This window comes from Nerophis ophidion, linkage group LG06 (genome assembly GCF_033978795.1).
Source record: "Nerophis ophidion isolate RoL-2023_Sa linkage group LG06, RoL_Noph_v1.0, whole genome shotgun sequence".
NCBI classification, from domain to species: domain Eukaryota; kingdom Metazoa; phylum Chordata; class Actinopteri; order Syngnathiformes; family Syngnathidae; genus Nerophis; species Nerophis ophidion.
The window spans coordinates 51,208,770-51,269,717 of NC_084616.1; the positions used below are offsets into that span (position 1 = coordinate 51,208,770).

Here is a 60,948-nt window from a genome sequence, read left to right on the forward strand (position 1 = left end):
ATTTTGGGTGGCATATCAAATGTTCTCAGCCTTCTTAGGAAGTATAGTCACTGCTGTGCTTTCTTTATTGCTTGTTGGGTGTTGTGATCCCAGGTGAGATCCTCGCTGATGTGGGTCCCGAGGAATTTAAAGGTTTTCACCCTGTCCACCTTTGTCCCCCCCTATGTACAAAGGTGTGTACTGTGCACTCTTTCTCTGTGGGTCAATAATCATCCTCTTGGTCTTGTCTGTGTTCAAGGAGAGATTATTATCCTGACACCAGGCCACCAGTTCCGCTACCTCCCTTCTGTACGCTGCCTCAGCTCCCCTGGTGATCAGTCCGACGACCTTAGTTTCATCTGCAAACTTGATGATACTGGTGTTGTTGTGTGTGAAGATGGTGTACAGTAGGCGGCTCAGCACGCAGCCTTGGGGGGTCCCTATGCCTAGAACCTTTGTGCCCGATGTCTGGTTGCCGCTTCTGACTGACTGGGGCCGGCTTGTGAGAAAGTTCAGGAACCAGTCAGAGAGAGTTGGTGTCAGACCAACAGTGAGGAGTTTAGCATTGAGTTTTTGTGGGATGACCGTGTTAAAAGCAGAGCTGTAGTCGATGAATAATAGCCTGGCATAGGTGTCCTTGCCCTCTAAGTGGGTGAGGGTGGTGTGGATGACGGTGTTGACTGAATCCTCAGTGGACCGGTTCTGCCGGTAGGCAAACTGTAGAGGGTCCAGTGTTTCTGGGATGGTCTTCTTGATGTGTGACATGACTATCCTCTCGAAGCACTTCATCACTATTGGGGTGAGTCCAACAGGGCGATAGTCATTCAGACAGGTCACAGTGGTTTTCTTTGGCAGGGGCACGATGGTGGTGGTCTTGAAGCAGGTGGGCACCACAGCTTGTGCTAGTGACAAGTTGTATAAGTCAGCAAGTACGTCAGCCAGCTCTGATGAACACACCCTGAGGCTCTGGCCAAGGATGTTGGGTGGCCGGCTGCCTTCCGTGGGTTTGTTCTCCTCAGAACTGTACGTACCTCTGCTGTTGTCACAGTGAGTGGTGGGTCCTGCGTGCGCTTCGTGGTCAGAACCCCTCTCTGTTGGTTGGTGTTGAGGACCTCGAAGCGGGCGTAGAACTCATTCAGCTCATCTGGCAGTGATCGTTGGCTGTTTGTGACACCCCTGCTCCCCTGCTTGTAGTCTGTGATGTGTTGCAGGCCTTGCCACATGCTCCGGGAATCTGTGGGGGAGTAGAATCCCTCCAGCTTTTGTCTGTATTGTCCCTTGGCCTCCCTGATGGATTTACTCAGGTCATATCTGGCCTTCTTGTAGTCCTCAGCATTGCCTGAGACAAATGCAGTGGAGCGGGCATGTAGCTTGGACCGGACATCACAGTTAATCCAGGGTTTAAGGTTTGGGTATATCTTGTATTGTTTTGTGGGAACAATGTTTTCCACACATGTGCTGATGTAGCCAGTTACACTGGAGGCATATTCCTCTATGTCCACAGTACCGTCCTCCCTCTGAGCAGCAGTTTTGAACATGTCCCAGTCTGTACTCCCAAAGCAGTACTGAAGCACTAGTTCAGTGTCTTCATTCCACACTTGTACAGTTATTCCTACTGGGGGGGCTTGCTTGAGGCGTTGTCTGTATGCTGGATATAGAAAAGCTGAGATGGGATCAGATAGTCCAAAGTGTGGTCTGGGGACAGCCTTGTTGGCTCCCCTCACGTTGCAGTACACTTGGTCTAGAGAGTTTTTTTCCCTCGTAGGAAAGTTCACATATTGATGGTATTTCGGGAGGACACTCTTTAGGTTGCGGTGGTTAAAATCCCGAGCTACAGTGAACGCAGCAACGGGGTGCGCGGTCTCTTGTTTACTGATGACGTCATGCAGCAGCTTCAGCGCTGTAGTGTAGTCCGCCCGTGGCGGGATGCACACAGACAGTATAAACACTGCACTGAACTCCCTTGGCAGGCAAAAAGGTCTGCATTTCACCATCAAAAACTTAATGTTGTCCGAGCAGTGTCTTTTAACCACTTGTACATCCGTGCACCATCGGTTACTCACATAAACACAGACACCGCCGCCTCTCACCTTTCTTGAAGCCTTTGTCCGGTCTCCACGGTAGACTGAGTGCGTTGCTAGCTGGATATCAGAGTCTGGGATGCTGTCCGAAAGCCAGGTCTCCGTGAAAATAAGAGCACAACATTCTCTCACATTACATGGTTACCCTGCCGAGCTCAACACTGCACAGACACTAGACAACGGCACATTATTTGCAGATTCTAATTATTGATTTGTAAATAATATTTTTTGGACCAATTAAGTGAAATTGCATCATTTCCCATGTCACACCAGACAATATATCACGCCACACTAGGGGCACAGTGGTTGAAAAACACTGCTATAGCCAACAAACTACAATCCCGGGCTGTCAACTTGTGGTCTAGCGCGATTCTTAGGACACCAGCTGGCACCCTTTACATAGCATTGAAAATACATGCTTCATATTAAGTTATACTAGTATTGCTGCAGATGATGCTTGATGGCCCCAATGTGGGACAAACAGACAAAAGTAAACAATGAAATGTAATCCATCCATCCATCCCGCTTGTCCCTTTTGGGCATGGGTGTCAAACTCTGGCCCGCGGGCCAAATTTGGCCCGCCGTGTAATTTCACTTGGCCCTTGAGGCAATATCAAATTAACATTAGAGCTGGACTGCCGCTGTAACACCGCATTCACCACTAACACTCTTACTTGCCAACCCTCTCGATTTTCCCGGGAGACTCCCGAAGTTCAGTGCCCCTCCCGAATTTCATCCCGGATTACAATATTTGGGGTGGGCTTTAAAGGCACTGCCTTTGGCGTTTTCTACAACCTGTCTCCACGTCCGCTTTTCCTCCATACAAACAGCGTGCCGGCCCAGTCACATAATATATGCGGCTTATACACACACACAAGTGAATGCAAGGCATACTTGGTCAACAGCCATACAGGTCACAGTGAGGGTGGCCGTATAAATAACTTTAACACTGTTACAAATATGCGCCACACTGTGAACCCACACCAAACAAGAATGATACATTTCGGGAGAACAGCCGCACCGTAACAGAACATAAACACAACAGAACAAATACCCAGAACGCCTTGCAGCATTAACTCTTCCGGGACACTACAATGTACACCCCCCGCTATCACCAAACCCCGTCCACCTCAACCACATTTTTATTTTTATTTTATTTGATATGCCATTGATATTTTTTAATTATTATTATTATTTGAAACTCGATTTAGCATGTCACTATAAAGTTATATAAGCCTTGCTTGTTCAATATTCAATGCAAAACTTGTTTGGGTCCCCATTAAAAGGTTAATTTGTTCAACCTCGGCCCGCGGCTTTGTTCGGTTTTAAATTTTGGCCCACTCTGTATTTGAGTTTGACACCCCTGCTTTTGGGGTCGCGGGGGGTGCTGGTGCCTATCTCAGCTACAATCGGCAGAAGGCGGCGTACACCCTGGACGAGTCGCTACCTCATCGCAGGGCCTGAAATATAATCAAATACATTACATTTGTTTGACAATGAAAAAGTAACGCAAACATTCAAGCACAGAAAGTAAGTAAACTATAAGTAAATAATGAGATATGGAGATCGTACTCTTTCGGACATGTGAAACTGTGCAATTGCTAAGTGAAGTGAAGTGAATTATATTTATATAGCGCTTTTTCTCTAGTGACTCAAAGCGCTTTACATAGTGAAACCCAATATCTAAGTTACATTCAAACCAGTGTGGGTGGCACTGGAAGCAGGTGGGTAAAGTGTCTTGCCCAAGGACACAACGGCAGTGACTAGGATGGCGGAAGCGGGAATCGAACCTGCAACCCTCAAGTTGCTGGCACGGCCACTCTACCAACCAAGCTAAACCGCCCCACAAGTGTGATTTTACTTACTGTGACTTGCTTAGCATATATAGCAAATAAAACTATTACCTTTATCATAAACCATAATGGCTTTGGAATACATTACAAGGATGAAAAATGATGAGCGCAGATGAAATTATCACTCATCTTGGATGTGGCAGTGAAACAAACAGATTGACCGCATTCTTCTTTCCAAAATCCTCCCCCGTTCAGGCAACATGTTTCTCACGTCCATCTTGGCTCTTTTTTGTTTTTCCCGATATTCGGTGTCGGAGTGTGTCTGTGTTGTGTGTGCACGGCTCGTTGTGTGTGCGGCTTGTGAGGACGGAGGCTGCACCAGGCTGTCCAGCCTACACACAAACCGTCCCGTCATTAAACCACCTTACTGTTCCGTCAGCTGCCCTGAGCATGTTTCGCATTTGATGACTGTTTTGCTCGATTTGAAGGCACCCGGGGATTGAAAACACAAATGCAGGTAGTGTTATTTATACTTTATGAGGGAATATGCAATGACGGAAAGTAGCTTCCGTCTTCTTTCTTCACGGTAACAAAACTTTGCTATGTTGGTCACTCTAGTCAGGCTTGGCTCACAAACTCACTTGTCATTTTAACTTTCTTCCCTATACTCATTTTGCAACTTATTAATTTTTATGTTTCTGACCTCCCAAATGAACATGAGTACACAGATATATTACAGTAATTATCAAATTTAACAGTGCCATTAAATGTCACAGTAAACCAGAGTTATGGTATTAATACAATAAAAAGGGTTCAAGCCACGAGGATGATAAATTCAAATTGAACCAGTCTATGTTTGCCTGCAATTTTTAACTAAATTAATAGTGTTTATCTCATAAAGTAATAGGCAATAAATGTATACATACTGTATACACAAAAAGCCTAATGTGTCACACGTTTTTTTTTTCTTGCTAGCGATGTAGACCACAACTATGTTTTTCAAAACAATTTACTCCATATTATATTTAGATTCTCATCATATTTTGGCCGTTAGCGCTGTTAAACCGAGGCTCTGACTGAGGCACTTTTGGGAGCAGTTCAAATTCAAAGCGCCGCCAATTCCCCCTTTTTTAAAATTGTTTTTCCACCCTTTCCATCTCATTTTATTTATTTCCCTCACATTTACCAACATTTTGATGTGCCTCGTTCCCAATAGATGGAGATGTGAAATATTTGAACACACTTTGTAGTTTGAGACAAGGCACCTCAGCAGATGGGCCGTCACTGCACACGCTCCAATGTATGCAAATCTCCATACAAAGCAGCCCAGGATGTTTTCAATATAACACAAGTGCCTCAGGCCCTGTTTTAATCCCTCTTTACCCGCAGCCAATGCACTGTTTCATCCAGTCAACCGCCTTAAGCGCTGTGTCAACTTGGACATCTGGCCACATGACTGAACCCAAAAAAGTGTGCATGTGTGTTTTGGACAGGAACACGTTTATGTAGAAGAGATGACTGAGGTGATTGGGTGCATGTTGCTGGTCTGCGGTGCTCAGAGATGCAGCCAGTTGACAATAGAGAGTTGGGAGTACACCCTCCACACCTGCATCATTACAAATCTCATTACAAATTAAAAAGGCGGAGAGCTACTTCATTTTTCAACATTTGTTTTAATGACGAATTTCAACCCTAACAAAGTATAAGAGCTTGGAGTGGAAATTCAATAAACTCAGAGTCTAAACCTGAACTCTGAGTATATTTGCTCCAAGATGTGATCGACTATGATCCAAATACCACGCGCTAAACAGCGTGTGCAAACTATACAATACAATAATTTGCCATTTATGCTCTTGTTTGCATTTTTTTTCATATATTAGTTACACTCAAGGGCGTAGAATTGGGTAGGGACGCTATCAATACAAGCGCTGCCCGTAATGTTTAGTCAATGATTATGGCACAAAAAGGGTTAAATGTCGGTCTCTGCTAGAAGTCCCGCCTCTAACCTAAATATCGCTCCCTGATTGGTTGCCGCTTTCATGCTAACTTACGTGTGATTGGCTGTCCCCGCTGTCACTCCTTCTGCTTGTAAAGCTAGCCTACATGCTAGTTGCTAGCGACTGGACGAGAGGCAGTGCAACTGTCAGTGTAAGTTGTCAACATGTTCGGCATTTGTTGTTCCTGGCACACGGTAGCTAAATGGATTTTAATATCAGTGGTGTGATTTACATTGTGTTTGTGTCTGTTTGCGTGCGTGTGTGCTGTGGGTTTTGAAGGATGTCAATGAAAAGAAAACTGGATATAAAAGACTTCTTTAGGAGTCAAACTGTAAGTTACTTCAAGGGTGTATAGAGGCTCAACAATATTGAATACTTCAACAATATATCACTCCAGTCACACCCCTTAGAGTGTTATAATGAGCATGTACCATGGACTGGAGTGATATATTGCTTTTATAAAACTGTTACCAATAAAGGCAATATGAAATATGAATACTCAATCCATTTAATGTAGTTTTATTCAACCAGAAATACATATTATCCAATAAAATAGCCTCACTGTGGAAAAAAATTGTCCCACCTATCCAGACGTTAGCTCCAAATTAGCACTGTATCTCGTCTTTTCCTCCGCTTTTTTTCAGGTGAAAGTCAATGCTCAGTCCCCTTTACCATTGTTAACCCTCCCCGGAGGTGAAAGTTAATCTTAAACATGTGAATTCAACTACTTTAGTCTCCGTTTTTTAACATCGTAAAAACATCAGCTGTCTTTTACTACGGACTGCAACATTCTGTTGTCATGGATACATTACAACAACTTCCATTCATACCAGTCATACGTGCCTGAGGCGGAAGGATAGCCTACGCTGCGATAAGGCTTTAGAATAGTAGCCGTGCTCAATATTTAAACCACGGTTAACAGCCAATCAGATCGCCGGTTGTAACCTTTCCGTTTTATTTTTTAAATTACTTTTTTAGTTTCATGTATTTGTGTAGAAGTGAGCAACAGTTTGAAAATACCAATTAACAAAACTTTATGGTGGAAATACAATAAAACCTCACTAGATGATCATGTGATTTTACAATTATAAAATATAATTAATTAATATTAAGTAATATTCATATTTAGTAAAAGCCTTTTTGCTCAGGCAGTAACTGTACCATCAAGCTCTATGGTCATTGTCCCTAATGTATCTGTTATGCATCAACATATTGTTTTGTAAGGTGACAGACAGCAGAGAGGCTGGAGGAGATGGAGGAGGAGAGGCCAGAGAAGTTAGAGGAAGAGAGGCAGGAGGAAGTAGAGAAGGAGAGGCTGGAGATTATTACAGTTCATTTATGTTTATTTACAATGTTGTATTGCATGAATGTATTTCTGATGTTGTTGATGGACAGTAGGCTATGTTATTTGACAGTATGATGCACAGTTGCACTACAGCCTTACACTAAAGAGTAAAGATGAGAACTCTTCCAAGTTGTCTCCTTTGCTTTCATTTTAGTTGCTTTACCCTATAACATCTGCAAGACGTAAAATTCTGATTGCTAATGTAAAAAAAAAAAAAGAAGTAAACTTTCAGAGTGCTGCCTTGGAGCACTTTTGTGTCCCCACCAATCTCAAAATCAAAGCTGCTCATTTGCTTTGTGGTTGGAGTGTCCGCCCTGAGATCGGTAGATTGTGAGTTCAAACCCCGATCGAGTCATACCAAAGATTATACAAATGGGACCCATTACCTCCCTGCGTGGCGCTCAGCATTAAGGGTTGGAATTGGGGGATAAATCACCAAAGTGATTACCGGGCGCGGCCACCGCTGCTGCTCACTGCTCCCCTCACCTCCCAGGGCCGAACAAGGGAAGGGGTTGAATGCACAGGACACATTTCACCACACTTAGTGTGTGTGTGTGACAATTGTTGGTACTTTAATCTTTTTAATCATTAATAATTAAATGCCTAAAAATTTACTTAAAAACGTATGTATGAATATATGATGACCAAAACAGATACAATATCTCAAAATCAAGGTAAAAAAATAAAAATAATTATATATATATATATATATATATATATATATATATATATATAAATATAGAAAAAAAGAAGAAAAAAACAAATATATATATATATATATATAAATATATATATATATATATATATATATATATATATATATATATATATATATATATATATATATATTCATATTTGTTTTTCTTCTTCTTTTGTCCCAGCAAGATATATTTCCTTGTTACCAGTTCACCTATTGGTTTAATCCAAGTAATATCCTCCTGCAAAAACCGGCATGCTCTGCATTAGTCTCAAGGGTGAAAATAAAAACAAAAGTATGTTTGTCTTTATTAAATTATTCGTATTTAATCCACACAAATCCAATTAAAGGGGTTGCTTGAGAGTTACATTTCTCAGGCCAAAAAATACGACCAAAAAAAATCACTGGCTAGGTTATGTTAGTATTAGGGATTTAACAGAACATTTTTTAAGTGTCCTTATTTTTCAGAAGTACTAATTATATTGAATAAAAACTGCTCGTCAGCCGAAATAATTTGTTTGTCATTCAGGCTTGTCACTCGCCGCTATCACTTCCACACGTACACAAGCACATGTAAAAGCCTGTAAGTACTGTACTTATTACATATCAGCTGTTCAATTCTTACGCCCGTCATAGGCGTACATTTCATTGTCGTATTTGGAAGTGTTAAAAAAGTCACCCAATAAAATCTGCATCTTTCTATTACTTTTTAATGTAGGAATGTTAAACGTTCAATGATTACAGTTATATTAACATACTTTTTTTCCCTGTTTGTCCACTTTTACAAAGTACAAAAAAGGAATTTTGATTCATTCCTTAAAAATGTTGCAGCCAAAACAGATAACTCCAAACGAATCTTTGCAAAAACAGACTGTATGGTGCTTTGCTGTATGGAAATTTGGAAAAACTGATTTTTTCAGAGGAATGCTGAGTCGTTTTATCAAACACCTTTTCATGGTGAGTATCACACGTTTCAGGTTGTCATTCGTGGCTACACACGTAACCTACACATAATGTACGATGTGGCGCAGTTGGGAGGGGGGCCGCACCAGCAACCTGAGGGTTCCTGGTTCGATCCCCACCTTCTACCAACCTTCTCACGTCCGTTGTGTCCTTGAGCAAGACACTTCATCCTTGCTCCTGATGGGTCGTGGTTAGCGCCTTGCATGGAAGCTCCCGCCATCAGTGTGTGAATGTGTGTGTGAATGGGTGAATGTGGAACTGGTGTCAAAGCACTTTGAGTACCTTGAAGGTAGAAAAGCGTTATACAAGTATAACCCATTTACCATTTACACAGGCAATAGACTGTATTCTTCCCACTGCACTGTGTCACCCTTTCTTGCTCACGGACCGCTCAGATGTACCGGGACAGGGTCCTTCTGTAGCCCAGTAGGCGAGGGCACTACACAAAGTTACTCATAAATGATGATTTAAAGGGGAACTGCACTTTGTTTGGTATTTTGCCCATCATCCACAATCCTTAAAGGGGAACATTATCACAATTTCAGATGGCAATGGCTTATTTTATTTTTTGATTTTTTTTTCAAAATTTTACAGCTCACGCAATATCCCGAAAAACTGCTTCAAAGTGCTTGATTTTCACCATGGCTATATCCACCCGTCCATTTTCCTGTGACGTCACTGCGTGATGCCAATACAAACAAACATGGCGGATAGAACAGAAAGATACAGCGACATTAGCTCGGATTCAGTGGCTTAAGCGATTCAACAGATTACGCATGTATTGAAACGGATGGTTGGAGTGTGGAGGCAGATAGCGAAAATGAAATTGAAGAAGAAACTGAAGCTATTGAGCCATATCACGACAGACAGCGGCAACGAGGACGAATTCGGCGTTCGCCTTCTAACCAACGATTGCATCTTTTGACCAATGATGCGATTTGAATCCGTCGATTAGTATGTGTTTGTTTGGCATTAAATGTGGGTGGAGGGAAAGGCAAGATTCAAATATAGCTACAAATGAGGCATAATGATGCAATATGTACATACAGCTAGCTTAAATAGCATGTTACCATTGATTAGCTTGCAGTCATGCCGTGACCAAATATGTCTGATTAGCACATAAGTCAATAACATCAACAAAACTCACCTTTGTGATTTTGTTTACTTTATCGCTGGCAATGCATCTGCTTTGAGTGTCGCAGGATATCCACACATCTCCGTGCCATCTCTGTCGTAGCATTGCTATCGTCGGTAAAGTGTGCAGAACAATCGAGGGACTTTTGCATTTTTGACCACTGGTGCAACTTGAATCCGTCGATTGGTATGTGTTTGTTTGGCATTAAATGTGGGTGGAGGGAAAGGCTGGATGCAAATATAGCTACAACTGAGGCATAATGATGAAATATGTACATACAGCTAGCCTAAATACCATGGTAGCATCGATTAGCATGCCGTGACCATTGATATGTCTGATTAGCACACTCCACGTAAGTCAACTTGAATCCGTCCCTGATCGTGTTGTTACACCCTCCGACAACACACCGACGAGGCATGATGTCTCCAAGGTACGGAAAACAGTCGAAAAAACTGAAAATAACAGAGCTGATTTGACTTAATGTGTGTAATGTGTTTGAGAAAATGGCGGTTTGCTTCCTGTTGTGACGTCACAGGTCAATGCTCCGACAGCGAACAATTGAAAGGCGTTTCAATCGCCAAATTCACCCTTTTAGAGTTGGGAAATCGGTTAAAAAAACATATGGTCTTTTTTCTGCAACATCAAAGTATATATTGACGCTTACATAGGTCTGGTGATAATGTTCCCCTTTAAGAGACGAGAACACGTTTGCTGTTATTTTTTTATTCACTTTAACTCATACATACACGTTGGCAAAAGTCATCCAATAATGGCAGTAAAGGGAATTATTAAAAAAATATATATGATAGGCAAAATTCCAAAACAGCGCAGTTCCTCTTTTTTTTCCACAATTACTAAGTTTATGTAATACAACATTTGAAAAATGATTGGTGTTCACGGCAGTCATTGAAACACTAAGCATTAGGCAGCACTTTTGCTAAGCGCTAAACAAGAAATACACACTACGAACATAATAAAACAATCACCTATTGTACAATGTCTGCACCGGGATGCCAACTGATGGGATTTTTATATATTTCCTGTTTGGATAAAGAATTAATCAATAATTAATCATAATCCTCCCAGAGGTAAAAAAAAAAACAAAACTATGTTTTTTCGTGTGTGTCTCGCCATCTTCAGTTCAAAGGTTACTAACTTCTCAGTTTATGGCAAACTTCTACTATACACGTGAGAGGCATGAATTAACCTCTAGAATTAACTCTCACCAACCCAGATGCGATGCAGCAGCGGCAGCAGCTCACCGGCTCAGTATGTCAATATTGTAGTTGCGTAAGCTAACTGTCTCTCTGTGATCACGTCGCCACTAAAAGTAGTTTGTCTGCTTAAGTGTTTATAATGAAAATATTGCTAATACTTGGTTAATATTCAGGCCACGAGATGTAAATGTAAAATTGTTGGTGGTTTTTAGATGTTTTCTGAGAGGGATTTATGAGCATAGTAGTGTAGTCACATTAGCCTCATTGTAAGTCACCTCAAAGTATTGTATGTTACAAATTAGAATGCATGAAATAAAGGAAAATGTATGTGTTCTTATCTTACATAGGGATTGTGAATGACAGCAAAATTACAAAAACAAGTGCAGTTCCACTTCAATTTAGTTACAATCATGGCAAAACTATAACAAAACAAGCAAACGTAGGCGTTGATGTTCGATGACGTCAATACATTTCTAAGCACTGGTTGGTCGTGATGGATTCGTCCATTTGTGCTGCAAAGACAGCAGGGCGCCTGTTGCCTTCTGAAGTAGGAAGATCAAACAGTGAAATGCGAAAGATAAGTCGCTTTTGCGGAAAATTAGATCCTAGTAAAGAATGTTGTACATTATTTAGTGGTGCTCACAGCTCAAAATCGGCATACAGGCATTTATTGGTTTTTAGCCCTGAACTAGCAATACTAATAGGTTAGCACGTACCTCATAGACGTGATAGCCACATATAGCTTGGACAAAACGATCTATGAATTTCCCAATTTGCTTTTTTTTTTTTTTTTTACAGAAAAATATCATTGTGGTGAAAAGTCACATTCGCCGAGGAAGAGTGACAGCGGCCAAGGCAAGATAAACAAATCCCAGAAAAGTCGAACTGCAAGGGGGCTGACAGCTGAGTGATCAGACATGCTGGCAGCGGCAAACTGTTGTCAAAGCTGTTGTCAATGGAACCTATTGATATTTCACAGAATATATTTTATTCTCACAGTAAAATCAACCAGGGGAAACGTGCATCCCTTTGACAGCTCAATACAGATCGCATACTTTTGTCTCTAAATACAAAATAATAGCGTTTTTTAAGGTACTGTTGGAAAAGCTATGGTAGCCGTGCTTTGTTTGTATCTGTTAACTTACCATTCAATTAATGTAAATGTATTTACGTTGTTTTTCATATAAATAAGCGACTTGCCTCATCAAATTTAACATATACACACATATATGTATATATATATATATATGCATATATATATTTTTATATATATATATATATGTACACATACATATATATTTATGTATACATATATACGTATATGTATATATGTATAACGCATACGCTGGAGGCGTGTCTTAATGAAATTAAACAATGGATGATCGCTAACTTTTTGCAACTCAACGCCAAGAAAACGGAAGTGCTGAATTTCGGTTTGGCTAAACACCGACACCTATTTATTAATACCACCTTAACTTTTGACAACCAAACAATTAAACAAGGCAACTCGGTAAAGAATCTGGGTATTATCTTCGACCCAACTCTCTCGTTTGAGTCTCACATTAAGAGTGTTACTAAAACAGCCTTTTTTAATCTCCGTAATATCGCTAAAATTCGTTCCATTTCGTCCACTAGCGACGCTGAGATCACTATTCATGCATTCGTTACGTCTCGTCTCGATTATTGTAACATAATATTTTCGGGTGTCCCTATGTCTAGCATTAAAAGATTACAGTTGTTACAAAATGCGGCTGCTAAACTTTTGACAAGAACAAGAAAGTTTGATCATATTATGCCTATACTGGCTGACCTGCACTGGCTTCCTGTGCACTTAAGATGTGACTTTAAAGTTTTACTACTTACGTATAAAATACTACACGGTCTATATCCATCCTATCTTGCCGATTGTATTGTACCATATGTCTCGGCCAGAAATCTGCGTTCAAAGAACTTCGGCTTATTAGTGATTCCCAGAGCCCCCCAAAAAATCTGCGGGCTATAGAGCGTTTTCTATTTGGGCTCCAGTATCTGGAATGCCCTCCTGGTAACAGTTAGAGATTATACCTCAGTAGAATCATTTAAGTCCCATCTTAAAACTCATTTGTATACTCGAGCCTTTAAATAAACCCCCTTTTTTGACCAGTTTGACCAGCATCTGCGGTCCTCTCCAAGGTTTCTCATTGTCATCCCACTGGGTTGAGGTTTTCCTTGCCCTGATGTGGGATCTGAACCGAGGATGTCGTTGTGGCTTGTGCAGCTCTTTGAGACATTTGTGTTTTAGGGCTATATGAATAAACATTGTTTGATTGATTGATATATACTTATATATGTTTATATATATGTACATGTGTATATATATACATATATATATATATATATATATATATATACACATATATATATATATATACGTATGCATGTATACATGTACATATATATCTATATATCTATCTATATACATATATATACACACATATATATACATATATATATGCACACATATATACATTTACACATATATATACACACATATATATATACACACACATATATATACATATACACACACATATATATATATATACATATACATATATATATATATATATATATATATATATATATATATATATATATATATATATATATATATATATAGTGTTGGCCCTGCGATGAGGTGGCGACTTGTCCAGGGTGTACCCCGCCTTCCGCCCGATTGTAGCTGAGATAGGCGCCAGCGCCCCCCGCGACCCCAGAAGGGAATAAGCGGTAGAAAATGGATGGATATATATATATATATATATATATATATATATATAAATAGGTGCTGTTCATATTATTAGAATGTCATGAAAAAGTTTATTTATTTCAGTAATTATATTCAGAACGTGAAACTTACATATTATATCAATTCATTACACACATAGTGATATGTTTGAAATGTTTATTTCTTTAAATTTTGATGATTAGTACTGACAATTACTGAAAATCCCAAATTCAGTATCTCAGAAAATTAGAATATTAGTTACGACTAGTACCAAAAAATATTTCTTAGAAATGTGGGCCAACTGAAAAGTATGAACATGGAAAGTTTCAGCATGTACGGCAATCAATACTTAGTTGCAGCTCCTTTTGCCTGAATTTCTGCAGCAATACGGCGTAGCATGGAGTCGACCAGTCTGTTGCACTCCTCAGGTGTTATGAGAGCCCAGGTTGCTTTAATAGTGGCCTTCAGCTCTTCAGCATTGTTGGGTCTGGCATCTGGCATCTTCCGCTTCACAATACCCCATAGGTTTTCTATGGGGTTAAGGTCTGGTGAGTTTGCAGGCCAATCAAGAACAGGGATACCATGGTCCTTAAACCAGGTAATGGTAGATTTGGCACTGTGTACAGGTGCCAAGTCATGTTGGAAAACGAAATCTTCACCTCCATAAAATTGCTCCGCGGCAGGCAGCATAAAGTGTTCTAAAACTTCCTGGTAGACTGCTGCATTGACCCTAGACCTCAGGAAACACAGTGGACCAACACCAGCAGATGACATGGCACCCCAGACCATTACCGATTGTGGAAATTTGACACTGGATTACAGGCAACGTGGATTCTCCTGTCTTCCTCCAGACTCTGGGACCTTGATTTCCAAAGGAGATACAAAATTTACTTTCATCTGAAAACATAACTTTGGACCACTCAGCAGCAGTACAGTCATTTTTGTTTTGAGCCCAGGCGAGACGCTTTTGACGTTGTCTCTTATTTAAGAGTGGCTTTACACAAGGAATGCGACAGCTGAAGCCTATATCTTGCATACGTCGGTGCGTGGTGGTTCTTGAAGCACTGACTTCAGCTGCAGTCCACTCTTTGTGGATCTCCCTCACATTTTTGAATCGGTTTTGTTTGACAATCCTCTCCAGGGCGCGGTTATCCCTCTTGCTTGTACACTTTTTTCTACCACATCTTTGTCTTCCCTTCGCCTCTCTATTAATGTGCTTGGACACCGAGCTCTGGGAACATCCAACCTCTTTGGCAATGACCTTTTGTGTCATGCCCTCCTTCTTTAAAATATCAATGGTCATCTTTTGGACAGTTGTCAAGTCAGCAGTCTTCCGCATGATTCTGTGTAATACAGAATCAAAACGAGAGACAATTTAAAGGCTTTTCCAGGTGTTTTGAGTTAGTTAGCTAATTAGAGTGTGGCACCAGGTGTTTTCAATATCTGACCTTTTCACCATATTCTAATTTTCTGAGATGTTGAATTTAGGGTTTTCATTGGTTGTCAGCTATAATCATCTCCTTTTTGGCAAAAAACACTTGAAATGTATCAGTCTGTTTGGAATGAATGTATACATTCTACAAGTTTGACTTTCTAAATGGAATTAATGAAATAAATCAACTTTTTCATGATATTCTAATAATATGACCTGCACCTGAATATATATATATATATATATATATATATATATATATGTATATATATATGTATATATATATATATATATATATATATATATATATATATATATATATATATATATTAGGGGTGTGGGGAAACAATCGATTCGAATACAAATCGCGATTCTCACGTTGTGCGATTCAGAATCGATTCTCTTTTTTTTTTTTTTTTAAATCGATTTTTTTCATTTTTTTTTTTTAATCCAACAAAACAATACACAGCAATACAATAACAATGCAATCCAATTCCAAAACCAAACCTGACCCAGCAACACTCTAGCATGTCAGCAGACTGGGGTAGATCCTGCTGAAATCCTATGTATTGAATGAATACAGAATCGTTTTGAATTGGAAAAATATAATTGTTGAATCGAGAATCGCGTTGAATCGAAAAAATTGATATATAATCGAATCGCGACCCCAAGAATCGATATCGAATCGAATCGCAGCCCTAATATATATATATATATATATATATATATATATATATATATATATATAATTTTTTTTACTCTCACATGCTACTTGGACAGTGGCAGCAAGCAACGGGGTGGAGATCCTTTCTCCACACCATTCAGGGAACAGGTGCCAATGTCGCTTTCTTCACTTTCTCTTAACTTGCTTTGCTGTTTTCTCCTTTGTTTTTTTCTCACCCGCACCCTCTAGGAATAGGCAATCACACTGAACACACACACACACACACACACACACACACACACACACACACACACACACACACACACACACACACACACACACACACACACTCACACACACTCACACACACAATCGGACATGCACAGATGTACTAACACTCACATTCATTTACACAAATGTGGTGCTTGCACACCTTCTGGTCATAGCAGTGATTTCTGTCGTTGTGACATGTGAAGGGCGCCACAGCGCCGCCAGACACCTGGATTCTCATGGCAACCTTCGCCACTGTGAGTCAAAGTCCAACATATGTGTGTGTGTATAAGGTGTGCTACGTGTTTGGGGGGTTGGGGGAGCGCCACTGAAGGCAAAATCTCCTCGGGGTTGCTTTTCCTCGATGAGACACAAGTTCAAATTATTTTAGCAATGCTCGTCTTTGCTGCATGACCTATATGATACACACACACACACACACACACACACACACACACACACACACACACACACACACACACACATACACACATTTACCACGACCTATATCGGGGGTGTCCAAAGTGTAACCCAAGGGCCATTTGCAGCCCGCAGCTATTTCTTTAACAGCCCGCAGCACATAATACTATTACAAAAAATAATAATGAATCAAAATCAATGTTGTTATGAATTATTGACCTATTTGAAGCTCCACATATTTCTCTATATAAGGCTGAAATATTTTACTTTCAGTGTGTGAATGTGTGTGTGAATAGTTTCAAAGCGCTATGAGTACCTTGAAGGTAGAAAAGCGCTATACAAGTATAACCCATTTACTTTGAACATTTTTCCGGGAAAATATTTCATGTTGTGTTTTTGCCATTAACAGAAATGTCATAAAACATTGCCAAAAAAATGTCATCTTCATATCGACAGATAGATCTGAAGTTGATCCAAACCAGTGGTCTGTGACTTTTTTGAGCCCCAGCAACTATTTGTAATATTCATATATGTATGTGTGTGCATATATATATATATATATATTAGTGCTGTGAATCTTTGGGTGTCCCACGATTCGATTCAATATCGATTCTTGGGGTCAAGATTCAATTTGATTCTCCATTTAAAAACGATATTTTCCGATTCAAAGCCATTCTGTATTCGTTCAATACATAGGATTTCAGCAGGATTTACCCCAGTCTGCTGACATGCTAGCAGAGTAGTAGATTTTTGTAAAAAGCTTTTATAATTGTAAAGGACAATGTTTTATCCACTGATTGCAATAATGTAAATTTGTTTGAACTATTAAACAAACCAAAAATATGACTTATTTTATCTTTGTGAAAACATTGGACACGGTGTGTTGTCAAGCTTATGAGATGCGATGCAAGTGTAAGCCACTGTGACACTATTGTTCCTATTTTTTTATTTTTATAAATGTCTAATGATAATGTCTGTGAGGGATTTTTAATCACTGGTATGCTGAAATTATAATTAATATTGATACTGTTGTTGATAATTATTTTTGTTTCACTACTTTTGGTTTGTTCTGTGTCGTGTTGCTGGGTCAGGTTTGGTTTTGGAATTGGATTGCATTTTTATGGTATTGCTGTGTAGTAATTTGTTGGATTTATTAAAAAAAAAAATATATATATATATATAATTTTTTTTTTTAATTGATTTTTTAAAAAAGAGATTTGATTCTGAATCGCACAATGGAAACGATTCTAATCGTATTCGAATAGATTTTTTTCCACACCCCTAATATATATATATATATACACATATATATATATATATATACATATACATATATATATACACACACACACATATAGTATATATATACACACATATATATATATATATATATATATATACACACATATATACATATATATATATACACACATACATACATACATACATATATATATATATATACACACACACACATTCAATTTTTTTGTGAAAAATATACACAAAGTTTTTTTTGTTTTTTTAAAAACAAAGATCTGTGTCGTTATTACTGGATGATTTCAACGTTCTCTCATTGTGTTTCTTGCCGTTTTCCCAATTGTTGCTGTTATTTTCTGTGTACATGGGCCAATGAAAAAACAAGTTACATGCCACAGATGGCCCCTGTGCCGCACTATGGGCACTCTTGATGTAGGAGATAATTGTTTATAGCCACTATAGTCTTAATACTGTAGTCCTAGGGTTCTTAACCGTTTTGACTTCAGGCCCCACATTTTCCAGTGTAGTGTGGCCCACTCAAATAAAAACCCTAAATTGGTTGTCTTATTCTTGCTTTTAATTGTGTTGAATAATTACAGTGCTAAAATAAATCAAAATAAAATAAGTAAAATAAAAAAGTTAAATTTAAATACATTTGATAATAGTTTATAACATATATTTCTTAAATAAACTGTCAAAGAAATGAAAGTGGAAATAAAAATAAAGCTTCACCTCTTTAATCAGAATTTTTGAGCTTAAGAAACTTCTCTATGACTTTAGCGCCAGGCTTTTTTGGTTTATTTGATATTATCATTATTGCCACAAGAAGAGGGAAAGTGTATTACAACTGAGCACCATATGTACCACAGCTGTGAAACATATATTTTGACAGGCGCTCCTGGCCCAACAAGGGGGCCAAAGGTTAGGTTGGGTTAAAAAAAAAAAAAACCCTGCTGTAGTATATTTTTTCATCGTATGGTTACATCATAATAATCCCCTCAATTAACTCGCTGGACTATAAAGAAAATATAACATACATCCGTAAACGTGGATGTACAGTATATGCAAAAGTGCAATATATTTATCTGTACAGTAAATCTATTTATATCTGCACCTTATTGCTCTTTTATCCTGCATTACAACGAGCTAATGCAACGAAATATCGTTCTTATCTGTACTGTAAAGTTCAAACTTGAATGACAAAAAAGTCTAAGTCTATACAAGAGGCAAGTCATATGGTTGTCTTACGTCAGCGCCGAAAGTAGTAAAATCAACTGTTCACCGGGAAAGACATGGCAAGAAAGACATCGCTGTCTTCTCCTGGAACCCTTATATACGGAATTCACGGTGAGAACAGGTGGTTGTCAGACTTGACTGATGCTTACCTATCTTGGAACATTTGACCATGTATGTGTGGCAGAATATACAAACCTCGTTTCCATGAGTTGGGAAATTGTGTTGGATGTAAATATAAACGGAATACAATGATTTGCAAATCATTTTCAACCCATATTCAATTGAATATGCTACAAAGACAACATATTTGATGTTCAAACTGATAAACTTTTTTTTTTGCAAATAATCATTATCTTTAGAATTTGATGCCAGCAACACGTGACAAAGAAGTTGTGAAAGGTGGCAATAAATACTGATAAAGTTGAGGAATGGTCATCAAACACGTATTTGGAACATCCCACAGGTGTGCAGGCTAATTGGGAACAGGTGGGTGCCATGATTGGGTATAAAAACAGCTTCCCGATAAATGCTCAGTCTTTCACAAGAAAGGATGGGGCGAGGTACACCCCTTTGTCCACAACTGCGTGAGCAAATGGTCAAACAGTTTAAGAACAACGTTTCTCAAAGTGCAATTGCAAGAAATTTCAAATTCTATGGTCCATAATATCATCAAAAGGTTCAGAGAATCTGGAGAAATCACTCCACGTAAGCGGCATGGCCGGAAACCAACATTGAATGATCATGACCTTTGATCCTTCACACGGCACTGTATCAAAAACCGACGTCAATCTCTAAAGGATATCACCACACGGGCTCAGGAACACTTCAGAAAAACACTGTCACTAAATACAGTTCATCGCTACATCTGTAAGTGCAAGTTAAAGCTCTATTATGCAAAGCGAAAGCCATTTATCAACAACATTCAGAAATGCCGCCGGCTTCTCTGGGCCCGAGCTCATCTAAGATGGACTGGTGCAAAGTGGAGACATGTTCTGTGGTCTGACAAATCCACCTTTCAAATTGTTATTGGAAACTGTGGACATTTGTGTCCTCGTGAACAAAGAGGAAAATACCCATCCAGATTGTTATAGGAGCAAAGTTCAAAAGCCAGCATCTGTGATGGTATGGGGGTGTATTAGTGCCCAAGGCATGTGTAACTTACACATTTGTGAAGGCACCATTAATGCTGAATGGTCCATACAGGTTTTGGAGCAACATATGCTGTCATTCAAGCAACATTATCATGGACGCCACTGCTTATTTCAGGAAGACAATACCACACCACATGTTCCAACAGCGTGGCTTCATAGTAAAAGAGTGCGGGTACTAGACTGGCCTGCCTGTAGACCAGACCTGTTTCATATTGAAAATTTTGAAGCCTAAAATACGACAACAGAGACCCCGGACTGTTGAACAACTTAAGCAGTACATCAAGCAAGAATGGGAAAGAATTCCACCTGAAAAGCTTCAAAAATGTGTCTCCTCAGTTCCCAAACGTTTATTGAGTGTTGTTAAAAGAAAAGGTGTTGAAACACAGTGGTGAACATGCCCTTTCCCAACTTCTTTGGCATGTGTTGCAGACATGAAATTCTAAGTTAATTATTATTTGCAATAAAATAAAGTTTATGAGTTTGAACATCAAATATCTTGTCTTTGTATTGCATTCAACTGAATATGGGTTGAAAAGGATTTGCAAATCATTGTATTGCGTTTATATTTAAATCTAACACAATTGCCCAACTCATATGGAAACGGGGTTTGTATGTGAAGTGAAGTGAATTATATTTATATAGCGCTTCTCTCGAGTGACTCAAAGCGCTTTACATAGTGAAACCCAATATCTAAGTTACATTTAAACCAGTGTGGATGGCACTGGGAGCAGGTGGGTAAAGTGTCTTGCCCAAGGACACAACGGTAGTGACTAGGATGGTGGAAGCGGGAATCGAACCTACAACCCTCAAGTTGCTGGCACGGCCACTCTACCAACCGAGCTATACCGCAGTCTTCTTGGCTCAGAGTGGCGTATGTTACTTGGTCATGTGTTTGCCCCATGTGCAGCTTCAGCTAGTTGCACTAATCTTGGTAAACATAGGATGAATTTCTATCCAACTATCGATTGGTTTTGAAAATAAAAAGTATCAAAAATTCCCCAGCATGCTTGGATTTGAGACACCCCTGACCTACAGTACAGTATATGATTATCAAAACACACCACACACAAATAGGCTACACAACATACTTTAACACGTCACACTCCATCCATCAATTTTCTACTGCTTGTCCCTTACGGGGTCGCGGGGGGTACTGGACCCTATCTCAGCTGCATTCGGGCGGAAGGCGTGTACACCCTGGACAACTCGCCACCTCATCACAGGGCCAACACAGACAGACAGACAACATTCACACTCACATTCACACACTAGGGCCAACTTAGTGTTGCCAATCAACCTATTCCCAGGTGCATGTCCTTGGAAGTGGGAGGAAGCCGGAGTACCCGGAGGGAACCCACGCATTCACGGGGAGAACATGCAAACTCCACACAGAAATATCCGGACTCCAGGGATCAAATCCAGGACCTTCGTATTGTGAGGCACTTGCACTAACCCCTCTCCCCCGTGCTGCCCACGTCATATACAAACCCCGTTTCCATATGAGTTGGGGAATTGTGTTAAGATGTAAATATAAACGGAATACAATGATTTGCAAATCATTTTCAACCCATATTCAGTTGAATATGCTACAAAGACAACATATTTGATGTTCAAACCTTTTTTTGTGCAAATGATCATTAACTTTAGAATTTGATACCAGCAACACATGACAATTAAGTTGGGAAAGGTGGCAATAAATACTGATAAAGTTGAGGAATTCTCATCAAACACTTATTTAGAACATCCCACAGGCGTGCAGGCTGATTAGGAACAGGTGGGTGCCATGATTGGGTATAAAAGCAGTTTCTGTGAAATCTCAGTCATTCATAAGAAAGGATTGGGAAATGGTCACAACTTTGTGAACAAATGCGTGAGCAAATTGTCGAACAGTTACAACACTTCTCAACGAGCTATTGCAAGAAATTTAGGAATTTCACCATCTACGGTCCATAATATCATCAAAAGGTTCAGAGAACCTGGAGAAATCGTAAGTGAAGATATAACGAACCTTTGTACCCTCAAGCGGTACGGCATCAAAAAGCGACATCGGTGTGTAAAGGATATTACCACACTTCAGAAAACCACTGTCAGTAATTACAGTTTGTCGCTACATCTGCAAGTTAAAACTACTTTGCAAAGCCAAAGCCATTTATCGACGACACCCGGCTTCTCTGGGCCCAAGCTCAGTTAAGATGGACTGATGCAAAGTGTTCTGCGGTCTGATGAGTCCACATTTCAAATTGTTTTTTGGAAACGGTGAATGTTGTGTCCTCCGGACCAAAGAGGAAAAGAACCATCAGGACTGTTCTAGGTGCAAAGTTGAAAAGCCAGCATCTGTGATGGTATGGTGGTGTATTCGTGCCCAAGGCATGGGTAACTTACACATCTGTGAAGGCACCATTATTGCTAAAATGTACATACAAGTTTTGGAGCAACATATGTTGTCATCCAAGCAACGTTATCACGGACGCCCTTGCTTATTTCAGCAAGACAATGCCAAGCCACGTGTTACAACAGCGTGGCTTCATAGTAAAAGAGTGCGGGTACTAGACTGGCCTGTCTGTAGTCCAGACCTGTCTCCCATTGAAAATGTGTGGCGTTTTATGAAGCCAAAAATACCACAACGGAGACTCCAGACTGTTAAACAACTTAAGCTGTACATAAAACAAGAATGGGAAATAATTCCACCTAAAAAGCTTCAAAATTGTTTCTCCTCAGTTCCCAAAGGTTTATTGAGTGTTGTTAAAAGAAAAGGTGATGAACACGTGCCAACTACTTTGGCACGTGTTGCAGCCATGAAATTCCTAGGTTAATTATTATTTTTTTTTAAAATAAAGTTTATGAGTTTGAACATCAAATATGTTGTCTTTGTAGTGCATTCAACTGAATTTGGGTTAAAAATGACTTGCAAATCGTTGTATTCTGTTTATATTTACATCTAACACAATTTCCCAACTCATATGGAAACGGGGCTTGTATATACACACACACACATATATAATGATTATATATATATTATTCCTGATAGGGTGATTTATAATCATCTTTCTTGAATGGTGCACCTTAACTGTCAGAGCAATTATGAATGAAATGAAGAAAATATATTTTGTAAAACGCATGTATATGTTTTTGTTGTTTAAGCTTATAAGTACCCACTTTCTATCAGAGCTCTAAGAGCATATTCTTTTTGCAGTGTGTTTGTTGCTGGCATGAGAGGGACTGCCTGCAGCTTGTGTGATGGTCTGTGGATATGTGTGTTTTTTTTTTTTTTGGGGGGGGGTAAGGGGGTGCATGTGCATGTGTGTTCAGAACCTCAGGCCAGGATAGTGTGCGGCGTGTGTGTGTGTGCACGTGCGGGGGAAGAAAGAGTGTAGGTGAGTGCAGGAGACAAACCTGTCAGTTTCACAGCTGGTTACCTTGGCTGCAGGGCTCAAGCTGGACCACAGTGACACTCAGCATCACAGCAGCACCACACATGGCCTGAAGGAGAACACACACACACACCAACGTATACACACACAAACCTTGTTTGGCCGTCCTTCGCCACAAGACCAAGAGAACAGTGAAACCACTTGGGCAAGTCATCATATCTTTTCCATTTTTTTTTTCTTTTTTTTTGGCTCGCTGGAGGTGTGAACAACATCGCAGACCAGATTGCCTGGCAATGGAGTGACCATCACGTTGTAAGGAAGAGGGTGGGGGGAGGTGGAAGAACACGGAGATTCAGAGTGGGAGAGAAACAAGACAAAAGTAATGATGTAAGAATTTTTTTTTTTTAGTGGATGAACTTTACTGAAGGAAGCGCCTTGTCTCCCTGCATCATCACGCCGTGAAACCCGCACTATCATGGCCAGTCTTGACGTGCTAGCCATGATGGAGGTTGACGTGGACTATTAGCTGCATGGCCCTTCTTGCATGTATGAAGAGACGCTGTCCCCATCCTTCGGTCTCATCTCACCACTCGCTTCATGGCGAGTCCCTCAGCGGCTACTCTCTGAGGAGAGAAGAGCCTAAGGCAAGGCAGCCCTATACGCCTCACCCTACTCTCCATCACTCCCCTGCCTCAACCATCCTTCCATCTCGACTCCAATGAAAGTGATGGCTATTACTTCAGGCTATCCAGCGAATGATGCCCCCCCCCCTTTTTAAATATCATTTAGTAAGTACAGTAGAGTTAAATACATGTTTTAGGGCAAGACAAGAGGTTAGGGCACCACTGGCACCAGATGGCAGGAGACTGATGCAGTTGCCACGCAAAATAACTTATTTTGTTATAAATTTTCCACTCAACGAATAAAACAATAAGAAATGTTAAGATGCAAAAACTTAAATCAACATGACCATCATCTTTGTATTAGTTAAGAGTTCCATGCCGCACTCACAGTTGTTTGACAGCACAATGCGCACCCTGAACTCCATTGTAAAAACGTGTTTCCACCTTTGTTGGATTTCATTTTCATGCTTAAACCTACCCTGTTCACTTTGGCTAAGTTTATAGTTATATTACCTTTATTTCAGCTACTGTGTAATTTTGATAACTGTTTTGTTTATATTATGATTGTAGTATTTAAATGATGATAAATGCATGTGTTGTGTTAGTCGCAGATGTCACCAAGGAACCACTTTTTTTTCCAAATACATTTTTAATAGTGAACTGCTAACATGAAAATGTTAAACAGGAGTTCCTTAAAAATGAATGGCTTTGTAAATACACTGAGACAAAGTCCAAGATCATTGTGTTCTTGGTGTTTTTGAAACTGCACCAATTTTTTTCCTATGAATTTTCAACTAACTTGTTTTTTGCCAAGAGAATTATTGGTCATATGTACATTTTGAGGATGCGGTAGTTCTATTTTTGGCCAAAGTAAGACACAAACAATCTGAAGTTGTCTTTATATTTAAGTTATTATGCCATGTTTTAACAAGTCCGGGCTGTAATGGAATAGATTAGCTATGCTGCTAAACTGAGAGAGTAATTAACTATAAAATTACAATTGTAAAGTTACAGCATGTTGTTGTAATGTTATTGTAATAAACCGTAGAATATCAGCTCTGCAGTTAAAGTAAATTATTTTAAATGTTTTTTGCGAAAGTTATTCAATTATTAGCCAGTAATTTGCTGTCAATTTACAATAAAATATGTTTACAGTGTACCAGCAGTAGAAACACTGGAGCATCAACACATTATCAATAGAGTAAAACTAACCTGTTTCACGACGGTCTTATCCCAGCTTACATTTCCTATTGGTGGGTGAAAAATGCTACGCTTGGTGAATTCTACTTCACACTGACAGCAAGAGCCAAGCATTAAAAAGCAGAAAAACGAACAGCACTGCTTAGTGTAAATGTGGTTGTTGTAGCACTACCACATCATTTTTAGTAAAGGTTAACAAAGACTTCAAGACCCAGCTGGGTACCAGCGTCCTCTTCAGTGCATATTTGTTTTTGGTCTATATCTTTTGTCAGAGTTAAACGTTTTGAAATTAAAAATAGCCCCATTATGGAAAACGTAAATGTTCACTGCAGAGGATGCTGGTTCAATAGAGCAGTTGTTCTCAAATGGGGGTACATGTACCCCTGGGGGTACTTGAAGGTATGCCAAGGGGTACGTGAGATTTTTTTATTTTTTATTTAAAAATAGCAACAATTCAAAAATGCTTTATAAATATATGTATTTAATAAACCTTCAACAACATATGAATGCAAGTTCATAAACTGTGAAAAAAGATACAACAATGTAATATTCAGTGTTTACAGCTAGATTTTTTTTGTGGACATGTTCCATAAATATTGATGTTAAAGATGTATTTTTTTTGTGAAGAAATGTTTGGAACTAAGTTCATGAATCCAGATGGATCTCTATTACAATCCCCAAAGAGGGCACTTTAAGTTGATGATTACCTCTATGTGTAGAAATATTTCTTTATAATTGAATCACTTGTTTATTTTTCAACATTTTTTTCGTTATTTTTATATCTTTTTTCCAAATAGTTCAAGAAAGACCACTACCAATGAGCAATATTTTGCACTGTTATACAATTTAATAAATCAGAAATTGATGACATAGTGCTGTATTTTACGTCTTTATCTCTTTTTTCAAACAAAAATGCTTTGCTCTGATTAGGGGGTACTTGAATTAAAAAAATGTTCACGGGGGTACATCACTGAATAAAGGTTGAGAAACACTGCAATAGAGGATATTAAGGGGATATTAGGATATTAGTTTAACTAATGGATGATGCAGCACCAATCAATGTTAGCATCAATTTGAGTAAATATTGTATGTTTGGAAAAAAGAACACACACTGTAGTTGTTGAATATTTAGTGGACCAAAAGTGGACCTGATTAAGGAAACAACCTTGTTGACAGGAGAAATGAGTCTGTGTTGTGCCTGCTGCTGTCAAGGGGTTCCAGAGTCTAAAGTTTAAACAGAAAATTATGCCTTCTGTGTATTTGTGTGTGTGCTTAGGCAACCAACTTCTGCTAAATACTAATTACTGAATGCTTAGTGTAGATGCCCTTTCTGTTTGGGTCCCTTTAGTATAAACATTCATTACAGTGTTTTTTTTGGTAACGTCGTCATTATTATTCCGCCAAAGGCCCCCGAGGAGTCAGCTCGAGCTGAGGCCAGTCGCTGGGGCCGGACCGCGTTGATGATAGTGGTGGTGGAGGTTGGGTGGGGGTCGGGGGGATGAAACTGTGTAGAACCAGAGCGCCAGGACCCGGGAATGCACACAAGTGATATTTGTGTGCCGAGATCAAAAAGCATTTACCTTTAGATGTTTCCTGATATGAATATTCAACATCCTTATTGAAATCTAATTTGGGTCTCCTTGTCTCAGGGGTCTTCTCATCAGTGCCTGTTGCCTGAGGCCACTGCTGATTGACAGCCAAACTTTTGTAAAGAGCAAGCAGGAAAAAAAGGGGGCGCTCTGGTGGTGTGAGGGATGTGAAGCTGGAACAGATGAGTGGAGGGGGATGGCCAACAGGGGCAGGGGTATTTAGCCTCCTTGCATGCATGCACGAACAAATGCTGCTGCAGCTTCGGATATTGTTAGATAAAAAAACACAAGTTCCTTGCTCTACTTTGTCATATTTTAACCTTAAATTAACTATTTAATTATTCTTATATTTTTTTCACTCCGTCAATGCAAAATAATTCTCAATTTAATTCAGAAACATAGATAAAGTACATTTGCTGCGATGATTCAAACTAATCTACCAGGATATAGTATGTGCCATCAGTGTGTTTACCAAGATACAAACACAATTAATGTGTTGTGTTGGGGAGGAAAAGACTTGCCTGTATTTACACAGTTGTGAGGAGTATTTAATGTTGAGTCTACCCCATCTGACGTTGCCTGAAAAGCAAAGCATTTCCCAGAAATTACATTCCTAAATTTTACATGGCTCATGTTCCAACAGAGGGCCTGTATACTGTATTTTTAGGTAGTACTGGCTTCGATATTACAACATTTGCAAAATTAAAAGCCCGACGAGGACAATACCACACAATGCCAAGTGTATGTGCAGAGTACATGCACACAGTTCATTGTTGTCCTCATCTGTCCAGCGGACTGAGCGTGGTTTAATGCTGTTATTGTGCAGGTGTGGGTCTCGTTCCTTAGGGTTCCATTAAAATGATGCCCCTACCAAGGCCGACTCTGCTTGCTCTTTCCATTTAACACGAGCCATATGTCTGGCAGGAGGCAAACAGCTGATGGGGTTTAATTGACAGAAATCAACATATTTGCTTGTGTGTCTGTGTGTGAGCTCGTGCGCTGCTCAGCGTCAGGGGATTGTTTGAGTGGGTCAAATACGGATCAGACCGGAGAGATGTCGCACGAGAGAACAGAAGAGGCATTGGACAGGACACATAACTTGTGAATGCAGAATATTTATATTGAAAAAATGGTATTTGGACAAACATTTGAGTCAGTTATTTAATCAATAAAATGGTAAAGACTTTTCTGTTGCTGTAATATCAAATTATACTGTATAATATAAGTGCTTAGAATTTCAAATTAAAATGTTTAATTCTAGTAATTAAATGCTCCTATATTCTGTAGTTTCAGTGATTGTAGTTTAGAGCTACACAATTTCCATGCGATTTGAAAAATACCAATATTGTGAAAAAGTGAACTATTGTAAACTATTGCTTTACACTCTAAACTGCAAAAACTTCCTGAGCCTTTCATTGTTCTCTTAGACTGAACTGAACTCCTGAAATCAAATAACTTTTGCACAATATTCTTATTGATTGAGATGTGCACTGCACTATAAACATTTTTGCTGGAAATTCAAAGAAATTTGCTGGCTAATAAATGCATTAATTTCGCAGTAACATTCACAGTTACTGTTTCTTTGAAAATAACAGTTAATTGCTATGAAAAATACTGTACGGGTATTTTGATTTTTACATTCATTTGTTGTAATCTTACAGTAAGTTTTAATTGCACCATTTTACTGTGGGGAAAAAAATACTCTCATATGCTGTAAAATGTTGGTATTTCTTCACAATGTGCTATGGAAGTTCAACATTTACACATTCATGAGCATGTTTAAATATATGATTAGGAACAGAACTCATATTTATTGTGACTTTAGAATATTAATTTTTTTTTTTTTACAAATGAACTATTTTGTCAGCAAACTTTATACTTTGAAATAAAACAATCATCTTAATGACTATTATCAACTTAAAAATTAAGCACTAAATACCTGGCAAAGATAAGTGTGTAAGAACTTGAGAGCTCTGACTTAAAAAAAATATGTCCCTCAGAGCATTGTAAAAATCTGCTGACATAAGTAGAAGCTGTTATTACTGCAAAGGGGATAACAATTCCATATTCTTCAAAGATTTTTCTCTCCCCTTGGTGTAATGGGCACACAAGTTTTGTCAGCATAGCGCGCCACTTTCCCAGACTTGGCTTGGCGGCTTTGTGGAAAAAAAATAAAATATTGTAAGGTTATGAATGTCGTATTGTAAGAATGGTTAAAAGTAGTATAAGTCATAAGGGATGGACTGAACTAACAGGCGCAGCGCAATTAGCACAAAAACCTCATCAATGCCTCCCAATATCACAAGTCTCCAAGGGGCGTCAGACGTATAAAGACTCCTGATCTATTACTACAAAGTGATTAATCCTCCCTAACAATGACCACTCTTAAACTGGGCTTCTACATTATTAGGTGGCCCTATATGGCAGTTTAGTTTTGCACTAATTAGCATTCATCTCAGGAAGCCCAGAGACATCCCCTCCACCAGGAGAAAGGACATAGTATGAGATGGCAACACACTGAAATGTCATTAACTTGATGTTAATTACTAATTAATAGGGCTATTTCATTTACATGTATCTCTGGCTCTCTGATGGGGTCTACCTTTAGTGGGTTACTCTGACTGGCCGACAATTCGGGGGGGAGGGCTTATCATCTCTTTCCTCTGCACTCGGCTTTCACCACTTCATCTTTATTAATTAATAGTGGGTCTCTCATTGCGGTTATGTCTGCTTGTGCAGCACCATTTCCTATTAGGGTGAACAATCCAATGAGTGGCCCGTCACCTCTTTTAAGGGGGAAGTTTTCTCCACATTTCGTCCTCCAGACGTCTAACTTGTAGTTACTTTTGGTGACCCCTCCTTTTCTTTCCTTTGCCATGCATTATGGTCACAAGCCACCTGTTTCTATGGCAACCTTAGCTGTGGGTCCCACGACAAGGAGTGGGTTGGTTTGACTAGCGTCTGGCCATTCACACATGGGAAGTGCCAGCGAGCCAGCATGGCACACTGTATCCTGCCATATGGTACACACACACACACACACACACACACACACACTGCATCCTGCTGGTCTGGACTTGAGATGTTGGGCTGGGGTGGACCCCTAGTGGGACCAGGGTCTACTGAAGAACCTATTCTATAGCTGGTGCAATGATTCATTGGGAGGTCAGGTCAAGTCACGTTGGACTCTTCTACTTATCAATACGTTACTGCCTCCCTGTGGTGATGCACGGAAATAACATGAAAATATTGCAGCCAACTCGCAAATGTTGACAAAATAAATTTTTATTCAAAGTTAGGACATGCATTTAAATTACAGCGTAATTAAATTACAACACTGAATTTTCCTTCAGTATTGCATTTCTTAATTACAGATTTATGTTTTAATCAAAAATATCAGGGGAACCCAGCAAGAGCAACTGATTGTACTAACAACATTGGGCAGGATAGTAACAGAAAGACGACAGAACATCATGGACGGACAATGTGGTAAACAAAAAAATTAAGGAATATCAAGTATTTGTTGAGCTGATAAAGTAACACATATTGTGGCATGAAAATTAATTTTAAGTTGAGTATAGTTTTGAAATGTTTTTTTAAAGTGCTGTTGAATTTGTAATACATATTGTATTTTTCCAAAAACAAAGCCTTTTTTACAATTTCCCTCAGGACATGTAATTACTTGATATTGTAATTGATATCCGATTTTTGAAACACCCTGTTTATGTCAATGTGTATTACTATAAATAGCCATATCGGGTATTCTACTGGTTGTTACATACATACAAAGTATGCAAACAACACTGAACTCCCATTTTTGCAACAACTAATAAGGTGGATTTTACAAACAGCCATTACAGAATCTAAAACACGATGTGCTGTTTGGTGAAAATAAAGAAAAGATAAAATGACACAATTAAACCCACCCGGACTTCCAAAGAGGCACAAAAATCTAGATGCATAGTCAACTAAAGTCAAGTTAGACATGACATCTAACAGAAACTAAAAGCTACAAGCATTCATTTTAAGTCTTACATTTGATTTTTGTTCCAAATGTGTAACAATAGAACAAAACAGATCTTTGTAAAAATGTAAGGCCTGCAACATTCATCATGTCAGTGTATGACATGGGCACTGTACATCAGAGGAGAGCATGATAAATTAGTGCGCAGAGAATCCTATCACAAATACCTCAAACACTGACTTGACTTCCTGTTGCTTGACAGTTTTACAGTAAGTGCATTAGGTGTTTCCACCGAGACTCTAATAAAGACTACAGAGGTTTATAGTCTCATTCATACTGCATCATGTTTGCAAACTTTTACGCTCTCTAAAAATATTTTGAGACTGCAAAAACAATTTTAAGCCGTATAAATATATAGGTACTCAAAATGATTGCAAATACAGCATGCAAAGACATAAAAAAAGCTAAGAAACTAAACATTTTCAGTAACTTTGGTCTTTCTGCTTATACATTTGCTGATACGACAAACTGGTTGAACAAACTCATTCTTTTTGCACCTCTCTGTAACAGGCATGTGTAACCATGGCGATGGGGACAATAGCACATCACCACTACCCCAAAAACAAAAAAACTAAGAAACTAACGCTTAATCTTTTTGTAACTGGAAAAACACTCAGTCATGAGATGACTTTGTAGAAGTGCTTTGGGTTACAGCCTCATAATTACCTTATCCATTAATTTTGTTGTCAAGATTAAATGAGGTTTGTACTGAGGAATTAATAAAATATAGAACATTTCAGACTGCTAACAAGTGAGTAAACAATAATGTGCAGTTTTCTGAATTCATGATATCTTCTCGGGCCAAAGCCCGACCCTCCCCCAAATTTATGTGAAAATGTATTTTTGTTTATGTTAAACAAGCAAATAAATGAGAAAGGGCAGATGAAAACTACCTAACAGAGACAAACTACAAGGTGTAGCTAGTTGACATTTAAGCATGGTGTGCTTTTTTTCCCTGATATCCTTCACCAGCAATGGCAAACATTTTTTGGAGTCAAGTGATGATGTGATTAATAAGCAGACTCAGCTGTGTGCTTAACACACCTTTTACACATGTGTGTCTGTCTATGAGCTACAGAGATACAGAGAGAGACACACACACCTCCCGTGATAAGGATGAAACTCCTCCACTCTCTTTAAGGACAGAGTATTCAGATGCGGGTATGGTGGTGGCGAATCTTGCTAGGGTCAATGTCGACGCGGCGGGCCTGACCAAAAACCAGGAAAGTGCACAGGCCAAGCAGATTGACGGCGGTGATGAGACCAAACATGGAGGCCCATGAGCCTGTGGACTCGATGAGATACCCCGAGAAATATACCATGAGGACCCCTGCAAAGGACCACACACAATGTCAGCACACTAGAACAGCGGATTGAGTCAAAAAGATGGCAGGTAGGTGTGATAGATCTGTGTGCTGCTGAGAAAATGTCAAAAGTTCATTGCAACTCCCTCACAGGACCACCGATTGTCTATAACACTGTGGCCTCCATTATTAATCTGGCATGTCATGATGACTTCTTGATTAAATATGTATATGACACATGGGAGAATGCCTGCACAGCCAGCATGTGAGCTCAAAACCAGGGTTTTTGAAAGGTGGATTAATTATTTGACCTAATAGATTGCAAAAAGATGAAAGATTCGCAACGTGATATTTTTTTTCTGTTGCTGCTGAACTTGAAATACACTCACCTGAGAATGCTCCGCATGTGTTCATAACACCTGTCAAAGAAATGCAGGCACACACATTATGGATTAAAGAAAAACCTCTTGTATGGTTGTCAAGTAAATCCTTTTAAACTTACCGAACAAGGCTCCTGCACAAGACGGAGCAAGGTCTTGAACGTTTACAGACACACCACTGTAAAAATAAAAACATATTTTAATTAATTTGCTCAATTCACTCAAAATATAAACATTAGAATTAAGGAAAAGTATGGCAATTGGTTAATAAAATGCACAAACTTAAAAAACAGGAGATAGAAAATACATTATTTAAATAAAATGAAGATAACTGGATGAAAGGTTACAAATACACTATGAGACAAATGTGTTCGATTTTCACAATGACTCCATCTTACAGAGCAAAATTCCGTTTTGTTTTCAGAACAACTATAATAAATAGCATGTTTTTTGAAAATATATACTGCATGTTTCAATTCAGGTTAGGATTATAAATCCCCAACATAGCAAAATTGTATTTGTATGAAGACAACTATTACTAAGTTACACTGGAAAAACAAAAAGGTCTGTTAGAAGAGAAACAGAACTAATCCTGTGTTACACATTATGACGCGTGATGCTGTAGATTCATTAAATGTTGGAAATGTGCCCTATCAAGTGTGAATGACTGATTTACTTCCAGTGTCTGTTATGACGTGAGCTGTTGCCAGTGTTAACATAGCCGGGTGAAATTTTAATTCGACATGACAGATTGTTTCACCAAACCAAACTGCTATGGCAGGATTACTACTGCGTGAGGCACTCTTGCAACTACGTGGGCAACATCTGGAGTCTACCTTTAGTGGGTTACTCTGACTGGCCGACAATTCGGAGGAGGGGCTCATCATCTCTTTCCTCTGCACTCACCTTTCACCACTTCATCTTTATTCATTAAATAGTGGGCCGCTCCTTGTGGTTATGTCTGCTTTTGCAGCACCATTTCCTATTAGGACGAACAATCCAATAGGTGGCCCGTCACCTCTTTTAAGGGTGAGATTTTCTCCACGTTTCGTACACCAAACACCTCCAGACGTCTAACTTGTAGTTACTTTTTGGTGACCACTACTTTTCTTTCCCTTGCCATGCATTACGGTCACAAGCCATCTGTTTCGAGTTACAGCAGTTCGGGTTACAGCAAAGACAGACGCGGGCACTAGCCACGTCGTCATAATTGCATATCCTGCTATGTTTTCCTCCGCTCTAGTCATTTTACATCACTCTAATCAAAGAACCCAAATTATAATGTGTAGGTGCGCAGGTTTGGTGACTATTAATTTAAACATAAATAATTAACTGGGGGCTTCACAGTGGAAGAGGGGTTAGTGCGTCTGCCTCACAATACGAAGTAGTCCTGGGTTCAATCCCGAGCTCGGGATATTTCTGTGTGGAGTTTGCATGTCCTCCCCGTGAATGCCTGGGTTCCCTCCGGGTACTCTGGCTTCCTCCCACTTCCAAAGACATGCACCTGGGGATAGATTGATTGGCAACACTAAATTGGCCCTAGTGTGTGAATGTGAGTGTGAATGTTGTCTGTCTATCTGTGTTGGCCCTGCGATGAGGTGGCGACTTCTCCAGGGTGTACCCCGCCTTCCGCCCGATTGTAGCTGAGATAGGCACCAGCGCCCCCCGCAACCCAAAGAGAATAAGCGGTAGAAAATGGATGGATGGGTAATTAACTGGGGTTCTTACTATTGTAATAATGACATGCGTTCCCAATACACAAAATGACTCTCTGTAATGCTGTGCCCTGTTTTATTGCATTTTTATATAATAATGGTGGTTTGTATGAATGTGATGTGATAGTGATATTATTAAGAGGTGGATTAAGTTGTCAAAATCCCTTCTGAAGGCCCAAGTACGAACTGCACCGCATACTATGACTTTGACAATGAATGTTGACCATGTACTGTACACAAACGGATGGCTTTTCTGTCTTGGTGTGGTAGCGTAGGCACTCTTTGTAAGCGCTTGGGCTGTCACATAACTCAAAACTTGCATAGGGTAGAGATGAAAAAAAGTGCAAGGTAAGTGGCAGTACCTGTGACTAAAGGTGGTGAGGCCCATAGTGGCCGACACATAGGCTATGGCCCAAGAGAATGTGATGTTGCCACAGAGAAGGATGGTGAACACACTGGAAACACCCATGGAAAAAAACTACAGGAATGAATTCACAGAAAAAAAACAAAAAAACAACATCAAACATTACAGAGACCGCCGCACTTTAGGGAATAGGATGTTTGTGTGCTGTGGACTTTGTGGGTTACATGATACGCAATGAGATTAATGATGACTATACCTGCATTAACTTCCTCACGTTAGCTGTGTCGAATCCTGATAAAAATTGGGGGAAACAAGACACATCACAAGTGAAACCACACTTGAAAACATTGGGCAAAGTGCTCAGGTTTTACTTTTGTACCTTGACTAATTAGATGGTCCGACAGGCAACCACTGAAAAGGGATGAGGGAATGGCCACCAACCAAGGAATGACATTGAACACCCAACCCTAGAGGAGCAAATTGTTGCAGAACGATTCAGGAACTTTATTATGAAATCACCAGCACACATGGGATATCTGAGACGGCAAAAACAGGCAACGTTAATTTTCATTTTATTTCTGTTCGAGGGTGGTGCATGACCCAAGGAAAAAGGTTTCAATTTAACCTAGTAGAATTTTATATGTTGCCCCTTCTTTCTTTGTGAATAATACATGCATTTTATGCAATGCAATTAAACTAATTACATGTAATCATATGGAGGTGTACAATTTGTTTATGAAAGTTTAGTTTTAAAAGTAGTATTCACTCATTTAATAAAATTGTTGTTTCAAGAATATTGGTTTGAAGAGTAACCATTTTTAGACAGCTGATTTTTTTTTCCCTGGCGCAAATCGGGTTATTACATATAATCCCTGAATTGCATACGGTTGCATATTTGTATTGACAAGAATGAAAAAAATAATTTCCAGATAATCTTTTTTGTGGTCACTATTGACAATATCTTACACCTAAGTTTACTCATCCATTTATGATTTATTATTTTTCACACATGTTTATCAAGTTACATTAAGGAACATCATTTGGTGACATTTGCACATTTCAACATTTCTGAAAAGAAGTAGAAAGAAGCAAAGCTTAAATTTAATCCTTCCCCTTCTCCGTGTATTTTTCTGAAAGTTCATTCACACCATAACTTTTAAATGTTTACATTAAGATCACCTTCTGTTTGAAAGAAGGGAAGATGTTGGGAAAAAATGAATATGTAACAACTTATTGGTGATAGTCAATGAATGTTATGTATTATTTTAAAGGGCTGTTCGCAACATTTACACAAATGCCTAGAGGGCGGCAACTTCCAATGTAGTTTACAAAGTATATTCTGCCCTCCTACGGCTTTTTGTGTGTAATGACGCATTACAAACATACATAACTCATGCACGCGCACAAGCTTTAGGTGTTGTTAGCTAATAATAGCAATTTGGGTTGTTAGCGTAACCTGCCATTGAATATATATTCTATCAAGACAATATGACGGCAAATTGTTGATTCTCTTGGACTGCTTTTGCAGTGTGCACATGCTGCCTGCACATATGTGTTGACGAGACCAGGTGAGTGACCACCTTAAACACTAATCACTTTATCCAGGCCGTTCAAAAAAAATATTCCATAGTGTTTGTAATTGTGAAAACTATATACAGTTATAAAACAAATGTGTTCTGTTAAACCACTGATGGAAACATAAGGTAGGTGGTATTCTTGTTATATTTTTTGCTATAAAAAATGTTACAGTGAGGAAGTTGTAAACAGCACCTTAAATATTGTAGAATCTGTCATTTTTGTAGTTGTTTATTAGTTGTGTCTTTTATGTCCTTGTAGACGAGATAATGTCATATTCAGTATTTGTGTAGTTCCTTGATGTATTTAACAACAAGTACCTAGACTTCTTTTTATCCATTTAAATAATGTAGATTTCGCAATTGGCGCTCACAGTGCTCTGCATTTTCCTGATTCCTCAACTCGCGTGCCTTCTGGCATGTCAGCGTTGCATTTTGTTAAATGCTCATTATGTAGCTGGCATTACATTCAAAAATGCAATTTATTTTAAAAAGCAATGACTGATTTTATCATCTTGTTTGTAATATTCTAGGAAACAAAATAGATTACGACATTATAGTGGAGTAACTGCTATTGAAGAAATACAATAAAAACAAACCACAAAAAAAATCCGCTCCAAGGCTTTCTTTTTAGGGTGCATTAGTATATTTTTGCTAATTTATTTGCTATTAAAAACAACAAAAGAAGTGTGGCCATGATAACTAGTACGACAAGAACGCTTTAGCGTAAACATTATTGCCTCACTCTTGATTGAACAATCCGTTTTTTCTTGAATCTTTTTCCCTTTTTCAAAATTTCAAGTGATCATGTTACCTTAGCATCAGGGAAAGTGTCTATAAAGAAGGTTGGCAGCCATGACAACAGAGTGAAGAAGGTGCTTGCTGTGCAAAGGTGCGTAATGATCACGGCACTGGTATGGAAATAAAGCAAAACAGCAACACACATTAATGACTGATGTCTGTGCATCTGGTTCTACCTTAGAAACCATAATGTCAAGACAACAGTTAACACACAAAGGTTCTTAAAAGGGAGCACATGACTTGTATCCTCCTAATATGTAGGACATGAGGTGAAACAGGGGAGTAATCAACATCAGACATTTGTCAACAATCCCATCACAAACACCAACATATATTTTTCCCGCGAACTGGTACTCACGATGAATGAAAACATCTTACCGCATTAATATTCCTTTTAGATGAAAGCAGTGGATTTAACAAAGCCTTCTTATCTGCAACACGGTGCTTTGACAATGAAGTGTTCCAAAGTGTACTGTATGCATGCTCGAATTCTGATTTTTGGGTGGTTGAAGTTTACTTCGAACATGTCTAACAGTTTCAATGTGATACGACACACATTTCCATTTCTTTTTACAACATAGCCGAAAAGGAGTAGGAAGATGCAAAGCTTATTTAACCCAACCCTTTTAGCAATTACTACCACATATGTTCCTAAATAAAACACAATTTACATCAAATATTTCAAAATACAACAGGTATGGTAATACATAGTTAAAGAGGAACTGCACTTTTTTGGGAATTTGGCCTATTGTTCAAAATCATGAGAGACAAGAACGCACATGCCTCCATCAACATTTTGTATACACACTCCAAGTCTATATATAATGTAGTAACAAATACGTTCATAAAAATATGTAATATGTACAATCTTTACCATATTTTCTTTGTTTAAATCATTGCCAGAACTAATTCCCCAGCGCATTGATTTCAGTTTCAATGGCAGCGCAATTCCGACTTCAGGCAAAAACTTTGTGTTCCTATTTACGGATACTAAGGCGTGTGTGTCTTCTTATCATAGCAGACTTGGCAACAGACAATGAAAACGACAATTTTTGGACAAATGAGGATTCACAACCTTATCTTTTTTAATCTGATGAAGGAAGGATGGACTACTGCTTCTCGAAGCGAGCACGAAGAAAAGGGTGAAACATTGGGGCAGATGGAAGCCGATAGAGTGAGGTCAGTGTGACACAAAGCTGCAAATGTGAAATTTGGAGACAAGCTATTTCGACATAGTTGGCTTACCCCAAATAAACCAAAAAGAACGTGCACGGCCAGCTGGACAAAATGCACAACTGTCCATCAAGAGAGTCACATATTAATATTGATCATGATAAAAGCAACATGTCATGTGTGTTATTAAAACAGGAGAACATTCTTTTGTACATTGTCTGGTTAGCGGTGTACAAACAAAATGTGAAATGTGGGCTAATACTGTAAACAGATAGTGTAATATGATTGTCCATGTTTTTCAGTCAGTACAGATTAGTCTCCTATATCACAGTGTTGTGCATTACAGACTCCAACGCGTTACGTGAGGCAGAGAATAATTTGCCATATCTAGTGTGCGTGTGACAATCATTGGTATTTCAACTTTTTTAGAAGCTTGCTTATGTCTTTCTGTAGTTAGCTTTTACGGCTGATACTGTAGCACGCCGATGTGTTACTACGCTACAAAAAGAGTTCCTCAGTGTTTGCTCGTACAATCACACAGTCCCCACAGTTTGGTTATTATACAGGTTACGGAACGTATATGAAGTATTGGAGGCGGTTTTTGAATGCATTTTTTAAATGATTTAGAGGTAGATTTGATTGCTCCCATTAGCTGCATTGCGAGCTACCTGGAACAAGGCGAGTTTTACATGTTAGAATGCAAAAAAAAACTAAAACGTTTGTCTTCAATAATGATTATGAACATTAGGCAACATTTTTATTTTACAGTTCCCCTTTAAGTCAATGATTCACTAAATGAGATGAATATCTTATTTTCAATAAGTTCAAGACATTTATCATAATTATTATTCTTTGTACTGAGCAAATACTTGTAGTTTGATTAACAACATACACAGGATCATATTAGTACATTGTCTGACTTCTTTGCTTAACCCATTCCATTGATGCCTGATGTGTCAAAGGTTTTAAGTGTTGTACGTGCGTGAACATTCTTTTAAGTTAGATTTTTCATCGAGAACATATTTCTCCTCTTTTGTTGAGAATAACTGCTGCATATTCTTGAGTAGCAGTGCATGATTTTAGCTTTTTTGCAAATGCATCAACTTATTAAATTATGAGCGTGTTGCGTGCGATCTTCTAAGTCTGCGTGTGCAATTGAAAATGAGGATTTGCATGTACGACACGGGGCACCACCACGGAGACGTTATAATTTACTGCACATCCATGTTATCATTCTCCTACCTGTAGTGTTTTGGTATGTTTTCAAACAAGTAAGAGACATTTACCATTTGTTATGGGTATTTTAGAAGCAGCTGTGCAGTGCATTTGACCGAAAATAGGTGTGCCAACCTTTTGGCATCATATTCAAAAGTACTTTTGGCTACAAGGTGCATCAACAAAAGTATTGAACAAATACTGTGAATACTTACGTACATGTGAGTTTTTTTATTATTATTATTATTTTTTTTTCTTCAATGTGCACATTAAAAAAAATAAACTTTTCACATTGTAATTAAGGGGGATTGTCTGTAATATTTTGAGAACAAAATAATTTTTTTTCACATTTTGGAATAAGGCTGGGACATAAAAACATGTGGAAAAGTGAAGCGCTTTGAATACTTTCCGGATGCATTGTAAATTTAAGGTTCCGAAATGTCTTCATTGACTTCTTTTATCGCTTTCATATCATTTCAATTACAGTCAGTTGATGTCCTGGATTTACATTTTTTAACACTTGATTATTTCCTCTTTTGTCACTCTTGTGGGACATCAAGTTGGGGTTTTTATCTATGATGTCATTCAAGCCCTCAACTGACCCACAGGCTGTTTCAACATTTTTGAAGTAGTTATTAATGGTAAGCCTGTTCTTATACTTGTTGAACCTGTTTTCTGCCTCTGTAAATATTTGTGTTAAAATATTATCTCACCAGACTGCAGGTTGTCTGAAGAGCCGTAACCAATGTCTTTTGGCTAGTCTGGCCTGCGGACCACTATTTCCCAGGGATTCCAGAGAGATAATGGGCCCTATGAGTGCATGGAGTGTGAACACAGAAGGGTGGGAATACGTAAGGACAGTGACCTTGTGTACTGATAAGCAGCAACTCGACACCAAACATTCATTGAACATCTCACTTGCCTTCTCCTTTGAGTAAGTATTTCCACATGCAGTATGCCCAAATTACAGCCAGCAGACCTGACACATAGAACACGCTCTCCCATCCATATAGGTCCAGCATGAGGGAACCAGCCCCTCCAATCACAAGAGTGCTGAAAAAGGGTGCCTGACCGTGAGTTAAGATGGCCCGAACCATTCCTTTATGTAAGACATGACTCACCCCAGGTATGAGCCGCTGCCCACAGTGCTCATGAGGAAGCCTCGCTCACTCTCCACCACCTTCTGTGAGCACAGGCTTGCCAAAGAAGGATAATGAACACCTGCATTCAGGAGCACACGGCTTATAAGTTAGACAATCAATTAATTAAATCATGAAACATGTAAACAACAAAGAATCTAGACAATATGCAAAAGTATATTGTTGTACTCCTAACTTGCAAGTGTGACAAACTGCACAGTTTAATGACAATTGGTTAATGTGCATTAAGCATACACCCATTTATGAAAAGTGTCATAACTTGTTTCACAGTTCTTTAATTACATGTAACTGCTTGCCAGTCATCACAGAAAATACCTATGACTTGCAGAAGAACTAATATTTTATTTACATTACAGTACGGTCAATGTGTATGGGAGTGTTTTTCAACCACTGTGCCGCAGCACACTAGAGTGCCGTGAGATACAGTCTGGTGTGCCGTGTAATTTCACCAATTTGGGTTAAAAACATTTTTTGCAAACCAGTAATTAGTCTGCAAATTATGTGTTGTTGTTGAGTATCGGTGCTGTCTAGAGCTCTGCAGAGTAACCATGTAATACTCTTCCAGCCGGTAGCTAATTGCTTTGTAGATGTCGGAAACAGTGGGAGGCAGCATGCAGGTAAAAGGTGTCTAGTGCTTAAACCAAAAATAAACAAATGGTGAGTGCCCTTAAGAAAATACATTGAAGCTTATGGAAGGCTATGCAGAACAAAACCAAGACTGAACTGGCTACAAAGTCAACAAAAACAGAAAGCTGGACGACAGCAAAGACTTACAGTGGAGCAAAGACGGCGTCCACAATGTACATCCGAACATGACATGACAATCAACAATGTCCCCACAAAAAAGAATACAAACAACTGAAATATTCTTGATTACTAAAACAAAGTAGATGTGGGACATATCGCTCAAAGGAAGACATGAAACTGCTACAGGAAAAAAAAGAGAAAAAGCACCCAAATAGTAGCTCAAGACAAGAACTAAAACACTACACAGGAAAATAGCAAAAAACTCAAAATAAGTCACAGTGTGATGTGACAGGTCGTGACAGTACATCTACTTTGAGACAAGAGCTATATTGATGCATGGTTGGTTATGGTTTAAAGTCATATCCAACAATTGCGGTAACAACTTTTTACTGTCAACTAAGGTTTTTTTTTTAAGCATTTTTTGCTGGTGGTGTGCCTCTAGACTTTTTCAACGCAAAAAAATGTGCCTTAGCTCAAAAAAGGTTTAAAAACACTGGCGTATGGCAATGTCTATAAATCTGACAAAAGAGAAGTACATCACTACTTTTTAAGTTTTGTATTGAGAAATCAAACTATTTTACCTTGCAAAAGGCCCATGAGGAAGCGGGCCAGTGTCATGGAGAACATCGGCTGGGAGCAGAAATGAGCCAAGAAGGGGGTAAAGGCTGTCATCGAGCCCCAGGCAGCTGCAGAGAGCAGGAGGACTTTCTCTCCTCCCACCCTTGGAACACATGACTGCATTATTACCTTCTACCAGTGACTTTGGGTGATCACCTGAAGAGCATCCATTCATCTACACATCACGACTGTTTGAATAGAGTAGCTTGACAAATAACTGCGTAAAGCATTATGGGTTATCATTGCAACATGTAATTTTCCAATGTCTGTGTGGACCCAGCAAACAAAAGCTAATCAATGCTGACCACCAGCAGGATCTTGAAGATCATATTTACAACAGGGATCCCAGTGACGTAAAAAAAAAAAAAGAGAAATTGGGGAAAAAGGCAAGGGGGGATTTGGTGGGGGTGGGGGGTTAAGGGGCAAATTTTAGCAATTGTTAAGATACTTTGTAAGGCATTTCCAACATATACATTTAGTTAAAAGTAAATAGCCCTAGGGCTAGTGTTTTCACGTGGGAAAAGATACATTTGAAGTGCGAAAAAAAAAGAGAATAATGACATAATTATGATATCAAACATTGTAATTGTAAAGACTCAAATATTTTGTTGAACTACAGAGTGACTTAGTAAAGTCATGGATGTCAGATTGCATTAATGATGTCTGCTGCAAGTTTGTTCAATTATAACATGAAGCTTCTTATTACATGTAATCTTAATAGAATTATGATTATATTTGAGAGTGCTTTTAAGGCAACTTTGGCCATGCAGCACTAGATTGAGTACAAGTTATTGGGTTTAGTATTGTAAATCATGATTAAAATCATGAGACATAACATTGACTGGTCAAAAGCAATATGCCATATTATTACTAACTAAGAGTTGTAACTTATTAAAATGACTGACCAGACAGTTTGTAGTTTTGTTTTCTCAATCTCTTTTTGTCTGATTGTTTGCTTCCCTCGCAGTGCTGTTGGAATGACAAACAGTTGTTGCCTTTGATCAAGTTCCCATCGCAAAGACTGCAAAGTGTTGTGCTTGAAACTGAAATTCAAAAGCGTGTATCCGTCGACTTCTTTTTGTAACCACGACCAACTCGAATAATTCTTTATCCCAGCATCCAACCGAAAGACCGTTCTGCAATCTCTTTTATGGAGGATATCTTTCTTCCTCGACATGTTGTAAAATCGTGAACTTGCCAGAGCGAGCAATTACACAAAACACATATGTGTTATTTCAAATCCATCCATCCATCCATCTATCTATTTTCTACCGCTTGTCCCTTTTGAGGTTCCGGGGGGTGCTGGAGCCTATCACAGCTGCAATCGGGCGGAAGGCGGGGTACACCTTGGACAAGTCGCCACCTCATTGCCTGATTGCAGGGCCAACACAGATAGGCAGACAACATTCACACACTAAGGCCAATTTAGTGTTGCCAATCAACCTATCCCCAGGTGCATGTTTTCGGAGGTGGGAGGAAACTAGAGCACTACACCATATTTACCAATCCTATACTATGATATTAACATGTTAAATACACAAGTACCTACAAATGTGAAGATGTTAAGGGGAAGTTTGCAAGCAAAATTGCAGCAAAGCAGCTGACATTTTTGTGTTCTTGTTTTTTGCCCAGTCATGAGGTATATTACTTCTGAGCGTTCCCTGATGTCAAAAGAAACAACAGACAGTGACTAAAACACACGAATGCAACCTGACCGGATCAATATGCATTGTTTTAGCGGTTTTATATGGAAAAAAATGACTACCTTGGCTAGAAAAATAGCAGAATTCCGCTAAACAGCGCATATCTGGGATCCCTGCTTAAACTGACACGGTTCAGTATGCGTATGCCATGTCTTATACATACCGGTCACTGACATAGCCTCCCAACACTTGGGTGAAGCAGTACCCCCAAAAGAAGCTGCCCAGAACCATACCGGACTCTCTCTTGCTCCAGTTGAACTTGTCTGCCATACTGACTGCACAGATGGGCATCGCCACCCGGGCACAGTAGAGGAGGCAGGTCCCAAGTAGGAGCACCACTGTCCATATCCTTGCCAAGGGCCTACACAGGGGGACATATATACCTTAAAACAGTGATTCTCAAATGGGGGTACGCGTACCCCTGGGGGTACTTGAAGGTATGCCAAGGGGTATGTGACATTTAAAAAAAATATTCTAAATATAGCAACAATTCAAAAATCCTTTATAAATATATTTATTGAATAATACTTCAACAAAATATGAATGCAAGTCCAAAAACTGTGAAAAGAAATGCAACAATGCAATATTCAGTGTTGACAGCTAGATTTTTTGTGGACATGTTCCATTAATATTGATGTTAAAGATTTCTCTTTTTGTAAAGAAATGTTTAGAATTAAGTTCATGAATCCAGATGGATCTCTATTACAGTGGTTCTCAATTGGGGGTACTTGTAGGTTTGCCAAAGGGGTACGTGGGATTTTAAAAAAATATTCTAAAAATAGCAACAATTCAAAAATCCTTTATAAATATATTTATTGAATAATACTTCAACAAAATATGAATGTAAGTTCATAAACTGTGAAAAAAAAAATATATCAATGCAATATTCAGTGTTGACAGCTAGATTTTTTGTGGATATGTTCCATAAATATTGATGTTAAAGATTTATTTTTTTGAGAAGAAATGTTTAGAATTAAGTTCATGAATCCAGATGGATCTCTATTACAATCCCCAAGAGGGCACTTTAAATTGATGATTACTTCTTTGTGTAGAAATCTTTATTTATAATTGAATTACTTGTTTATTTTTCAACAAGTTTTTAGTTACTTTTATATCTTTTTTTCCAAATAGTTCAAGAAAAACCACTACAAATGAGCAATATTTTGCACTGTTATACAATTTAACAAATCACAAACTGATGACATAGTGCTGTATTTTACTTCTTTATCTCTTTTTTCAACCAAAAATGCTTTGCTCTGATTAGGGGGTACTTGAATTAAAAAAATTTTCACAGGGGGTACATCACTGAAAAAAGGTTGAGAACCATTGCTGTATTACAATCCCCAAAGAGGGCAAGGCACTTTAAGTTGATGATGTGTAGAAGTAATTTATAATTGAATCACTAGTTTCTTTTTTACCAAGTTTTTAGTTATTTTTATATCTTTCTTTCCAAATAGTTCAAGAAAGACCACTACAAATAAGTAATATTTTGCAATGTTATACAATTTAATAAATCAGAAACTGATGACATAGTGCTGTATTTTACTTCTTTATCTTTTTTTTTCAACCAAAAATGCTTTGCTGTGATTAGGGGGTACTTGAATTGAAAAAATGTTCACAAGGGGTACATCACTGAAAAAAGGTTGAGAACCACTGCCTTAAAATGTACTCATATATTGGAGAAACAGTAAATGCATCATAACACGTTATATGACAATCTGGGTGTTAACAAAGAACATCTAAATCTGTGTCAAAACAATTAAACAGCAAGTTTAATAGTATTCATTATCAGTAAGAATACTGTTTGTTTAGTTACATAAACCCCAAGTTATCGTGGCAAAGCTAGCTACATGATCCCTAGTCAGAAAAAAGCACTAAAATGTCATTAGTATTATGAGTAAATGAGGATTGAAAATATTACCGCGGCCAGTGATTGTTGTATTCATCCCACTTCTTGTGACACCCAGGGACGCCGATCTTGTCGAGTGGATGGTGCTCCTTGTGACAGACCAGATCTGGACCATAGTTCTTCCCATGTTTTTGAGTCACGGCCATTCAATGCTCGGTAGCTGCAGCCCCCCTCTCTCTTCCCAGCTTCGACTGGTTACTTCACTTTCTTCCCGGCAACGTGGGCAGTAAGACACGTCGTGCTTTTAGCGCTGGGAGAAACATAACGAGCCGGGGAAAAGCTACAAGGACAGACGACCGGAAACTGAGAGAAGGAGCGGGAGTGTGCTTGTCCTGACGTTCCTGTGGAGAGAATCCACGTGTCAGTTTTCTGACGCTGCACATCTTCGCCTGGTCGGTAGAGGGAGTGCAACCAGGAAGTGGGTGTTTTCTAATGTCTACCGATACTTATTTCCAAGCTCACTTCGATATCAGACAGAACGAACCAGATGTAGCTTGCATCGTACCTCCAGGTTTTTGGATTTGCAGGACGACCGCGGATGTGGCTGTGAGGATGCTGCAGGGTAGAATGTGCGCAGTCTCTCCCTGCAAGGTTGTATGCATGGGCCGTAACACACAAGCGCCCTCTGGTTATGTAAACATGCTGCACATACCATACATACATACATACTTCAATACATATATACACAACATACAAACATGCATACTTACATAACATTAATACACAACATACACACATACCATACATACATACATACATACACAACATACATCCAAACCCTGTTTGTGTTGGATGTAAATCTAAACGGAATACAAGGATTTGCAAATCATTTTCAACCCATATTCAGTTGAATATGCTACAAAGACAAAATATTTGATGTTCAAACTGATAAAACATTTTTTTTGTGTGCAAATAATCATTAACTTTAGAATTTGACACCAGCAACTCGTGACAAAGAAGTTGGGAAAGGTGGCAATAAATACTGATAAAGTTGAGGAATGCTCATCAAACACGTATTTTCAACATCCCACAGGTGTGCAGGCTACTTGGGAACAGGTGGGTGCCATGATTGGGTATAAAAACAGCTTGCCAAAAGAAATGCTCAGTCTTTCACAAGAAAGGATGGGGCGAGGTACACCCCTTTGTCCACAACTGTGTGAGCAAATAGACGAACTGTTTAAGAACAACGTTTCTCAAAGTGCAATTGCAAGAAATTTAGGGATTTCAACATCTTCGGTCCATGATATAATCAAAAGGTTCAGAGAATCTGGAGAAATCACTCCACGCAAGCGGCATGGCCGGAAACCAACATTGAATGACCGTGACCTTTGATCCCTCAGACGGCACTGTATCAAAAACTGACATCAATCTCTAAAGGATATCACTACATGGACTCGGGAACACTTTGGAAAACCCCTGTCACGAAATACAGTTGGTCGTTACATCTGTAAGTGCAAGTTAAAGCTCTACTATGCAAAGCGAAAGCCATTTATCAACAACATCCAGAAACGCCGCCTGCTTCTCTGGGCCCGAGATCATTTAGGATGGACTGATGCAAAGTGGAAAAGTGTTCTGTGGTCTGACTTGTTTTTGGAAATATTCGACATCGTGTCATCTGAACCAAAGGGGATGCGAACCATCCAGACTGTTATCAAAGCAAAGTTCAAAAGCCAACATATGTTATGGTATGGGGTGCAATAGTGCCCAAGGCATGGGTAACTTACACATCTGTGAAAGCACCATTAAGGCTGAAAGGTACATACAGGTTTTGGAACAACATATGCTGCCATCTAAGCGCCGTCTTTTTCATGGACGCCCCTGCTTATTTCAGCAAGACAATGCCAAGCCACATTCAGCACGTGTTACTACAGCGTGGCTTTGTAAAAAAAAAAGTGCGGGTACTTTCCTGGCCCGCCTGCAGTCCAGACCTGTCTCCACATCGAAAATGTGTGGCGCGTTATGAAGCGTAAAATACGACAGCGGAGACACCGGACTGTTGAACAACTGAAGCTCAACATAAAACAAGAATGGGAAAGAATTCCACTTTCAAAGCTTCAACAATTAGTTTCCTTGGTTTATTGAGTGTTGTTAAAAGAAAAGGTGATGTAACACGGTGGTGAACATGCCCTTTCCCAACTACTTTGGCACGTGTTGCAGCCATGAAATTATTTATTATAGTTAACTATTTGCAAAAAAAAATTAAGTTCATGAGTTTGAACATCAAATATCTTGTCTTTGTAGTGCATTCAATTGAATATGGGTTGAAGAGGTTTGCAAATCATTGTATTTTGTTTTTATTTATCTCTAACACAATTTCCCAACTCATATGGAAACGGGGTTTGTACATAACATACATACAAAACATACATACCATACATAAACAACATACATACATATATACCATACATACATGCATACCATACATACACAACATATATGCATACAAACATACACAACATACAAACATACCATACATACACAACATACATACATACATACCATGCATGGTGTACAGAGACATTGTGGATGACAACAAACACTTACCATCCAAACAGATGGAGCTTGAGAGGTGCTGCAAAGAGGAATGAGCTTGAGAGGTGCTGCAAAGAGGAATGAGCTTGAGAGGTGCTGCAAAGAGGAATGGACGAAACTGGCCAAACACAGGTGTGGCATTGAGGACTTAGGGCTGTAATTGCTGCCAAAAGTGCATCAACAAAGTACTGAGCAAAAGCTGTCAATATTTGTTGTACATGTGATTTTTTTTAAATTTGTATTATTTGTAATGAATTTCCAATTATTATATATTTTTTTCTTCCTCCATTTAGGCAGCATGGTGGTTAGGGGTTAGTGCATGTGCCTCACAATACTAAGGTCCTGGGTTCATTCCTCAGGCTCTTTCTGTTTGGAGTTTGCATGTTGACTGCGTGGGTTCCCTCCAGGTACTCCGGCTTCCTCCCACCTCCAAAAGACATGCACCTGGGGATAGGTTGTTTGGCAACACTAAATTGGCCCTAGTGTGTGAATGTGAGTGTGAATGCCATCCATCCATCCATTTTCTACCGCTTATTCCCTTCGGGGTCGCGGGGGGTGCTGGAGCCTATCTCAGCTAAAATCAGGTGGTGACTTGTCCAGGCTGTACATCACCATACGACCGAATGCAGCTGAAATAGGCTCTAGCCCCCGCCCCCTGCAACCCTGAAAAGGGACAAGCAGTAGAAAATGGATGGATGAATGGATGGAATATCCTATTAAAAAAAAAATCTCATTGTTATAGGGCATTGTCTGTAGAATTTTGAAGACAAAATTAACTTATTCCATTTTGGAACAAGCCTTTAACATAACACAATGTGGAAAAGTGAAGCACTGAATACTTTCCAGATGCAAAGTAAGTCTATAAAAAATAGTTAATTTTAAATTTGTTTTAAAAGTATTACCACACTGATGTGCATGCTTGTGTGTGGTCAGTTACACTAGGTAGCGCTTTTTGACAAAGTAGTTTGATTCGACAGAACAGTCTACTCCCTTTATTATTAGTTTCATTTTGTATAGAACCAGCGCCCTCAACAGCAGACAATGGATTTTGGTGTAATTATTTTCTCAGTTACAGGAGTGCTCTGCTGTTTTAAGGACTTCCTGCACAGAAGCTAGTCAAAGATCATTACCGCACTATCGTGTTTTTAAGAATCTTCGACAAAAATGTGAGTCTCACATGCTTTTGCCAATGTGTTTACAGCGGTCCAAGTTTCCTCCCTACAACAGAAGAACTTTAGTCTTTCAGGAACCTTCTGCAAAAAATGTTTCCCAAGTTTGAACTGAACTGATTTGGCCCCTTGGTCACCAGTTGAATAACCCTAGTATATAGAGAATACATCTTGAATCTGGCACACTTGAATCATTTAACATCTTGGAATATTAAAGACTCCAACATTTAGTAAAATTGTAAAACTCGCTTTTATTGCTAAATAAAATAAAAGCGAATTAAAGTACACAAGAAATAGCAAAAGAGCAGCTTTTTCGCCCCATGTAAATAACACATCCATGTGTCCTTTTGTTTTCAGGAGCTGATCAACTCATTGGCATTTGAAAGAATATATTGTTTTTTCTCAGGCTGTCTCATTGACATAGTTAAATCTTGGTACACACTTAAAGACAGTGAGTTCCCTCTTTTGCCCAAAGGCACCTGATTATCTTATGTCTGTCTTATAAGACTGTCCTGTGTTTGGAGGTGTGTCAAGAGTGAATTTGTCCCAATAATTGGCTCCAAAACAGATCAGGTCCCACAATCTTAAGTAATGAACTTGTTCTTATTACGATAATTCTATTTTGTTTAATTTTAATTTTTAGTGGGACATAATCGTCATATGCATGGTGTGCTGAGCTAATATTATTTTACACATAATCAAAATGAGCTGATAGTTCATCTTTAGAATTACAGCATCTTTACGTGTGTACACAGCTTAAGCTTTTAGTGAGGACACAAAAGATAATCATTTTCACTTAAAAACATACCTATATGGTCACACGCAGACTGGCAGCCTAATTTAGGCCTTAATTACACCTTCTATTAGCAACTTTCCCTGCCGACAGACAGAAAAAAAAACTAGTGTACAATGTAAATATGCAAAAAAAAAAAATGCTAATATCTTTTAGCTAACATTTACATATAAAATGTTAACACCATGTAAAATAATGCATGTTTGTTTAGTTACAGGTCATTTTGAAATTGCATCACTCCAGTTCATCCTGCTCATTTCACTGTTAATGTGGTAAAAACAACCTTTTCAAAATAGGATGTACCGGTGGAATCATCGTTGTGTGGGGTATAAATAGATACGGGAAATGTGTCCATATGCTTTAAATCTGGGCCTTATTTTGGCTCTTCGATGGTTCCCTTACTAAGGTCTGTCATTTTGGGATACTTGACTTTCTTTTGGTCAAGTTCATTTTGAGCCCAGAGCAGCAGCTTCAGGAGTTTGGCCAACTTGGGTGTTGATTCCCTGTTTTCATAGTCGAGCACAGACTGATTCACTTCACTCCAAACCTGAAGGAGACAAATAATGGAAATGATGTATATAAAGCTTTTCTAGACATGTGGGTCGCAAACAATAATGTTATCACCTCAGTGCTTACTTAAGTACAATATGCTGACACTCAATAATTAAACAATTAGTTAAAGGAAAAAACAGTCATATTTTTATGGGCAAAACCTTTTATTTGCAGGATTGTTTTAATTTAGTGGATACAATTTAGGATAATGAGAACCAGGTTTCATTGCCACCATACAAACTAAAATCAGACAATCAGAAAACCATGGCAAATAGAAGGTTTTGCACTCGGAGCTATAATAGTTCAAGGCTACCTTTTGTCTCTGCATCATGTTAAGCAGATCTCCAAAAGGTGACTCTTCGGGGTTATCGAATGCCAGCAGTGCCAGTGTCCTTTCCATCTCAGTCAGACATTCACGACTCTCCTCCCCCTGCTCTGCTAACTGAGACTGGGCAAATTCGAGCGCAGCTTCAGTCTCTCTCAAGCGAATGAGCTCAATGAGATGCTGCTGCTGCAAAGACATATTAAATATATGCAAACAAGAATCAACACCAGATTGTAAAGACAAATAAGTGTCTACTGAGTGAGAGACTAACCTGTAAGTGAAAGTAAAGGTAGCGATTAGTATCCAGCAGTTCTGGATGAAGACTGTTGATCAGCGAAATTGCATCCTGAATCTGTCCTTTTAAGATCATTTCTCTGATCTTAATTCTTTCATCGAGGGACTCCAGGTCTACACTTGGCTCAATCCCAGACTCCATTCTGAACTTCTCTGCCGCTTCCTTGAAGCCCTCTGTTAACCAGAAACAGGAACTCCATTCATCCGTCACTCTAGTCGAATAAAATACACTTGACCTATACAGACATTATGTACAATGGGCATTGAGGCTGCAATTAATGATTATCTTAATAATTAGTCAGCAACATTTTTTTCCATTAGTCGACTCTTCAAACGATTATTGCTTTTACGATCTGCTGTACACGTTTAATGAGTTTGACATTTAATCCGTGACTTAAAGGGGCTGTTTGCAACCTTTCCACAGATGCCTCGTGAGTGCTAACCTTTCCAATGTATTTTACACAGTAGATCATGCTTGCAGCTTCTAGAACAAAATTACATAATTAAGTTAGGTCTGGGTGCTGTTAGCTAATAATAGTGATTTAAATAGCTAGTGTTAGCTTTCATTGAATATATATTCTATCATGACAACAACATTACTGCAAATTGTTCATCGCTTCTCTTAGACTGCTTTTGTATGTGTGCACACCACGTGCGTACGTGTTGTCGAGACAGGGTGAAATGTACAAACCCTGTTTCCATATGAGTTTGGAAATTGTGTTAGATGTAAATATAAACGGAATACAATGATTTGCAAATCATTTTCAACCCATATTCAATTGAATGCACTACAAAGACAAGATATTTAATGTTCATACTCATAAACTTTATTTTTGTTTTGCAAATAAGCGCCCCCCGCGACCCCGAAAGGGAATAAGCGGTAGGAAATGGATGGATGGAAATAATAATTAACTTAAAAATTCATGGCTGCAACACGTGCCAAAGTAGTTGGGAAAGGGCATGTTCACCACTATGTTACATCACCTTTTCTTTTAACAACACTCAAACGTTTGGGAACCAAGGAAACTAATTGGTGAAGCTTTGAAAGTGGAATTCTTTCCCATTCTTGTTTTATGTAGAGCTTCTGTCGTTCAACAGTCAGGGGTCTCCGCTGTCGTATTTTACGCTTCATAACGCGCCACACATTTTTGATGGGAGACAGGTCTGGACTGCAGGCGGGCAAGGAAAGTAGCCGCACTCTTTTTTTACGAAGCCACGCTGTTGTAACACGTGCTGAATGTGGCTTGGCATTGTCTTGCTGAAATAAGCAGGGGGGGTCCATGAAAAAGACGGGGCTTAGATGGCAGCATATCTTGTTCCAAAACCTGTATGTACCTTTCAGCATTAATGGTGCCTTCCCAGATGTGTGAGTTACCCATGCCTTGGGCACTAATGCACCCCATACCACCACAGATGCTGGCTTTTGAACTTTGCGTCAATAACAGTCTGGATGGTTCGCGTCCCATTTGGTCCGGATGACACGATGTCGAATATTTCCAAAAGCAATTTGTAATGTGGACTCGTCAGACCACAGAACACTTTTCCATTTTGCATCAGTCCTTCTTTGATGATCTTTGGGCCCATTGAAGCCGGCGGCGTTTCTGGATGTTGTTGATAAATGGCTTTTACTTTGCATAGTAGAGCTTTAACTTGTACTTACAGATGTAGGGACGAACTGTATTTCGTGACAGTGGTTTTCTGAAGTGTTCCTGAGCCCATGTAGTGATATCCTTTAAAGATTGATGTCGGTTTTTGATACAGTGCCGTCTGAGGGCTCAAAGGTCACGGTCATTCAATGTTGGTTTCCGGCAAATTACGTGGAGTGATTTCTCCAGATTTTCTGAACCTTTTAAAGATAATATGGACCGTAGATGTTGAAATCCCTAAACTGCAATTGCACTTTGAGCAACGGTGTTCTTAAACTGTTTGACTATTTGCTTACGCAGTTGTGGACAAAGGGGTGTACCTCTCCCCATCCTTTTTTGTGAAAGACTGAGCATTTTTGGGAAGCTGTTTTTTTACCCAATCATGGCACCCACCTGTTCCCAATTAGCCTGCACACCTGTGGGATGTTCCAAATAAGTGTTTGATGAGCATTCCACAACTTTATCAGTATGTTTTGCCACCTTTCCCAACTTCTTTGTCCCGTGTGCTGGCATCAAATTCTAAAGTCAATGATTATTTGCAAAAAAAAAAAAGTTTATCAGTTTGATAAAATATGTTGTCTTTGTAGCATATTCAATTGAATATGGGTTGAAAATGATTTGCAAATCATTGTATTCCCTTTATATTTACATTTAACACAATTTCCCAACTCACGTGGAAACGGGGTTTGTACATACATAAACTTAGTAATTGTGAAAAATATAGAGATTTATGAAAAAAAATGTCTACTGTTAGTAACAGTAACATGAGTGCGATTTTTTTGGTATATTTATTGCTTTGAAAAATGTTACTTTGAGCAATTTGCAAACAGACCCTTTTCACCTCATTTTTAAAACCTCTATCCATCCATCCACTTTTGGACTCGAGCCTTCTTCATTAATGGTAGTTTTGTTTTAATTTCTTAATTACTGATTGAACATTAAAGAAGAAAACATTTCTATGTACATATAAAAACAACTTTATAGAGACATGTTCAATTGTAGGGTCTGATCGTTTATGTATTCTTTTAAAATAAAGTTAGGAAAAAAAGCTGTGATTGATCAGCTTTTCAAGGGGGTTAACACAGTCCACCTTCGCAAACGTCTTCTCCTAGGGTTTCGAAGCAACAACGTGCACATAAAAAGTGATCGTTGTATGAACGTGACGAGGTGCTGAGAGCAATGCACAGAATGATACCTCCTGTATCCAGTTTGAAAACCACAGACAGAAATGTATTGATGACGGCAAAGTTATAAAGTTAATTTTCAATCATCGTTTGATTTACTGAGTTATTGACTATCAGTCCAGGTCTATTAAATTTTTATTGCCTCCGTGGCATTGAATTAAACACTTTTTAATGGCATTTAAGGCCCTAATTTTCACTAAATCCATTTAACAGTGTCGCCAACTTGGCGACCTTGTCGCTAAATCTGTCAAACACCTACTAGCGACAAATCTAGCAACTTTTTCCAGTGTTATTGGAGACTTTCTTGTATCTTGGAAACTCTGAGGTGAAAGCAAGCAGACGCCCGAGCGGAGACCTTTACAGGATGCTTGCACAAATCATTTGCCATCTGGACTTTTATTGTGCGTTCTATCTGTACTGAGAAGTCAGATGTTCAGAGTTCCTAGCCGGTAGTTTTGACTGAAATCTTAGATGTAAATGTTTCTTTACTGTCTCACTGATTTTGATTTGCCCAATGTACACAGCCTCAGTTACGTACTCGCCTTGTCTGTGTGTATGTGTGTATCTGTATTTGACAAAAGGTGAACATATAGCCAGCTATCTCATCATGTCAGTCAGTGCAGAGGGGAGACCCCTTGCCTCCGGACTGTGTAAAGCTGCCATTTTTTCACCTCTTTGCTTACAGAGTGATATGTAAATGTGAATATTTATTTAATGTCATGTCAAGCTAATATAAATTACTGCAATGTCCCAATTACATCGTTCATGTTAATGAGCTAATCATTAGATGTGATTTGTTAATAAATATCACAGCCCTCCATTAATGTGATCAAATTTGATACGCTAACATTTAACAATGCAAAACATTTGTATTTGAAGAAAAACAACTAAGTATCTAGAGAAGAAAGTCAATTTGCAGTCTTAACCTTTATTATCATTTTTTTAAAGGCCTACTGAAATGAGATTTTCTTATTTAAACGGGGATAGCAGGTCCATTCTCTGTGTCATACTTGATCATTTCGCGATTATGCCATATTTTTGCTGAAAATATTTAGTAGAGAACATCGATGATAAAGTTCGCAACTTTTGGTCTCTAACAGAAAAGTCCTGCCTTTTACGGAAGTCGCAGACGATGACATCACCCGTTGATGGCTCCTCACATCTTCACAGTTTTTAATGGGAGCCTCCAACAAAAAGAGCTATTCGAACCAAGAAAACGACAATTCCCCCATAAATTTGAGCGAGGATGAAAGATTCGTGTCTGAAGATATTGATAGCGACGGACTAGAAAAAAAAAATTGCATCGGGACGGATTCAGATGTTTTTAAACACATTTACTAGGATAATTCTGGGAAATCCCTTATCTTTCTATTTTGTTGCTAGTGTTTTAGTGAGTTTAATAGTACCTGATAGTCGGAAGGGTGTATCCACGGGTGTGTTGACGCCAGTGTCTGATGGAAGTCGACGGCAGCTGTACGGACGGCACAAGCTCAGCTGATCTCCGTTAAGTGGCGACTTTTTACCACAATTTTCTCACCGAAAACTGCTGGTTGAGAAGTGGTCGGAATCCATGTTCGCTTGACCGCTGTGATCAATAGTAAATGTTCACCTTTGGGAATTTTAAACAAGGAATCACTGTGTGTTTGTGTGGCTAAAGGCTAAAGCTTCCCAACTCCATCTTTCTACTTTGACTTCTCCATTATTAATTGAACCAATTGCAAAAGATTCAGCAACACAGATGTCTAAAATAGTGTAATTATGCGGTTAAAGCAGACGACTTTTAGCTGTGTGTGTGCGCAGTGCTAATATTTCCTAACAGTCCGTGACGTCACGCGTACACGTCAGCATTCCGCGACGTTTTCAACAGGACGCTTTGGACTGGACTCTTGCGACTGTGTTGGATCCATTATGGATTGAACTTTCACAGTATCATGTTAGACCCGCTCGACATCCATTGCTTTCCTCCTCTCCAAGGTTCTCATAGTCATCATTGTCACCGACGTCCCACTGGGTGTGAATTTTTCCTTGCCCTTATGTGGGCCTACCGAGGATGTCGTAGTAGTTTGTGCAGCCCTTTGAGACACTAGTGATTTGGGGCTATATAAGTAAACATTGATTGATTGATTGATTGATTGACACTTCGCGGGAAATTTAAAATTGCAATTTAGTAAACTAAAAAGGCCGCATTGGCATGTGTTGCAATGTTAATATTTCATCATTCATATATAAACCATCAGACTGCGTGGTCGGTAGTAGTGGGTTTCAGTAGGCCTTCAAACTCACTTTTGTATCTCTTCTATAGCGTCCATTGCAATAAATTATGCAAATGAGGCAATGACACCATCTGGTAACATTTAGGACAGCCAATAGCTACTTTTCTTGCTGAGGAGTTGGCGACACTGCCCTTTTATTACTTTTACTGCTTTTTAATACTCGCAGAAACCCTGATTTAGCTCAAATTACCTGTAAAAATTAATATTTCTGGTGATCTAACAGTTATAATTTGATGAAGTGACTATTTGACAGTGACTGATCCTTGTCGATTAATTTTTATTGTCGATGTCAACGAATCGATAAAGTTAAAGTACCAATGATTGTCACACACACACTAGGTGTGGTGAAATTATTCTCTGCTTTTGACCCATCACCTTTTAATCACCCCCTGGGAGGTGAGGGGAGCAGTGAGCAACAATTGGAGCCCTAATGTACACAATAGGGTTACAGTACATGTTAAAGGCCTACTGAAACCCACTACTACCGACCTGCGTGCAGTCTGATAGTTTACATATCAATGATGAAATATTAACGTTGCAACACATGCCAATACGGCCTTTTTAGTTTACTAAATTGCAATTTTATATTTCCCGCGAGTTTCTTGTTGAAAACGTTGCGGAATGATGACGCGTATGCGTGATGTCATGGACTGTAAGGAAATATTAGCGCTGCACCAAACACGGCTAAAAGTCGTCTCTGTTCATGGTGTAATTAAACAGTATTTTGGACATCTGTGTTGCTGAATCTTTTGCAATGTGTTCATTTAATAATGGAGACTATAAGAACAATGCTGTTGGTGAAAAGCGGTGGATTGCAGCTGTCTTTAGCACCGAGACACAGACAGTGTTTCTTTGTTTGTTGTGAAGCTTTAACACAGAGCGGTCAAGTGAACATGTTTTCTCTATGTCAACCAGCATGTTTTTGGGTGGGGAAAATTGTGATATATATCTTACCGGAGAAATCATTGGATTATTCGTCGTCCTGCAGCAGCTGTTTAAAAGACAGCTGTGAGGCTCCTCGGCTTCTCTCTGAGACAGTTTGTGTTCACCTCAGCTATCCGACCTCGAGGCATGTCTTTACAATCTTTAAAATCTCACTAAAACACTATTAAAACAATAAGCAGATACGGGATCTTCTAGAATTATCCTAGTAAATGTTTTTAATTACATCTGAAACGCTCACACTGCTGTCGCACTTAGCCGTTGCTTTTTATTTTATTTTTTTCTAGTACTTCACTATCAATATCCTAATTCAGGAATCTTTCATCCTCGCTCAAATTAATAGGTTAATTGTCGCTATCTCGGTCCGAATTGCTCTTACTGCTGGTGGCTCCCATTAAAAACAATGTGAATATGTGTGGAGCCCTGCAACTCGTGACGTCACGCGCACATACTTCCGGTAAAGGCAGGGCTTTTCTATTAGCGACCAAATGTTGCAAACTTTATCGTAGATGTACTCTACTAAATCCTTTCAGCAAAAATGTGGCAATTTCGCGAAATTGTCAAGTATGACACATAGAATGGACCTGCTATTCCCGTTTAAATAAGAAAATATCATTTCAGTAGGCCTTTCAATGTTGAAAAAAAAATTTGATTTTTTTGCATATAGATAGATATGCGTTAGGTGAAATTATCCACTTGAACTGCAACAGTGTCAAGTGACACAGCTCGCGAGCCCAACAAATATACCAGAATAAGGTAACGAGAACCATGTTGTTGTAATGTCATCTGCAAAAACAAAAACACACTTTGAATGCCTCACCTGTCACCAAATAGTTCATAATGAGTCTGTTCATATCAGCTCTCTGGATATGAACATTGTTGAGCTTATCCATCCATTCGTCTCTCGTTATGTCGTCTGGTTTCTCTGCATAGCTCATAGTGAGGATATCCTTCAATGACAGCGAACACATTAAAACTCTTAGCACCAATGTAATTTATGTTATGAACAACTAAACTTTGCTATTATTAAAATAATAATAGCACTAATGTCGTCATTTCCCAGCAACGTGGTACTCGAGATACACATTCCAGATGCTTCAGGCCTCCGATAAAAACACAACAATGAAGCCTAACTTCAGACACCGCCATTCAAAACAAACCCAACTTCCGCTTTTAAATGGATTCGAATCAATCACCCGCTTTTCCAGAAGTAATAACACACACCCTATCTTATCAGTCATTTAAACCCCAGTAATCACAACTCCATTATTTAGTTGACATTACCTGAAAACGATGTCGCCGCTTCTGAGCATTAGCAAGCTTGCTAACTGTTTCTTCTTCTTCGTCTTCGGGTTCTTCTTCCTTTTTGTCTTTTACGGCAGTTGGCCTCCAGCCTAATAGAGCATTACCGCCACCTACTGCTTCGGAATGTGAGTCAGACAGGGACGTTCTAAAAAATCCCCAGTAAACAAAACACTGAAAAAAATATAAATAAAACAAAGAAATACAATAAATAAAAACATTTATCCCTGCACAACTGAATTAGAACTAAAAAAATAAATAAAATAAATGAATAAAATAAATAAAAACATTTATCCCGACACACCTAAATTGTAATTTTACCTTATTTTTGTCAAATCTCCTTGTTTTCTTCTGGACTCTCTAAAACAGGGGTCGGGAACCTTTTTGGCTGAGAGAGCCATGTAAGCCAAATATTTCAAAATGTATTTCTGTGAGAGCCATATAATATTTTTTTAACACTGAATACAACTAAATGCGTGTTTTTTTAAGTAAGACCAACATTTTTAGAGTACAATAAGTCTATTTTTCTTTTTTATAACATTGTTATTCTAAAGTTAACCAATAACAAATATAATACTTCTTACCATTAATGGGACATCTTGAATAGAAAACGAATGGTTGGATTAAAATGCATGAGCATTTTTTATAATTTGAACGTTATTTTTAACACTGGGATTACTAGCGGAATTATTAATTACTTATTGTGTTAAGCAATGTCAGCTAAGATTTATCTGAGAGCCAGATGCAGTCATCAAAAGAGCCACATCTAGCTCTAGAGCCATAGGTTCCCTACCCCTGCTCTAAAATATGCTTACCACTATGGACTGGACTTTCCCAATATTATGCTAGACCAGGGGTCACCAACCTTTTTGAAACCAAGAGCTACTTCTTGGGTACTGATTAATATGAAGGACTACCAGTTTTATACACACTTAAATAAATTGCCAGAAATAGCCAATCTGCTCAATTTACCTTTAATATATATATATATATATATATATATATATATATATATATATATATATATATATACATATATATATATATATATATATATGTGTATTTCTGTCTGTCTGTCATTCCGTCGTACATTTTTTTTCCTTTTACAAAAGGTTTTTTGTAGAGAATAAATGATGAAAAAAACACTTAATTGAACGGTTTAAAAGAGGAGAAAACACGAAAAAAATTAAAATTAAATTTTGAAACATAGTTTATCTTCAATTTCGACTCTTTAAAATTCAAAATTCAACCGAAAAAAATGAAGGGAAAAACTAGCTAATTCGAATCTTTTTGAAAAAAATTAAAAAAAGAATTTATGGAACATCATTAGTAATTTTTCCTGATTAAAATCAATTTTTGAATTTTGATGTCATGTTTTAAATAGGTTAAAATCCAGTCTGCACTTTGTTATATTATATAACAAATTGGACCAAGCTATATTTCTTACAAAGACAAATCATTATTTCTTCTAGATTTTCCAGAACAAAAATTTTAAAAGAAATTCAAAAGACTTTGAAATAAGATTTACATTTGATTCTATAGATTTTCTAGATTTGCCAGAATTATTTTTTTAAATTTTAGTCATAATAAGTTTGAGGAAATATCTTACAAATATTATTCATCGAAAAAACAGAAGCTAAAATTAAAATGTATTTATTATTCTTTACAATAAAAAAATAAATTAATTGAACATTTATTTTGTTTAAAAATCCTAAAATAATTTTTAAGGTTGTATTTTTTCTCTAAAATTGTCTTTCTGAAAGTTATAAGAAGCAAAGTAAAAAAATAAACACATTTATTTTAACAAGTGAAGATCAAGTCTTTAGAATATTTTTGGGATCAAATTCTATTTGAGTTTTGTCTCTCTTAGAAATTAAAATTGTCGAGCAAAGCGAGACGAGCTTGCTAGTAAATAAATAAAATTGAAAAAATTGAGGCAGCTCACTGGTAGGTGCTGCTATTTGAGCTATTTTTAGAACAGGCCAGCGGGCTACTCATCTGGTCCTTACGGGCTACCTGGTGCCCGCGGGCACCGGGTTGGTGACCCCTGTGCTAGACCCAC

At 38.6% G+C, this 60,948-nt stretch overlaps 2 protein-coding genes across 3 annotated transcripts; both read right to left on the bottom strand.

Moving 5' to 3' along the window:
• Positions 1–30,454: 30,454 nt before the first annotated feature.
• Positions 30,455–46,248, bottom strand: slc17a9b (solute carrier family 17 member 9b). 2 transcript variants are annotated; one of them, XM_061904159.1, is made up of 13 exons: positions 45,887–46,248; positions 44,129–44,326; positions 42,226–42,365; positions 40,859–40,958; positions 40,660–40,790; positions 40,451–40,547; positions 37,363–37,459; positions 35,354–35,441; positions 35,231–35,265; positions 34,973–35,088; positions 33,018–33,073; positions 32,905–32,934; positions 30,455–32,541 (listed from the first exon to the last, which is right to left on the bottom strand). In XM_061904159.1, the coding sequence occupies exons 1-13, from the start codon at positions 46,018–46,020 to the stop codon at positions 32,363–32,365; spliced, it is 1,401 nt and encodes a 466-aa protein (XP_061760143.1). In that variant the 5' UTR covers positions 46,021–46,248; the 3' UTR covers positions 30,455–32,362. The 2 variants fall into 2 exon arrangements, with proteins under 2 accessions (XP_061760143.1, XP_061760144.1); XM_061904160.1 differs by having other exon boundaries at positions 44,199–44,326; positions 45,887–46,026.
• Positions 46,249–49,801: 3,553 nt separating this feature from the next.
• Positions 49,802–58,998, bottom strand: LOC133554896 (glucose-induced degradation protein 8-B homolog). The gene is made up of 5 exons (XM_061904161.1): positions 58,869–58,998; positions 58,405–58,534; positions 51,517–51,713; positions 51,234–51,431; positions 49,802–50,915 (listed from the first exon to the last, which is right to left on the bottom strand). The coding sequence occupies exons 2-5, from the start codon at positions 58,520–58,522 to the stop codon at positions 50,742–50,744; spliced, it is 687 nt and encodes a 228-aa protein (XP_061760145.1). The 5' UTR covers positions 58,523–58,534; positions 58,869–58,998; the 3' UTR covers positions 49,802–50,741.
• Positions 58,999–60,948: the final 1,950 nt, after the last annotated feature.

Bases quoted from the DNA above. Each gene is read 5' to 3' on its own strand.
- slc17a9b (XM_061904159.1), bottom strand. From the start codon at position 46,020: ATGGCCGTGACTCAAAAACATGGGAAGAACTATGGTCCAGATCTGGTC. The intron at 44,327-45,886 runs GTAATATTTTCA...CCCCCTGTGTAG, and splicing joins TACAACAATCACTGGCCGCG to GCCCTTGGCAAGGATATGGA. The intron at 35,089-35,230 runs GTATAGTCATCA...TCATTCCTGTAG, and splicing joins ACGTGAGGAAGTTAATGCAG to TTTTTTTCCATGGGTGTTTC.
- LOC133554896 (XM_061904161.1), bottom strand. From the start codon at position 58,522: ATGAGCTATGCAGAGAAACCAGACGACATAACGAGAGACGAATGGATG. The intron at 51,714-58,404 runs GTGAGGCATTCA...TCTGGTTAACAG, and splicing joins TATGAACTATTTGGTGACAG to AGGGCTTCAAGGAAGCGGCA. The intron at 50,916-51,233 runs GTAGCCTTGAAC...TGTCTCCTTCAG, and splicing joins ACATGATGCAGAGACAAAAG to GTTTGGAGTGAAGTGAATCA.